Source organism: Taurulus bubalis (assembly GCF_910589615.1).
Source record: "Taurulus bubalis genome assembly, chromosome: 11".
Taxonomy (NCBI): domain Eukaryota; kingdom Metazoa; phylum Chordata; class Actinopteri; order Perciformes; family Cottidae; genus Taurulus; species Taurulus bubalis.
The window spans coordinates 1,755,006-1,827,094 of record NC_136599.1 but is presented as its reverse complement, the minus strand read 5'-3'; the positions used below and the strand labels follow the sequence as shown (position 1 = coordinate 1,827,094).

The 72,089-nt window shown below is 44.3% G+C and overlaps 5 protein-coding genes across 6 annotated transcripts in view; 3 read left to right on the top strand and 2 right to left on the bottom strand.

Annotated features, from left to right (window-relative positions):
* hdac6 (histone deacetylase 6) overlaps positions 1–10,931 on the top strand; it is a 14,831-nt gene extending 3,900 nt beyond the window's left edge. The window contains exons 9-28 of the mRNA XM_079226136.1: positions 419–523; positions 703–771; positions 894–1,020; positions 1,188–1,253; positions 1,424–1,483; positions 1,612–1,701; positions 1,809–1,915; positions 2,001–2,068; positions 2,583–2,730; positions 2,890–3,018; positions 3,171–3,339; positions 4,983–5,188; positions 5,471–5,663; positions 6,998–7,147; positions 7,347–7,524; positions 7,604–7,722; positions 7,814–8,017; positions 9,169–9,315; positions 9,398–9,526; positions 9,998–10,931. Of these exons, the coding sequence (XP_079082262.1) occupies positions 419–523; positions 703–771; positions 894–1,020; positions 1,188–1,253; positions 1,424–1,483; positions 1,612–1,701; positions 1,809–1,915; positions 2,001–2,068; positions 2,583–2,730; positions 2,890–3,018; positions 3,171–3,339; positions 4,983–5,188; positions 5,471–5,663; positions 6,998–7,147; positions 7,347–7,524; positions 7,604–7,722; positions 7,814–8,017; positions 9,169–9,315; positions 9,398–9,526; positions 9,998–10,066 (2,533 nt within the window). The 3' untranslated portion in view covers positions 10,067–10,931. The remainder of the gene's footprint in view (positions 1–418; positions 524–702; positions 772–893; positions 1,021–1,187; positions 1,254–1,423; positions 1,484–1,611; positions 1,702–1,808; positions 1,916–2,000; positions 2,069–2,582; positions 2,731–2,889; positions 3,019–3,170; positions 3,340–4,982; positions 5,189–5,470; positions 5,664–6,997; positions 7,148–7,346; positions 7,525–7,603; positions 7,723–7,813; positions 8,018–9,168; positions 9,316–9,397; positions 9,527–9,997) is intronic.
* A 3,295-nt stretch (positions 10,932–14,226) lies between these two features.
* lhfpl4b (LHFPL tetraspan subfamily member 4b) lies at positions 14,227–16,930 on the top strand (the record flags this gene model as incomplete). The annotated part of the gene is made up of 5 exons (XM_079226420.1): positions 14,227–14,445; positions 15,227–15,431; positions 16,451–16,530; positions 16,633–16,780; positions 16,911–16,930. 5 exons carry the CDS (start codon positions 14,227–14,229, stop codon positions 16,928–16,930), a joined length of 672 nt encoding a protein of 223 aa, XP_079082546.1.
* Positions 16,931–29,423: 12,493 nt separating this feature from the next.
* Positions 29,424–34,892, bottom strand: pcsk1nl (proprotein convertase subtilisin/kexin type 1 inhibitor, like; the record flags this gene model as incomplete). Its single annotated transcript, XM_079226418.1, has 5 exons — positions 29,424–29,712; positions 30,337–30,441; positions 30,518–30,761; positions 31,755–32,010; positions 34,839–34,892. The coding sequence occupies 5 exons, from the start codon at positions 34,890–34,892 to the stop codon at positions 29,424–29,426; spliced, it is 948 nt and encodes a 315-aa protein (XP_079082544.1).
* A 9,749-nt stretch (positions 34,893–44,641) lies between these two features.
* On the bottom strand, positions 44,642–56,311 carry LOC306743851 (synaptophysin-like; the record flags this gene model as incomplete). The annotated part of the gene is made up of 9 exons (XM_079226416.1): positions 44,642–46,093; positions 47,885–47,950; positions 48,293–48,508; positions 49,667–49,858; positions 49,944–50,142; positions 50,725–50,849; positions 53,509–53,574; positions 56,064–56,112; positions 56,166–56,311. 8 exons carry the CDS (start codon positions 56,309–56,311, stop codon positions 47,900–47,902), a joined length of 1,044 nt encoding a protein of 347 aa, XP_079082542.1. The 3' UTR covers positions 44,642–46,093; positions 47,885–47,899.
* Positions 56,312–66,925: 10,614 nt separating this feature from the next.
* slc6a8 (solute carrier family 6 member 8) overlaps positions 66,926–72,089 on the top strand; it is a gene marked incomplete at its 5' end in the record, with an annotated part of 28,678 nt that continues 23,514 nt past the window's right edge. The window contains one exon of one of the 2 annotated variants that reach the window (XM_079225944.1): positions 66,926–67,253. In XM_079225944.1, coding sequence (XP_079082070.1) covers positions 66,926–67,253 — 328 coding nt within the window. The remainder of the gene's footprint in view (positions 67,254–72,089) is intronic. The other variant, XM_079225945.1, reaches the window with a different exon arrangement.

The window sequence follows — 72,089 nt, the reverse complement described above, 5'->3', positions numbered from 1 at the left end:
GGTGTTCCACGTTAACAACAACAACCGTAGCTTCTCGTGGTGCATTCAGGTGTTCCACGTTAACAACAACAACTGTAGCTTCTCGTGGTGCGTTCAGGTGCTCCACGTTAACAACAACAACTGTAGCTTCTCGTGGTGCGTTGAGGTGCTCTAATTTAACAACAACAACAGTAGCTTCTCGTGGTGCGTTCAGGTGCTCTAATTTAACAACAACAACAGTAGCTTCTCGTGGTGCGTTGAGGTGCTCTAATTTAACAACAACAACAGTAGCTTCTCGTGGTGCGTTCAGGTGCTCTAATTTAACAACAACAACAGTAGCTTCTCGTGGTGCGTTGTATATTATATTATTATTATATTTAAATATGAATATAACATAATTAGGAGTTGTATATTGTATTATTATTATATTGTGTGTCAGACCTCCAGGTCATCACGCTCAGTCCAACGAGGCAAACGGCTTCTGCGTCTTCAACAACGTGGCGATCGCAGCTCGATACGCTCAGACCAGACACTCAGTCCGCAGGTAAGTGTGTGTGTGTGTGTGTGTGAGAAAGTGTGTGTTTGTGTCACTTCCTGTCAGTGCTAGTGTGTGGGAAGCCAGTGAGGGGTCATCATGTTGTTGCGGCAGCACCTCCTTTATCAATGTAATGACTGTGTGTGTGTGTGTGTGTGTGTGTGTGTGTGTGTGTGTGTGTGTGTCAGGGTGTTGATAGTGGACTGGGATGTTCATCACGGTCAGGGCATCCAGTACCGGTTCCAGGAAGACTCCAGGTAAAGTTCATCACATTGTCTTTACAACAACTACAAAGATGAAATCCATCAAGTTAACTGTGTGTGTGTGTATGTGTGTGTGTGTGTGCATGTGTGTGTGTGTGTGTGTGTGTGTGTGTCAGTGTCCTGTACTTCAGTGTCCACAGGTATGAACAGGGCTCTTTCTGGCCTCACCTGCCAGAGTCTGACAGTCAGTTTGTTGGCAGCGGACGAGCTGAAGGCAAGACCATCAACCTGGCGTGGAACAAGGTAACGTAACGTACCCGTAACGGTTCTATCTGGTAACGGTTCTACCCGTAACGGTTCTACCCGTAACGGTTCTATCTGGTAACGGTTCTACCCGTAACGGTTCTACCCGGTAACGGTTTAGAAGAGACTCTTCACTGAAATCCTCTTCTGTGTTATTGATCCTTCAGACCGGGATGACGGATGCTGATTACATCGCAGGTTTTCAACAACTGTTACTGCCTGTAGCCTACGAGGTAACACACACCCACACACACACACAAACACACAAACACACACACACACACACACACCCAACCACACAAACACACCCACACACACCCACACACACCCACACCCCCACACACACACACCCACACCACACAACACACGTTCCATCATTGTATTTTCCTGTGTGTGTGTTTAGTTTCAGCCTCAGCTGGTTCTGGTTTCTGCTGGATTTGATGCTATAGTCGGAGATCCGAAGGTAAAAACTTCACCCACCTAAGAATCAGTGACAATACATATAATGTATTTATTTAGTTTTTTTTATATCTGTGTGTGTGTGTGTGTGTGTGTGTGTGTGTGTGTGTGTGTGTGTGTGTGTGTGTCCAGGGGGAGATGTGTGTGACTCCTCAGTGTTTCCATGTTCTGACTCACATGTTGATGGGTTTGGCAGAAGGTCGACTTGTTCTTGCTCTCGAGGTAAAAACACAGTTTCACATCACAGTTTATGTTCAATAATCAATCAAACGTGTCATAACGACAATAATAATAATGATGACGCTAATTCTAATGCTTGTCGGTTGCAGGGAGGTTATAACCTGCAGGCGACAGCAGAGGGCGCTGCCGCCTGCGTCAGAGCTCTGCTGGGAGGAGCCTGTCCTCCTCTGACTCCGCCCACTGCTCCCTCTGACAGGTGACATGACCTGATGTCACACCTGATGTCATCAGTCTCTCTGTTGGTTCCTAACCACCTGTCTGTCTGCCTGTTTGTCTGCCAGCGCTCTGCAGTGCATCTCTCAGACGGCCGTGGCTCTGTATCCTCACTGGGCGTCTCTGCAAACACTGGGTGAGAAACACATTACCAGTCTGACCAGTTCAACCAGTAAATATCAGCTTTTCATGGATTCGGTAATGGAAAAAGAAATATTCGGAGCAACATTTTTAAATAAAAAGCATTTGTTTCATGTCGCTTATTAAAGATGTTTTCAATAGTGACTCCCTCAGTGAAACCATGAGCCTGATCAGAATCCATCACAATGCATTTTGGGTAGATTTTGTGTCCGTCATGATCCCGACGCCATGATCACGTGGTCAACGATGACCCAGTGCATGATGGGAAATGCCTGGCTGTCTCCACGTTTAGTATAAAATCCTTTTTTTCTGTGTATTTTTAATACTTAACGCTCAAGTGTTGACTGTTGTTGACATCAGACATCTGTATTATAATAATAATACAGTTTATTTACATAACTCGTGTCAGAACGAGCAGCAAAGTGTTTAAGAAGAACACAGGATGGAACACAATGCAGACACACACACATTTAAAGGCTCATCTCCTCTGCTAACCCTCCCTGTTGCAGACGGCGGCTCATTGGCCGAGGGCCCCGTCCGGAGAGCGACGGCCAATCAGCAGAGCTCAAAGCGGACGGGCCCGGCTCCCTCCGTTGCCACGGTAACAGGTCTGGTTTATGACGAGAGGATGATGGAGCACCTGAACATGTGGGACAGGTGAGCTACCAACCGCCTTTAAACTGGAGACGTGAACCTGTCTCACTGACCCGTCTCACAGCACCGCTGCATATTCAGTTTTGTATTATATTATTTATATATATATATATATATATATATATATAATGTAGATATTAAAGCGTGTGATTCCCTCTGCAGACATCACCCTGAACAGCCTCAGAGGATCTTTAAAATCTTCTCCAAACATCAGCAGCTGGGATTGGTCGATCGTTGCCAGCGGATACCGACTCGCTTAGCAACAGAGGAGGAGTTGTCCAGGTGTCACAGGTACAAACACAATATCATGTTTATACTGTTAATGTGATTATGGTATTCAGGTATAATTCCTAATCCATCAGAATTGAACTTTGTGTGTGTGTGTGTGTGTGTGTGTGTGTGTGTGTGTGTGTGTGTGTGTGTGTGTGTGTGTGTGTGTGCAGTGAGCAGCACATTGAGCAGATGAAGGCCACGGCGGTGATGAAGCCCAGAGATCTGCACAAACTGGGCCACGAGTTCAACTCCATCTTCATCAACAACCAGAGCTTCCAGTCTGCTCTGCTGGCGGCGGGGGGATGTTTCACTGCTGTGGAGAGAGTCCTCACAGGACAGGTAACACCCTCACACAGGTAACACCAGTAACACAGGTAACACCCTCACACAGGTAACACCAGTAACACAGGTAACACCCTCACACAGGTAACACCAGTAACACAGGTAACACCAGTAACACAGGTAACACCCTCACACAGGTAACACCAGTAACACAGGTAACACCAGTAACACAGGTAACACCCTCACACAGGTAACACCATTACACAGGTAACACCCTCACACAGGTAAAACCAGTAACACAGGTAACACCCTCACACAGATAACACCAGTAACACAGGTAACACCCTCACACAGGTAACATTCACACAGGTAACATTCACACACAGGTAACACCCTCACACAGGTAACACCCTCACACAGGTAACACCATTACACAGGTAACACCCTCACACAGGTAACACTATCACACAGGTAACACCCTCACACAGGTAACATTCACACACAGGTAACACCCTCACACAGGTAACATTCACACACAGGTAGCACCTTTACACAGGTAACACCCTCACACAGGTAACACCAGTAACACCATTACACAGGTAACACCATTACACAGGTAACACCAGTAACACCCTCACACAGGTAACACCAGTAACACCCTCACACAGGTAACGGTCTCACACAGGTAACACCAGTAACACCATTACACAGGTAACACCCTCACACAGGTAACACCAGTAACACCATTACACAGGTAGCACCCTCACACAGGTAACACCAGTAACACTCTCACACAGGTAACACCCTCACACAGGTAACACCAGTAACACCCTCACACAGGTAACATCAGTAACACCCTCACACAGGTAACACCAGTAACACCCTCACACAGGTAACACCAGTAACACCCTCACACAGGTAACGGTCTCACACAGGTAACACCAGTAACACCATTACACAGGTAACACCCTCACACAGGTAACACCAGTAACACCATTACACAGGTAGCACCCTCACACAGGTAACACCAGTAACACTCTCACACAGGTAACAGTCTCACACAGGTAACACCAGTAACACCATTACACAGGTAACACCCTCACACAGGTAACACCATTACACAGGTAGCACCCTCACACAGGTAACACCAGTAACACCCTCACACAGGTAACACCAGTAACACCCTCACACAGGTAACATCAGTAACACCCTCACACAGGTAACACCAGTAACACCCTCACACAGGTAACGGTCTCACACAGGTAACACCAGTAACACCATTACACAGGTAACACCCTCACACAGGTAACACCAGTAACACCATTACACAGGTAGCACCCTCACACAGGTAACACCAGTAACACTCTCACACAGGTAACACCCTCACACAAGTAACACCCTCACACAGGTAACATCAGTAACACTCACACAGGTAACACTCTCACACAGGTAACACCCTCACACAGGTAACCCCAGTAACACCATTACACAGGTAGCACTCTCACACAGGTAACACCAGTAACACCATTACACAGGTAACACTCTCACAAGGTAACACCCTCACACAGGTAACACTCACACAGGTAACACCCTCACACAGGTATATATACTACGCTACTAGGTAGTGTAGTATAAACAATACACTATAGATACTCTAGTATAAAGTACAGTATGTAACAACACCTGTACCTGTCTCTCAGGTGAGTAGGGGCGTGGCCATCGTTCGTCCTCCCGGTCACCACGCAGAGAGAGATTCTCCGTGTGGTTTCTGTTTCTTCAACACGGCAGCTCTCGCTGCTCGCCACGCCCAGAAAATATCCCATGATGCACCGCTGCGAGTCCTTATCGTGGACTGGGACGTCCACCACGGCAACGGGACGCAGCACATGTTCGAAGACGACGACAGGTGAGGAGTGAAGTGGAGTGGAGTGAAGTGGAGTGAAGTGGAGTGAAGTGGAGTGGAGTGGAGTGAAGTAGAGTGGAGTGAAGTGGAGTGAAGTGGAGTGAAGTGGAGTGGAGTGGAGTGAAGTAGAGTGAAGTAGAGTGGAGTGAAGTGGAGTGGAGTGAAGTGGAGTGGAGTGAAGTAGAGTGGAGTGAAGTGGAGTGGAAAGGAGTGAAGTGAAGTGGAGTGGAGTGAAGTGACGTAAAGGTGAACTGGAGTGACGACGTGCTTTCTCTCCGTCTCCAGCGTCCTGTACATCTCCCTACATCGCTATGACAACGGGACGTTCTTCCCGTCTTCGGAGGACGCCGCCCCCGACAGGGTGGGCGTGTCCAAGGGGGCGGGGTTTAACGTCAACGTGGCGTGGAGCCACGGGCAGATGGGAGACTCGGACTACCTCGCTGCCTTTCACAGCGTTGTCATGCCGATTGCCACCGAGGTAGCAACACACAAACACACAAACACACAACTTCAAACACTGGTTCAGGGGGTCGGTCTGTGGTTCAGGGGGTTGATCTGTAGTTTAGGGCTCTGTCTGTGGTTTAGAGGCCTGTCTGTGGTTTAGGGGTCTGTCTGTGGTTTAGGGGTCTGTCTGTGGTTTAGTGGCCTGTCTGTAGTTTAGTGGTCTGTCTGTGGTTTAGAGGCCTGCCTGTAGTTTAGGGGTCTGTCTGTAGTTTAGAGGCCTGCCTGTAGTTTAGTGGCCTGTCTGTGGTTTAGTGGCCTGTCTGTAGTTTAGGGGTCTGTCTGTAGTTTAGTGGTCTGTCTGTAGTTTAGTGGTCTGTCTGTAGTTTAGGGGTCTGTCTGTAGTTTAGTGGTCTGTCTGTAGTTTAGGGGTCTGTCTGTAGTTTAGAGGCCTGCCTGTAGTTTAGTGGCCTGTCTGTGGTTTAGTGGCCTGTCTGTAGTTTAGGGGTCTGTCTGTAGTTTAGTGGTCTGTCTGTAGTTTAGGGGTCTGTCTGTAGTTTAGGGGTTGGTCTGTGGTTTAGTGGCCTGTCTGTAGTTTAGTGGTCTGTATGTAGTTTAGGGGTCTGTCTGTAGTTTAGGGGTCTGTTTGTGTTTAGGGGTCTGTCTGTGGTTTAGTGGCCTGTCTGTGGTTTAGGGGTCTGTCTGTAGTTTAGTGGTCTGTCTGTGGTTCAGGGGGTTGGTCTGTAGTTTAGTGTTCGGTCCGTAGTTTAGGGCTCGGTCTGTGGTTTAGGGGTATGTCTGTGGTTTAGGGGTCTGTCTGTAGTTTACAAGGTCTGTCTGTGGTTTAGGGGCCTGTCTGTAGTTTACAAGGTCTGTCTGTGGTTTAGGGGTCTGTCTGTAGTTTACAAGGTCTGTCTGTAGTTTAGGGGTCTGTCTGTGGTTTAGTGGCCTGTCTGTAGTTTAGTGGTCTGTCTGTGGTTCAGGGGGTTGGTCTGTAGTTTAGTGTTCGGTCCGTAGTTTAGGGCTCGGTCTGTGGTTTAGGGGTATGTCTGTGGTTTAGGGGTTGGTCTGTGGTTTAGTGGCCTGTTCGTAGTTTAGTGGTCTGTGTGTAGTTTAGGGGTCTGTCTGTAGTTTAGTGGCCTGTCTGTGGTTTAGGGGTCTGTCTGTGGTTTAGGGGTCTGTCCGTAGTTTAGGGCTCGGTCTGTGGTTTAGGGGTCTGTCTGTGGTTTAGTGGCCTGTCTGTGGTTTAGGGGTCTGTCCGTAGTTTAGGGCTCGGTCTGTGGTTTAGGGGCCTGTCTGTGGTTTAGGGGCCTGTCTGTGGTTTCGTGGCCTGTCTGTGGTTCTCTACTCCTGATGGTTCTTCCTCTACAGTTTAATCCGGGTCTGGTTCTGGTGTCGGCCGGGTTCGATGCAGCTCGAGGGGATCCACTGGGGGGATATCATGTGACCCCTGAAGGATACGCCCACCTCACACACCTGCTGATGTCACTGGCCGGGGGGCGGGTCCTACTCATACTTGAGGTACACACACACACACACACACACACACACACACAGTAAAGTGTTGTGAAGTGAAGTAAAGTGTTGTAAAGTGTTGTAACATGAGGTACATTACAGTAAAGTAAAGTGTTGTAAAGTGTTGTGAAGTGTTGTGTTGTGAAGTAAAGTATTATAAAGTGTTGTAAAGTGTTGTAACTGAAGAGATCTCTCCGTCTCTCAGGGAGGTTATAACTTGACGTCTATCTCTGACTCCATGGCGATGTGCACCAGCGTGTTGCTAGGAGACCCTCCTCCCCCCTTGGTGAGGCCCCTCCCCCCTCCTCATCACAGCGCCGTGGCAACGATCAACGAGGTCATCCGCCACCACGCCCCCTACTGGATGTCCCTGAGGATACGCAGTCAGTGCAGGACTCTTCTGTTGCATTTGAATCCATCCGGTTTAGTTTCATTTCATTTACTCTCCGCCGTTTCTTTCAGTCCCGGAGTCGGCGCGATCGTCCCCCATGAAGCATCGTGGGAAACGTAGTTCTAAAGGAAAAGGCAGGAAGTCGGAGACGAGCGGCGCACACAAACCTCCGCTGCCGTCCGACGCCACGGTGACCGAAAACCAGACTTCTGAGGTTCAGGTCTGAAGGAAAGAAATGAAAAACGAGATCTGACTTTTGTTGTGTTTTTTCGTCCAATCAGACGGAGCGCGGCCTCGAGGAGCTCGCTCAGGGATTGGCCGGTTTGGACATTGGGCAAACCTCAGCCAATCACACGCCTGCTAAGTCCAACGCGGTGGGCGGGGCCAGGCCGAAGGTCCGGTTGAGCCAAGAAGAGGTCGCCTGTGAAGGTGAAGCCACGCCTGAGCTGAGCCAATCAGCAGAGAGCACGCCGCTGCAGCCTCAGGTACCAAGTACACAAGTACACGTCCTTTGAGATGCCAAGTACACAAGTACACGTCCTTTGAGATGCCAAGTACACAAGTACACGTCCTTTAAGATGCCAAGTACACAAGTACACGTCCTTTAAGATGCCAAGTACACAAGTACACGTCCTTTAAGATGCCAAGTACACAAGTACACGTCCTTTAAGATGCCAAGTACTCAAGTACACGTCCTTTAAGATGCCAAGTACTCAAGTACACGCCCTTTAAGAAGCCAAGTACACAAGTACACGTCCTTTAAGATGCCAAGTACACAAGTACACGTCCTTTAAGAAGCCAAGTACACAAGTACACGTCCTTTAAGATGCCAAGTACACAAGTACACGTCCTTTAAGATGCCAAGTACTCAAGTACACGTCCTTTAAGATGCCAAGTACACAAGTACACGTCCTTTAAGATGCCAAGTACTCAAGTACACGTCCTTTAAGATGCCAAGTACACAAGTACACGTCCTTTAAGATGCCAAGTACACAAGTACACGTCCTTTAAGAAGCCAAGTACACAAGTACACGTCCTTTAAGATGCCAAGTACACAAGTACACGTCCTTTAAGATGCCAAGTACTCAAGTACACGTCCTTTAAGATGCCAAGTACACAAGTACACGTCCTTTAAGATGCCAAGTACTCAAGTACACGTCCTTTAAGATGCCAAGTACTCAAGTACACGTCCTTTGAGATGCCAAGTACTCAAGTACGCACCTGTTACTCACCTGTCTCGGTCTTCATATGACTCACCTGTCTGTCTCTCCTCACATGACCTGCCTGTCTCTCTCCTCATATATGACCTACCTGTCTGTCTCTCTTCACATGACCTGTCTCTCTGTCCTCACATGACCTGTCTCTCTGTCCTCACATGACCTGTCTCTCTCTCCTCACATGACCTGTCTCTCTGTCCTCACATGACCTGTCTCTCTGTCCTCACATGACCTGTCTCTCTCTCCTCACATGACTCACCTGTCTGTCTCTCCTCACATGACCCTTCTGTCTGTCTCTCTTCACATGACCTGTCTCTCTTTCCTCACATGACCTGTCTGTCTGTCCTCACATGACCTGTCTGTCTCTCCTGACATGACCTGTCTGTCTCTCCTGACATGACCTGTCTCTCTGTCCTCAGGCCCCTCTGTACATGGTGGACCCTCTGTCCTGGTGTCCTCACCTGGATGCGGTTAAGCCCCTCCCCTCCTCAGGTATAGATGTCTTCCAGTCGTGTCAGGACTGCGGCTCCGGCGCTGAGAACTGGACCTGTCTCACCTGCTACCAGGTGACCCGTCTCACCTCCCCATCCCAGACCCTGTCCCACCTGTGTGATGCCATGCGTCTCACCTGCCGCCCCCCCGTCTCAGGTGCTGTGTGGTCGTTATGTGAAGGAGCACATGGTGACGCACGGCGTGGCGTCTGAACACCCCATGGTGCTGAGCTTCAGTGACCTGTCTGTGTGGTGCTACCTGTGTGAGGCCTACGTCCACCACCAGGTGAGTCCTGCTGTGTAGTATTAATATTAATATTACCTGTGTGAGGCCTACGTCCACCACCAGGTGAGTCCTGCTGTGTAGTATTAATATTAATATTACCTGTGTGAGGCCTACGTCCACCACCAGGTGAGTCCTGCTGTGTAGTATTAATATTAATATTACCTGTGTGAGGCCTACGTCCACCACCAGGTGAGTCCTGCTGTGTAGTATTAATATTAATATTACCTGTGTGAGGCCTACGTCCACCACCAGGTGAGTCCTGCTGTGTAGTATTAATATTAATATTAATATTACCTGTGTGAGGCCTATGTCCACCACCAGGTGAGTCCTGCTGTGTAGTATTAATATTAATATTACCTGTGTGAGGCCTACGTCCACCACCAGGTGAGTCCTGCTGTGTAGTATTAATATTAATATTAATATTACCTGAGTCCTCACTGTGTCCAAAAACATTTTTATTTTGTTATTCAGATTCTGTTTGAAGCTAAAAACGCTGCTCACTGCTGCAAGTTTGGAGAAGAGATCCCTCCATGGAGCTGAGAGGAAGAGGAGGAGATGAAGAGGAACAGGAGATGAAGAACAGGAGATGAAGAGGAACAGGAGATGAAGAACAGGAGATGAAGAGGATGAGGAGGATTATATGAGGAACAGGAGATGAAGAGAGGAAGAGGATGAGGAGGATTATATGAGGAACAGGAGATGAAGAGAGGAAGAGGATGAGGATGAAGAGATGAAGAACAGGAGATGAAGAGGTGTATACTACATGTAGTATTTCATATTTGGGTGAATCTTCCTTCTGTTGCTTTAATAATCACAACATGAGGAAAATAATCAGCACCAAAGAATTAAAGAAGGATTAAATAAGTTAGAAAATAACTTTTTATTTTATTTTGAAATAATTCATCAGAATAGTTTTTAACGACGTTAAAAACGTTTCTTCACTTCGGATGCGTTTGATTTTCACACCTTTTCTGGGATTTTATGTAATGTAACGTTAAAGTGTGTTTTTATATTCCGTCAGCGCTTTAATTTGAAAAGACTGAACATGCAGTTTCCTGTCGGGAGACTAAAGTTCTCTTTAAAGAGACTCGAACAAACAACCTGCAGTAGAGGGGATGAAGGTCAGCAGGTGTCTGGGGTGCGTTTGATTCTCTGACTGTCTGGGGTGCGTTTGATTCACTGACTGTCTGAGGTGCGTTTGATTCGCGCTGGAGAAAGGAGCTTTGTGTTCGGTGCAATATTCAGTTTTAGAGTTTTTTCATGTTTTATTAGTATTAAAATGTTTGTGTGTATTTATCATCACTTATAAGTAGTAATAATAAATAATAATAATAATAATAATTGTTCATATCAGTTTCTTAAAGCACATTAATGTCTCTGTCGGAACAAGAAATAAACTTTTGAACAATCAGATATTGATTCATTCTTGATGATGATGAAGATGATGAAGGTCGTGGCTGAAAGCTCCAGCGACAGTAAGTGAAATGTTTATTGTGTTGAAGGGCATTCTGGGTAATGAAGTAATGAACACATTGGTAGAAGAACGACTCGGATACAAAAAGTCAAAGTAACATATATATATATATATATTTATATATGTACATGTTATATGGTGTTTATTTATATATATATATATATATATATTAACATGATATATGATGTATATATGTACATGTTATATGGTGTTTATTTATATATATATATATATGTATATATATTAACATGATATATAATGTATATATGTACATGTTATATGGTGTTTATATATATATATATATATATATATATATATATATATATATATATATATATAACATGATATATGATGTATATATGTACATGTTATATGGTGTTTATTTATATATATATATATATACATTAACATGATATATAATGTATATATGTACATGTTATATGGTGTTTATATATATATATATATATATATATATATATATAACATGATATATGATGTATATATGTACATGTTATATGGTGTTTATATATATGAACATGATATATAATATATATTGAACATGATAAATGCTGTTTATATTCATCAACATGTTATATAATATATATTTAACATGATAAATGCTGTTTATATTCATCAACATGTTATATAATATATATTTAACATGATAAATGTTGTTTATATTCATTAACATGTTATATAATACATATTTAACATGATAAATGCTGTTTATATATATTGACGTCACGTGCTCCGCGAGGTGCATGACGTCACCCTGTTATTAAACGCGCTCGTATGAATTCTCGTGTTGCCGTTCACTGAGGAAGAGCTACATCCGGGGACGTACGGCTGCATCCTCCTCTCCTCCTCTCCTTTTCTCCTCCTCTCCATCCTCTCCTCCTGCATCCTCCCATCCTGCAGAGAGAGAGAGACACGTGGACAGAGAGAGACAGACAGAGAGAGAGACAGACAGACAGAGAGAGAGACAGACAGAGAGAGAGACAGACAGAGAGAGAGTGAGACACGTGGACAGAGAGACAGACAGAGAGAGAGAGACAGACAGAGAGAGAGAGACAGACAGAGAGAGAGTGAGACACGTGGACAGAGAGACAGACAGAGAGAGAGGAGACACAGACAGAGAGAGAGGAGACACGTGGACAGAGAGAGAGACAGAGAGACAGACAGGAGCATCTCTTCCGGCAGCAGGTTTGTTTTCTTTCATCTGATCGAGTTGATGTTCAGATTTCAGATCGGTCCGTTTCTCTTTAAATGACGACAGACAGGCAGAGAGAGAGAGACAGAGACAGAGAGAGAGAGAGAGAGAGAGAGACAGAGAGAGAGAGACAGAGAGAGAGAGACAGAACCGCTACATAACGCTGTCTCTCTCTCTCTCCCTCTCTCTCTCTCTCTCTCTCTGTCTCTCTCTCTCTGTCTCTGTCTCTCTCTGTCTCTCTCTCTCTCTGTCTCTCTCTCTGTCTCTCTCTCTGTCTCTCTCTCTCTCTCGTTCTCTCTGTCTCTCTCTCTCTCTCTCTGTCTCTCTCTCTCTGTCTCTCTCTCTCTCTGTCTCTCTCTCTCTCTGTCTCTCTCTCTGTCTCTCTCTCTGTCTCTCTCTCTCTCTCTCTCTGTCTCTCTCTCTCTCTCTCTGCCTGTCTGTCTCTCTCGGTGAATACCGGGAGGTGATGACGTAATCGTCGGTGCGGCGTTCATGATGATCTTGACGCTGATTGGCTGACGCGGTTAATTAACTTAGTTTATTCCTTTATGTCTTTATTGATGATAAACATCAACAACATAATAATGTTAACAACTATAATGATCATTATAATGGTAATAATGTTGTAAACAGGAGCTGATTGTATCTGTAACTTTATTGAGCTCAATGTATATTTATTAAGGAGACGAGTCAAATATTATTAATAAAATTGATAAAACCTTCTCACTCAATATTATTCAATAATTTGTTCCAAAAGAAAATGTACTTGAATCAGTTTAATAACATTATTATAACATTATTATTAAGTTTAAATACATGAACTATGATACAGATGAACGTTCAGGAGGTAAATCCTGTCAGGACACGGTTACCGTGGTGATATTATGGTCTGTAGCAGACATGAACATGGGAGCTGATCACAGATCAATAACTCTGTCTGTCTCTCCTCTTGTTAGCGCGTTAGCATCTACATTTTCACAATAAAAGCTGATTGAGGAAACTTCAGAATAAAAGAATGATGTAATAGAGAATCTGATGGAGACACCTGTCTGTCTGCCTGTCTGTCTGTCTCTCTCTCTCTCCCCCAGGCATGTCGGTGTCTCCCGCCCTCTCTGACCTGTCTGTCTCTCTCTCCCCCAGGCATGTCGGTGTCTCCCGCCCTCTCTGACCTGTCTCTCTCCCCCAGGCATGTCGGTGTCTCCCGCCCTCTCTGACCTGTCTCTCTCTCCCCCAGGCATGTCGGTGTCTCCCGCCCTCTCTGACCTGTCTCTCTCTCCCCAAGGCATGTCGGTGTCTCCCGCCCTCTCTGACCTGTCTGTCTCCCCCAGGCATGTCGGTGTCTCCCGCCCTCTCTGACCTGTCTCTCTCTCTCTCCCCCAGGCATGTCGGTGTCTCCCGCCCTCTCTGACCTGTCTGTCTCTCTCTCCCCCAGGCATGTCGGTGTCTCCCGCCCTCTCTGACCTGTCTGTCTCTCTCTTCCCCAGGCATGTCGGTGTCTCCCGCCCTCTCTGACCTGTCTCTCTCTCCCCCAGGCATGTCGGTGTCTCCCGCCCTCTCTGACCTGTCTCTCTCTCCCCCAGGCATGTCGGTGTCTCCCGCCCTCTCTGACCTGTCTCTCTCTCCCCCAGGCATGTCGGTGTCTCCCGCCCTCTCTGACCTGTCTCTCTCTCCCCCAGGCATGTCGGTGTCTCCCGCCCTCTCTGACCTGTCTGTCTCCCCCAGGCATGTCGGTGTCTCCCGCCCTCTCTGACCTGTCTGTCTCTCTCTTCCCCAGGCATGTCGGTGTCTCCCGCCCTCTCTGACCTGTCTCTCTCTCCCCCAGGCATGTCGGTGTCTCCCGCCCTCTCTGACCTGTCTCTCTCTCCCCCAGGCATGTCGGTGTCTCCCGCCCTCTCTGACCTGTCTCTCTCTCCCCCAGGCATGTCGGTGTCTCCCGCCCTCTCTGACCTGTCTCTCTCTCCCCCAGGCATGTCGGTGTCTCCCGCCCTCTCTGACCTGTCTCTCTCTCCCCCAGGCATGTCGGTGTCTCCCGCCCTCTCGGACCTGTCCCGCCTGTACCAGACAGAGTTCGTGCGCAGTGCGCGTGCGGTGGGCGTCCTCTGGGCCGTGTGCTCGCTCTGCTTCGCCGTCCTGCAGGTGGTGGTGCTGGTGCAGCCGTCCTGGATCGGGACAGGCCCCGCCCACCGCCTGGGGGCGGGGCCTGTCCCGCCCAGCGGCACTCTGGGATTGTTTGAGGTGAGAAACACGAAACCACGCCCCCAAACGGCAACTGTCCAATCACAGCTCAGCAACTCGTCCCTTTAATGAGTGAAGATCATGATTTTCAAATGGATTCACCAGAGCTGTGTGTGTGTGTGTCCCTGTGTGTCCCTGTGTGTGTGTCCCTGTGTGTGTCCCTGTGTGTCCCTGTGTGTCCCTGTGTGTGTGTCCCTGTGTGTGTGTCCCTGTGTGTGTGTCCCTGTGTGTGTCCCTGTGTGTCCCTGTGTGTGTCCCTGTGTGTCCCTGTGTGTCCCTGTGTGTGTGTCCCTGTGTGTGTCCCTGTGTGTGTCCCTGTGTGTCCCTGTGTGTCCCTGTGTGTGTCCCTGTGTGTGTCCCTGTGTGTCCCTGTGTGTGTGTCCCTGTGTGTGTCCCTGTGTGTGTCCCTGTGTGTCCCTGTGTGTGTCCCTGTGTGTCCCTGTGTGTCCCTGTGTGTCCCTGTGTGTGTGTCCCTGTGTGTGTGTCCCTGTGTGTCCCTGTGTGTGTCCCTGTGTGTCCCTGTGTGTCCCTGTGTGTGTGTCCCTGTGTGTGTGTCCCTGTGTGTCCCTGTGTGTCCCTGTGTGTGTGTCCCTGTGTGTGTGTCCCTGTGTGTCCCTGTGTGTCCCTGTGTGTGTGTCCCTGTGTGTGTGTGTCCCTGTGTGTGTCCCTGTGGGTCCCTGTGTGTCCCTGTGTGTGTCCCTGTGGGTCCCTGTGTGTCCCTGTGTGTGTGTCCCTGTGTGTGTGTCCCTGTGTGTCCCTGTGTGTGTGTCCCTGTCCTCAGGTGTGTGTGGAGGCGGACATGCCGGTCCTGTCGTGTCGAGGCGGTCTCTCCCGTCTGTCCCCTCTGCCGTCCTTCCAGGCCGTGGCGGTGCTGGTGGGCGTGTCCCTGTGGGCCGTGTGGACCAGCGTCCTCTGCCTCTGTCTCTTCAGGTTCTGCAGCGCCGCCACGGTCTACAAGATCTGTGCCTGGCTGCAGCTCACTGCAGGTTAGGCCCGGTGCTATGGTTCTACTGGTTCTACTGGTTCTACTGGTTCTACTGGTGCTATGGTTCTACTGCTTCTACTGGTGCTATGGTTCTACTGCTTCTACTGGTGCTATGGTTCTACTGGTGCTATGGTTCTACTGGTTCTACTGGTGCTATGGTTCTACTGGTGCTATGGTTCTACTGGTTCTACTGGTACTATGGTTCTACTGGTGCTATGGTTCTACTGGTTCTACTGGTGCTATGGTTCTACTGGTTCTACTGGTTCTACTGGTGCTATGGTTCTACTGCTTCTACTGGTGCTATGGTTCTACTGGTTCTACTGGTTCTACTGGTGCTATGGTTCTACTGCTTCTACTGGTGCTATGGTTCTACTGCTTCTACTGGTTCTACTGGTGCTATGGTTCTACTGGTTCTACTGGTGCTATGGTTCTACTGGTGCTATGGTTCTACTGGTTCTACTGGTGCTATGGTTCTACTGGTGCTATGGTTCTACTGGTTCTACTGGTGCTATGGTTCTACTGGTTCTATGGTTCTACTGGTGCTATGGTTCTACTGGTGCTATGGTTCTACTGCTTCTACTGGTTCTACTGGTGCTATGGTTCTACTGGTTCTACTGGTGCTATGGTTCTACTGGTGCTATGGTTCTACTGGTTCTACTGGTGCTATGGTTCTACTGGTTCTACTGGTGCTATGGTTGTACTGGTTCTACTGGTGCTATGGTTCTACTGCTTCTACTGGTGCTATGGTTCTACTGGTTCTACTGGTGCTATGGTTCTACTGGTGCTATGGTTCTACTGGTTCTACTGGTGCTATGGTTCTACTGGTGCTATGGTTCTACTGGTTCTACTGGTGCTATGGTTCTACTGGTTCTACACATTCTACCTGTTCTACTGGTATTAGTGGTTCTACTGATCCCCTGTCGCTCTCTCTCCCTGTCTCTCCCCCTACCTGCCTCTGCCCTTGTCTCCCGCCCTGTCTCTCCCCCTGCCTGTCTCTCTGCCTCCCTGTCTGTCTCTCAGGTTTCTGTCTGGCGTTGGCTTGTCTTTTGTTTCCAGACTCGTGGGAGAGTCCTGAGATGAGAGCTCTGTGTGGCGACTCTGTGAGTCATTAAACATATTGAGTGTAGTTCTTGGCCCTTGTTGGCGCCCACAGGTGTGTGCTCAGGTGCTCAGTGCTCAGTGCTCATTGGTCTGCTCTGCAGGTGGGCAGCTTCTCTCCAGGTAACTGCTCCGTCCACTGGGCCTACATCCTGGCCATCCTGGGCATTCTGGACGCCGCCATCTTGGCCACGTTGGCCTTCGTCCTCGCCAACAGACAGGACGCGCTGCTGCCACCGGACGCCAAGGACGGTGAGGAAGCTAGTCATGTTAGCTTAGCATTAGCTCCAGGTACAGGTAGCTTAGCTCCAGGTATTGTTAGCTTAGCATTAGCTTTATGTGGGCTACAGGGAAACACTGAGACTGTGTTTGTGTTCCACAGGTCTGCTGATGTCGGCGTAAAGTCAACAGGTACCTGATTTCTTCTTCTACTGTCACTTCTTCATCTACTGTCTCTTCTTCTTCTACTGTCTCTTCTTCTTCTACTGTCTCTTCTTCTACTGTCACTTCTTCTTCTACTGTCTCTTCTTCTTCTACTGTCTCTTCTTCTACTGTCACTTCTTCTTCTACTGTCTCTTCTTCTACTGTCTCTTCTTCTTCTACTGTCACTTCTTCTTCTACTGTCACTTCTTCTACTGTCTCTTCTTCTTCTACTGTCACTTCTTCTTCTACTGTCTCTTCTTCTACTGTCTCTTCTTCTTCTACTGTCTCTTCTTCTACTGTCACTTCTTCTTCTACTGTCTCTTCTTCTTCTACTGTCTCTTCTTCTACTGTCTCTTCTTCTACTGTCACTTCTTCTTCTACTGTCTCTTCTTCTACTGTCTCTTCTTCTACTGTCACTTCTTCTTCTACTGTCTCTTCTTCTACTGTCACTTCTTCTACTGTCTCTTCTTCTACTGTCACTTCTTCTTCTACTGTCTCTTCTTCTTCTACTGTCTCTTCTTCTACTGTCACTTCTTCTTCTACTGTCTCTTCTTCTACTGTCTCTTCTTCTTCTACTGTCTCTTCTTCTTCTACTGTCTCTTCTTCTACTGTCACTTCTTCTTCTACTGTCTCTTCTTCTACTGTCTCTTCTTCTTCTACTGTCTCTTCTTCTACTGTCTCTTCTTCTACTGTCACTTCTTCTTCTACTGTCTCTTCTTCTACTGTCACTTCTTCTTCTACTGTCTCTTCTTCTACTGTCATTTCTTCTTCTACTGTCTCTTTTTCTACTGTCTCTTCTTCTTCTACTGTCACTTCTTCTTCTACTGTCTCTTCTTCTACTACTGTCACTTCTTCTTCTACTGTCTCTTCTTGTACTGTCACTTCTTCTTCTACTGTCACTTCTTCTTCTTCTTCTACTGTCACTTCTTCTTCTTCTTCTTCTTCTTCATCTTCTACTGTCACTTCTTCTTCTACTGTCTCTTCTTCTTCTACTGTCACTTCTTCTTCTACTGTCTCTTCTTTTACTGTCACTTCTTCTTCTACTGTCTCTTCTTCTACTGTCACTTCTTCTACTGTCTCTTCTTCTACTGTCTCTTCTTCTACTGTCACTTCTTCTTCTACTGTCTCTTCTTCTTCTACTGTCTCTTCTTCTACTGTCACTTCTTCTTCTACTGTCTCTTCTTCTACTGTCTCTTCTTCTTCTACTGTCTCTTCTTCTACTGTCTCTTCTTCTACTGTCTCTTCTTCTTCTACTGTCTCTTCTTCTACTGTCACTTCTTCTACTGTCTCTTCTTCTTCTACTGTCTCTTCTTCTACTGTCTCTTCTTCTTCTACTGTCTCTTCTTCTACTGTCACTTCTTCTTCTACTGTCTATTCTTCTTCTACTGTCTCTTCTTCTACTGTCACTTCTTCTTCTACTGTCTCTTCTTCTACTGTCTCTTCTTCTTCTACTGTCTCTTCTTCTTCTACTGTCACTTCTTCTACTGTCTCTTCTTCTTCTACTGTCTCTTCTTCTACTGTCACTTCTTCTACTGTCTCTTCTTCTTCTACTGTCTCTTCTTCTTCTTCTGTCTCTTCTTCTACTGTCACTTCTTCTTCTACTGTCTCTTCTTCTTCTACTGTCTCTTCTTCTACTGTCACTTCTTCTTCTACTGTCTCTTCTTCTACTGTCTCTTCTTCTTCTACTGTCTCTTCTTCTACTGTCTCTTCTTCTACTGTCACTTCTTCTTCTACTGTCTCTTCTTCTACTGTCACTTCTTCTTCTACTGTCTCTTCTTCTACTGTCATTTCTTCTTCTACTGTCTCTTTTTCTACTGTCTCTTCTTCTTCTACTGTCACTTCTTCTTCTACTGTCTCTTCTTCTCCTACTGTCACTTCTTCTTCTACTGTCTCTTCTTGTACTGTCACTTCTTCTTCTACTGTCACTTCTTCTTCTTCTACTGTCACTTCTTCTTCTTCTTCTTCTTCTTCTACTGTCACTTCTTCTTCTTCTTCTTCTTCTACTGTCACTTCTTCTTCTTCTTCTACTGTCACTTCTTCTTCTTCTTCTTCTACTGTCACTTCTTCTTCTTCTTCATCTTCTACTGTCACTTCTTCTTCTTCTACTGTCACTTCTTCTTCTTCTTCATCTTCTACTGTCACTTCTTCTTCTTCTTCTTCATCTTCTACTGTCACTTCTTCTTCTTCTTCTACTGTCCCTTCTTCTACTGTCACTTCTTCTTCTTCTTCTACTGTCACTTCTTCTTCTTCTTCTTCTACTGTCCCTTCTTCTACTGTCACTTCTTCTTCTTCTTCTTCATCTTCTACTGTCACTTCTTCTTCTTCTTCTACTGTCCCTTCTTCTACTGTCACTTCTTCTTCTTCTTCTTCATCTTCTACTGTCACTTCTTCTTCTTCTTCTTCTTTTTCTACTGTCACTTCTTCTTCTACTGTCCCTTCTTCTACTGTCACTTCTTCTTCTTCTTCTACTGTCCCTTCTTCTACTGTCACTTCTTCTTCTTCATCTTCTACTCTCCCTTCTTCTTCTTCATCTTCTCCTGTCACTTCTTCTCAGAATCAGAACCATTGATTTCCATGTATGTTTTCACATACAAGGAATTTGTCCTGGCGGGAGGTGCACAACATTTAACATTTAACAATAAACAGAGTGCAATAAATGGGAGCATGAATATTTACAATTGAATATACAGTAGAATATAAAATTAAAGTTAAAATAAAGTGCATGAGGTGTGACGAGTAGAACATCTGGGGGTGACAGGGTCAGTCAGTGGGGGACCCGGCTCTGTTGATGAGCCCGACTGCCGATGTGGCCTTGGTCCTGAACCTCCTGCCAGAGGGGAGGGACTCAAACAGGTTGTGACCAGGGTCAGCTACGATCTTCCTAGCTCGCTTCAGAGTCCTGGAGGGACGGCAGATTACAGCCAATCACCTCTCAGCTGAGCAGATGATTGCCTGCAGCCTGCCCTTGTCAGTGGCTGCAGAATTGCACTATCATGGTCTTTCTTCAGCTGCCTCAGGAGGAACATCCTCTGCTGGGCCTTCTTAGTGATGGAGCTCCCGGATTAGGATGGAGCCCAGGAAGAGGAAGGACTCCACAGTGTCTGCGTTCTTCCTGCAGTCCACAACCATCTCCACTGTCTTCAGGGCGTTGAGCTCCAGGTTGTTTTGGCTGCACCAGGTGGTCAGTCTACTACCTGTAGGCGGAACCGGTGCTGATGGTCCGAGACACGTTTCCCCAGCTCACGTGTTGCTTCCTGTCAGACAGGATGTCTGTGAGTCAGGCACGCTTGTCCTGCAGCAGAGCTGAAGTCCACAAATGGGATCCTGGCTGCAGGGGTTTTGAGGTGGGACAGGACTAGATGTTCAAAGCACTTCATGACCACAGAGGTCAAGGCCTGTAGTCGTTGAGTCCTGTGTTTTGGGGGGATGATAGTGGACTTGAAGCCGGCATGTCTTGAAGATGTCTGTAAACACCAGAGACAGCACAGTGCTTCAGGGTGGAGGGACTATCTCTGTCACTTCTTCTACTGACCCTTCTTCTGTCACATCTTCATCTACTGTCACTGTCCCTTTTACTACTAGTACCACTTATTCTGTCACTCCCACTTCTTACATTTTCTATACACAGTGTGTTGCTCAAGGACACATTGACATGGACTAGCTGAGCCGGGGACTCAAACCACCAATCCTCTGATTGAAAGACGGGCATGCTAACCACTGAGCCACAGTCGCCCACTGCTACTGTCACTTCTTCTTCTACTCTCACTTCTTCTACTGTCACTTCTTCCGTCTCTTTAACACTTTTCACACACTTTCTTTTGCCCTTTCTCCTCGTCTTCCTCCAGATCTCTCCATCCTTCTTCTTCATCATCATCATCATCAGAGGAGGAGGAGGAGGAGTAGGAGATATCAAAACAAGCTGGAAGAAGAAGAACCCCCCTCATCATCATCACCTGGTTCCAACAGGTCAGCGATGTCACAGTGAGAAGAACAGAATGAAGAAGAGAGAGAACACACCTTGTACTGATCAAAGGCTGCATGTGTTCATGAGCATGAAGTCCTGGAGCCGTTACTCGAGTAGACACTGAAGTAGACACTAAAGTAGACACTGAAGTAGACACTAAAGTAGACACTGAAGTAGACACTGAAGTAGACACTGAAGTAGACACTAAAGTAGATACTGAAGTAGATAATGAAGTAGACACAGAAGTAGACACTGAAGTAGACACTAAAGTAGATAACGAAGTAGACACTGAAGTAGACACTGAAGTAGACACTAAAGTAGACACTGAAGTAGATACTAAAGTAGACACTGAAGTAGACACTGAAGTAGATCCTGAAGTAGACACTGAAGTAGATAATGAAGTAGACACTAAAGTAGACACTGAAGTAGATACTAAAGTAGACACTGAAGTAGATAACGAAGTAGACACTGAAGTAGACACTGAAGTAGACACAGAAGTAGACACTAAAGTAGACACTGAAGTAGACACTGAAGTAGACACTAAAGTAGATAACGAAGTAGACACTGAAGTAGACACTGAAGTAGACACTAAAGTAGACACTGAAGTAGACACAGAAGTAGACACTGAAGTAGACACTGAAGTAGACACTAAAGCAGACACTGAAGTAGACACAGAAGTAGACACTGAAGTAGACACTAAAGTAGACACTGAAGTAGATAATGAAGTAGACACTAAAGTAGATACTGAAGTAGACACTGAAGTAGACACTAAAGTAGACACTGAAGTAGATACTGAAGTAGATACTGAAGTAGACACTGAAGTAGATAATGAAGTAGACACTAAAGTAGACACTAAAGTAGACACTGAAGTAGATAATGAAGTAGACACTAAAGTAGATACTGAAGTAGACACTGAAGTAGACACTAAAGTAGACACTGAAGTAGACACTAAAGTAGACACTGAAGTAGATACTGAAGTAGACACTGAAGTAGATAATGAAGTAGACACAGAAGTAGACACTGAAGTAGACACTGAAGAAGATAATGAAGTAGACACAGAAGTAGACACTGAAGTAGACACTAAAGTAGATACTGAAGTAGATACTAAAGTAGACACTGAAGTAGACACTGAAGTATATACTGAAGTAGACACTGAAGTAGATACTGAAGTAGATACTAAAGTAGACACTGAAGTAGACACTGAAGTAGATACTGAAGTAGACACTAAAGTAGACACTGAAGTAGACACTGAAGTATATACTGAAGTAGACACTGAAGTAGATACTGAAGTAGATACTAAAGTAGACACTGAAGTAGATACTGAAGTAGACACTGAAGTAGATACTGAAGTAGACACTAAAGTAGACACTGAAGTAGATACTGAAGTAGACACTGAAGTAGACACTGAAGTAGATAATGAAGTAGACACAGAAGTAGACACTGAAGTAGACACTGAAGAAGATAATGAAGTAGACACAGAAGTAGACACTAAAGTAGATACTGAAGTAGACACTGAAGTAGACACTGAAGTAGACACTAAAGTAGACACGAAAGTAGACACTGAAGTAGACACTGAAGTAGACACTAAAGTAGACACGAAAGTAGACACTGAAGTAGACACTGAAGTAGACACTAAAGTAGACACTGAAGTAGACACTGAAGTAGACACTAAAGCAGACACTGAAGTAGACACAGAAGTAGACACTGAAGTAGACACTAAAGTAGACACTGAAGTAGATAATGAAGTAGACACTAAAGTAGATACTGAAGTAGACACTGAAGTAGACACTAAAGTAGACACTGAAGTAGATACTGAAGTAGACACTGAAGTAGATACTGAAGTAGACACTGAAGTAGATAATGAAGTAGACACAGAAGTAGACACTGAAGTAGATACTAAAGTAGACACTGAAGTAGACACTGAAGTATATACTGAAGTAGACACTGAAGTAGATACTGAAGTAGATACTAAAGTAGACACTAAAGTAGATACTGAAGTAGACACTGAAGTAGATACTGAAGTAGACACTAAAGTAGACACTGAAGTAGACACTGAAGTAGATACTGAAGTAGATACTAAAGTAGACACTGAAGTAGATACTGAAGTAGACACTGAAGTAGATACTGAAGTAGATACTAAAGTAGACACTGAAGTAGATACTAAAGTAGACACTGAAGTAGATACTGAAGTAGATACTAAAGTAGACACTGAAGTAGACACTGAAGAAGATACTGAAGTAGATACTAAAGTAGACACTGAAGTAGACACTGAAGTAGACACTAAAGTAGACACTGAAGTAGATACTGAAGTAGACACTGAAGTAGACACTAAAGTAGACACTGAAGAAGATACTGAAGTAGACACTAAAGTAGACACTGAAGAAGATACTGAAGTAGACACTGAAGTAGACACTAAAGTAGACACTGAATTAGATACTAACGTAGACACTGAAGTAGACACTGAAGTAGACACTAAAGTAGACACTGAAGTAGATACTGAAGTAGACACTGAAGTAGACACTAAAGTAGACACTGAATTAGATACTAAAGTAGACACTGAAGTAGATACTAAAGTAGACACTGAAGTAGACACTAAAGTAGACACTGAAGTAGACACTAAAGTAGACACTGAATTAGATACTAAAGTAGACACTGAAGTAGACACTAAAGTAGACACTGAAGTAGACACTGAAGTAGACACTGAAGTAGATACTAAAGTAGACACTGAATTAGACACTGAAGTAGATACTGAAGTAGACACTGAAGTAGATACTGAAGTAGACACTGAAGTAGATAATGAAGTAGACACAGAAGTAGACACTGAAGTAGATACTAAAGTAGACACTGAAGTAGACACTGAAGTATATACTGAAGTAGACACTGAAGTAGATACTGAAGTAGATACTAAAGTAGACACTAAAGTAGATACTGAAGTAGACACTGAAGTAGATACTGAAGTAGACACTAAAGTAGACACTGAAGTAGACACTGAAGTATATACTGAAGTAGACACTGAAGTAGATACTGAAGTAGATACTAAAGTAGACACTGAAGTAGATACTGAAGTAGACACTGAAGTAGATACTGAAGTAGATACTAAAGTAGACACTGAAGTAGATACTAAAGTAGACACTGAAGTAGATACTGAAGTAGATACTAAAGTAGACACTGAAGTAGACACTGAAGAAGATACTGAAGTAGATACTAAAGTAGACACTGAAGTAGACACTGAAGTAGATACTGAAGTAGATACTGAAGTAGACACTGAAGTAGACACTAAAGTAGACACTGAAGTAGACACTGAAGTAGACACTGAAGTAGATACTAAAGTAGACACTGAATTAGACACTGAAGTAGATACTGAAGTAGACACTGAAGTAGATACTGAAGTAGACACTGAAGTAGATAATGAAGTAGACACAGAAGTAGACACTGAAGTAGATACTAAAGTAGACACTGAAGTAGACACTGAAGTATATACTGAAGTAGACACTGAAGTAGATACTGAAGTAGATACTAAAGTAGACACTAAAGTAGATACTGAAGTAGACACTGAAGTAGATACTGAAGTAGACACTAAAGTAGACACTGAAGTAGACACTGAAGTATATACTGAAGTAGACACTGAAGTAGATACTGAAGTAGATACTAAAGTAGACACTGAAGTAGATACTGAAGTAGACACTGAAGTAGATACTGAAGTAGATACTAAAGTAGACACTGAAGTAGATACTAAAGTAGACACTGAAGTAGATACTGAAGTAGATACTAAAGTAGACACTGAAGTAGACACTGAAGAAGATACTGAAGTAGATACTAAAGTAGACACTGAAGTAGACACTGAAGTAGATACTGAAGTAGATACTGAAGTAGACACTGAAGTAGACACTGAAGTAGACACTAAAGTAGACACTGAAGTAGATACTGAAGTAGACACTGAAGTAGACACTAAAGTAGACACTGAAGAAGATACTGAAGTAGACACTAAAGTAGACACTGAAGAAGATACTGAAGTAGACACTGAAGTAGACACTAAAGTAGACACTGAATTAGATACTAACGTAGACACTGAAGTAGACACTGAAGTAGACACTAAAGTAGACACTGAAGTAGATACTGAAGTAGACACTGAAGTAGACACTAAAGTAGACACTGAATTAGATACTAAAGTAGACACTGAAGTAGATACTAAAGTAGACACTGAATTAGACACTGAAGTAGACACTAAAGTAGACACTGAATTAGATACTAAAGTAGACACTGAAGTAGACACTAAAGTAGACACTGAAGTAGACACTGAAGTAGACACTGAAGTAGATACTAAAGTAGACACTGAATTAGACACTGAAGTAGACACTAAAGTAGACACTGAATTAGATACTAAAGTAGACACTGAATTAGATGCTGAAGTAGACACTAAAGTAGACACTGAATTAGATACTAAAGTAGACACTGAATTAGATACTGAAGTAGACACTAAAGTAGACACTGAATTAGATACTAAAGTAGACACTGAATTAGATACTAAAGTAGACACTGAATTAGATACTAAAGTAGACACTAAAGTAGACACTGAATTAGATACTAAAGTAGACACTGAAGTAGATACTGAAGTAGACACTGAAGTAGACACTGAAGTAGATACTAAAGTAGACACTGAAGTAGACACTGAATTAGACACTGAATTAGATACTAAAGTAGACACTGAAGTAGACACTGAAGTAGATACTGAAGTAGACACTGAAGTAGACACTGAAGTAGACACTAAAGTAGATACTGAAGTAGATACTGAAGTAGACACTGAAGTAGACACTGAAGTAGATACTAAAGTAGACACTGAAGTAGACACTGAAGTAGACACTAAAGTAGATACTGAAGTAGATACTGAAGGAGACACTGAAGTAGACACTAAAGTAGACACTGAATTAGATACTAAAGTAGACACTGAATTAGATGCTAAAGTAGACACTGAAGTAGACACTGAAGTAGACACTGAAGTAGATACTGAAGTAGACACTGAAGTAGACACTGAAGTAGACACTAAAGTAGATACTAAAGTAGACACTGAAGTAGACACTGAAGTAACGTGTGATGTATTGTACAGTGGAATGTTGGTGATACACTGAAGGACGGATTGTCCCAAATGTGTCTACAGTTCAATAGAGCTTAGAAAGAAAAACAATAATTTTATAATGTTTGTACGCAGATTGTTGTTGTTTGTTGTTTACAGAATCTACATCACGCATGTCTTCAGACTCGATGTTTTCATCCACATAAATAAATAGTTTTTAACAGATGCAAAGTGTCTCTCAGTCACTGAAGGATGACGTCAGAGTGACATCATCTATTGACAGCCAATCAGAGAGCAGCTTAACCGCTTGTTCCGGTGAGAAAATGTATACAATTAAAAGCAGAGCAGGTGAAGTTACCTGTTTACCTGATGTAACTAGTTTACCAGGTGAAGTCACCTGAACAGGTAAACATGTTTAACTGATGTAACTAGTTTGCCAGGTGAAGTCACCTGAACAGGTAAAGGAACATGTTTAACTGATGTAACTAGTTTACCAGGTGAAGTCACCTGAACAGGTAAACATGTTTAACTGATGTAACTAGTTTCCCAGGTGAAGTCACCTGAACAGGTAAAGGAACATGTTTAACTGATGTAACTAGTTTACCAGGTGAAGTCACCTGAACAGGTAAACATGTTTAACTGATGTAACTAGTTTCCCAGGTGAAGTCACCTGAACAGGTAAAGGAACATGTTTAACTGATGTAACTAGTTTACCAGGTGAAGTCACCTGAACAGGTAAACATGTTTAACTGATGTAACTAGTTTCCCAGGTGAAGTCACCTGAACAGGTAAAGGAACATGTTTAACTGATGTAACTAGTTTACCAGGTGAAGTCACCTGAACAGGTAAACATGTTTAACTGATGTAACTAGTTTACCAGGTGAAGTCACCTGAACAGGTAAACATGTTTAACTGATGTAACTAGTTTACCAGGTGAAGTCACCTGAACAGGTAAAGGAACATGTTTAACTGATGTAACTAGTTTCCCTGGTGAAGTCACCTGAACAGGTAAACATGTTTAACTGATGTAACTAGTTTCCCTGGTGAAGTCACCTGAACAGGTAAACATGTTTAACTGATGTAACTAGTTTCCCAGGTGAAGTCACCTGAACAGGTAAAGGAACATGTTTAACTGATGTAACTAGTTTACCAGGTGAAGTCACCTGAACAGGTAAACATGTTTAACTGATGTAACTAGTTTACCAGGTGAAGTCACCTGAACAGGTAAACATGTTTAACTGATGTAACTAGTTTACCAGGTGAAGTCACCTGAACAGGTAAAGGAACATGTTTAACTGATGTAACTAGTTTCCCTGGTGAAGTCACCTGAACAGGTAAACATGTTTAACTGATGTAACTAGTTTACCAGGTGAAGTCACCTGAACAGGTAAACATGTTTAACTGATGTAACTAGTTTACCAGGTGAAGTCACCTGAACAGGTAAAGGAACATGTTTAACTGATGTAACTAGTTTCCCTGGTGAAGTCACCTGAACAGGTAAACATGTTTAACTGATGTAACTAGTTTACCAGGTGAAGTCACCTGAACAGGTAAACATGTTTAACTGATGTAACTAGTTTGCCAGGTGAAGTCACCTGAACAGGTAATGGAACATGTTTAACTGATGTAACTAGTTTCCCTGGTGAAGTCACCTGAACAGGTAAACATGTTTAACTGATGTAACTAGTTTCCCTGGTGAAGTCACCTGAACAGGTAAAGGAACATGTTTAACTGATGTAACTAGTTTGCCAGGTGAAGTCACCTGAACAGGTAAAGGAACATGTTTAACTGATGTAACTAGTTTGCCAGGTGAAGTCACCTGAACAGGTAAACATGTTTAACTGATGTAACTAGTTTGCCAGGTGAAGTCACCTGAACAGGTAAAGGAACATGTTTAACTGATGTAACTAGTTTGCCAGGTGAAGTCACCTGAACAGGTAAAGGAACATGTTTAACTGATGTAACTAGTTTGCCAGGTGAAGTCACCTGAACAGGTAAAGGAACATGTTTAACTGATGTAACTAGTTTGCCAGGTGAAGTCACCTGAACAGGTAAACATGTTTAACTGATGTAACTAGTTTCCCTGGTGAAGTCACCTGAACAGGTAAAGGAACATGTTTAACTGATGTAACTAGTTTACCAGGTAATAACTTGATAATAATGAGTTCAGAGACAGAAGAAAGTTTGTGATTGAGACTTTAATTCAGACGACACGAACACGTTTGGAACGAACCAATCACAACGCAGATGAAGAGACGACCGATTGGTAAATATTCAAAACATTTGACCTGTTTTATACACAATCAAATAGGGGGCGGAGTCAACAAGCCCCCGAGAGCGTTGCTGTCAGAAACAACCAATCAGAGAGCTGCAGGTGAAGTGACAGGAGGGACAAATAAAGACATTCGACAAGTGATCCTTTTGGGATTTCGCAATGCCGGCTGAGGATTGTGGGTAATGTAGTGTTTACAGACCAAACTGAGGAGAATGTCTTTAGTTCATTTATTCACCTGAAAGAATTGAACCCAAATGAATCTTGTGTTTGAAACGGCCTGAATATAAATATCATCACAGTGACGTTGATTCATATTAAATGTTTTACAGGATCATAATCCTGTTTCACTTCTGAATGTCCGCTTCTATATTCATGAATTCATAGCGATCAGCGTGAGGTTTAGTTCTTTATTTGAAGATATTGATCTCTAGAAGTCGTTAAACTGAATGACGTCGTTGTTTTTCACAATGAACAGCTGAACAGATACATTTTCACCAAAAGCAGCAAAACACCAAAACACCAGGAAACAAAAACACTCCTCCCTCCTCTCCTCTCTCCTCCTCCCTCGTCTTCTCTCCTCTCTCCCCTCTTCTCCTCCCTTGTCTCCTCTCCTCTCTCGTCTATCATCTCTCCTCCTCCTTTGTCTCATCTCCTGTCTCCTCTCTCCCCTATCCTCTATCCTCCTCCCTTGTCTCATCTCCTCTCTCCTCCTCCCTTACCTCCTCTCCTCTCTCCTCCTCCCTTGTCTCCTCTTCTCTCTCCACCTCCCTTGTCTCCTCTCTCCCCTATCCTCTATCCTCCTCCCTTGTCTCATCTCCTCTCTCCTCTCTCCGCTCTCTTCTCTCCTCCTCCCTTGTCTCCTCTCCTCTCTCCTCCTCCCTTACCTCCTCTCCTCTCTCCTCCTCCCTTGTCTCCTCTTCTCTCTCCACCTCCCTTGTCTCCTCTCTCCTCCTCCCTTGTCTCCTCTTCTCTCTCCTGCTCCCTTGTCCCCTCTCTCCTCTCTCCTCCTCCCTTGTCTCCTCTTCTCTCTCCTCCCTTGTCTACTTTCTCCTCTCTCCTCCTCCCTTGTCTTCTCCTCCTCTCTCCTCTCCTCTCCTCCTCTCCTCCCTCCTCTCCTCTCCTCCTCTCCTCTCCTCTCCTGTCTCTCCTCTCTCCTCTCTCCTTACTCCCTCATGTACTCCAGGATCTGATCGATCAGTATCTGAGGGTTGTAGTTCAGGGCAGCTCTCCTCCGGCGCCTACGACTCCCATGATGCAGTTCTTCCAGCCCGGCAGGAGGTGGGCGGAGCTCCTCCTCCTCCAGCCTCTTCACTCTGAGCAGAGGGGGGTCGTTGCTAGGCGACGGAGGAGCCGCTTCATCTAGGGAGCGGCGGCTCCTCCTGTGGGCGGGGCTTACGGACTGAGCCGCCGTGAGTGACAGGCGACCAGACAGTAACCTAGCAACCAGACGTCTGAGGAGCAGAAGAACAATAATAATAACATTCATAACAATAATAATAACAATAATGACGATAATACCAACAATACAAATAATAATAATGAAAGTAATGACGATAAAAATAATAATGATAATAACAATAATAAAATAATGATAAAGACATCATAACAATAATATTAAGTGTATTCATTTGTGTGTTCAGGAATAAATGCAGGAATGTTTATGCAAATGTTAATGGAAAAGATAATAAAGGGGTTTTTGTTTAGTGTTGTTTTGTTTGTCTGTCTTATTTTCTGTACTTTATTATTGTCTGACCAACCTCATTTTTGTATGTATGTTTAATGTTAATATTTAAATGAATAACATGCATTTAAGTGACAAAAAACAATAATATGAAGACATATTAATGAAGACGTCATGTGACCACAATAATGACAATTGTAATAATAAAGACGTCATGTGACTTCATTATTATTATATGAGGACGGAAAATGTCTCAAACGGTTTGTAATAAATCAAGAAAGACGTCGTAATGTTTTGAGAAACAGTATTCATACGTATTTTAAATGAGTATAATCATTCTATTTTTGTTGTCTTAATTATAAATGTATATTTGTTAACGTGTTGGACAGATGACCTCAGAGCGTCCTGGTCTCCTCCTCGGGTCTGTCCTGAGGAACCCCGTCCAGCCTGTTGAGGTCTGGCTCTCTCCAGCAGAGTCTGAGCCAGCTGAGGCTCCATCCTGTCAATCACAGAACTCAGGTTACTATCAGTAACTTTGATGACTGGCAGCCCCGCCCCCCACACGAGGCGTTCACCTGTCCAGCAGAGCCTGAGCCATCTGGGGCTCCAGCAGGCCCCACCAGGCCGCCGGGGGCCGCCCCATGTTCAGGCCCCGCCCGGTCTCGTCGTAGTCTGGGGGGGCGGGGCCCTGGAAGTCCCCCGGTGGCCCCTGGTCATCCTCCTCTTCCTCCTCCTCCTCCACCACCTCCACGTCACCCGGCTCCACCAATCCTGCGCTCTCTGCCTCGCTCAGGAGGCGGAGCACGGCGGCCAGGTACGCTGTGGACACGAAGGTCACGGAGGTCTTGAACCCGTCACATTATTAACTGAAACCACGAACTAGGAGTTATGAGTTCAACATGGTTCAACCATTTCAAGAAAAAGTTCATATTCTGGAGCTATAAATAATAAATACATATATATATATATATATATATATATATATATATATATATATATATATATATATATATATATATACATATATATATATATATATATTAGGGCTGAGCAATGTTGAAAAAATTTAACTGATTAATCGCATTATGCTATTATGCTATGTATTATGCTAATGTTATCAGAACAATATAACAGGCAGTCTGCAAGTTAACAACAGTATATACATCTGTTTTATTTTTTATGAACAGGTACCAGTAGAAACATTTGTCTCAGGAACAACATAAACAGTCTGTTCAGTAGTAAGGGTCCCTGTGAGGGACAAGCCCCTCCTTCTTTTGTCATGTTCAGTAGTAAGGGTCCCTGTGAGGGACAAGCCCCTCCTTCTTTTGTCATGTTCAGTAGTAAGGGTCCCTGTGAGAGACAAGCCCCTCCTTCTTTTGTCATGTTCAGTAGTAAGGGTCTCTGTTAGGTTGTGCTGTTTTTTGTTGGATGTTTTTTGTCTGCCGTAAGCAAAATGCATCTGGTTTCTTGTTTTGAGATTAGGCGCTTTTATTTTGAAGGCGAAAAACAGAGTTGAAAGGGAAGTCGCATAGTGCCCCGTTTAACTGCTTAAGCTACGATCTTTACGGTCAATTTTGAATGGAGAAAGAAATGTTGAATGGAGAAAGAAATGGCGGTAGCACTCCTCCGGAGTGTTTTCTCCTCACGACGGGGCGTCTGGAGGCTCAGACACTCGTTGGATTCTAAGGCTGCTTCAGCGCTGTGTAACGCCTCTAAGGTACTTCAGGCTCGTAGTACTCCGGTGATGAGATCGATCGAACTGTAGCATGTCGATAAATGTTGTAATGTTAATATTAATATCAGCTCTCTAACCTGCTCGCTGCTCCTCTTCTTGCTCTTGCCTCTGGTCCCTCTGCACCAATCGCTGCAGAGCCTGATCCAAGCCCCGCCCCTTCCAGCCATCTGATTGGTAGTACAGCTGATCGGCCCCGCCTCCTCCCTGAGTGGCAGGGTATGACGTCATCTGCTCCTCATAAGGCAGCAGGTTACGGAGGTCTCTGCGCTGGCGTCTGACCCCGCCCACTGAGACATCCAGGCCACGCCCCCCGCCGCGAGCTGCAGGTACAGCCTAAGAGAGAGGTCAGAGGTCAGCACCTGAGCCCCGCCCACATTTCCCACAAACTGGGGGAAACGCCTGCTGTCTGCACATCTGAGAGCTGATTGGCTCTCAGATTGAACAACAAACACCACTTTTCTGTTGTTGTGATACTTAAAGCTCGATTGTTGGCTTTTAGTCTCAGGTTTAGTGTGAAGACATTTCTTGTGTGGTAACAATAATAAAGACTATTTATACTGGTTCTGTGACTTCCTGTTTATTCTTTGAAGGCAGCTGAAAACTAAACCAGCAGACTATAAACCAGTATAGGCTCTAAACCAGTAGAATCTAAACCAGCAGACTATAAACCAGTAGCCTATAAACCAGTAGCCTATAAACCAGTAGACTATAAACCAGTAGCCTATAAACCAGTAGACTATAAACCAGTAGACTATAAACCAGTAGGCTCTAAACCAGTAGACTACAAACCAGTAGCCTATAAACCAGTAGGCTCTAAACCAGTAGACTATAAACCAGTAGCCTATAAACCAGTAGCCTATAAACCAGTAGACTATAAACCAGTAGACTATAAACCAGTAGGCTCTAAACCAGTAGACTATAAACCAGTAGATCTAAACCAGTAGATCTAAACCAGTAGACTATAAACCAGTAGCCTATAAACCAGTAGATCTAAACCAGTAGACTATAAACCAGTAGATCTAAACCAGTAGATCTAAACCAGTAGACTATAAACCAGTAGATCTATACCAGTAGATCTAAACCAGTAGCCTATAAACCAGTAGATCTAAACCAGTAGATCTAAACCAGTAGCCTATAAACCAGTAGATCTAAACCAGTAGCCTATAAACCAGTAGATCTAAACCAGTAGATCTAAACCAGTAGCCTATAAACCAGTAGATCTAAACCAGTAGCCTATAAACCAGTAGACTATAAACCAGTAGATCTAAACCAGTAGACTATAAACCAGTAGACTATAAACCAGTAGCCTATAAACCAGTAGATCTAAACCAGTAGACTATAAACCAGTAGATCTAAACCAGTAGATCTAAACCAGTAGACTATAAACCAGTAGCCTATAAACCAGTAGATCTAAACCAGTAGATCTAAACCAGTAGACTATAAACCAGTAGATCTATACCAGTAGATCTAAACCAGTAGACTATAAACCAGTAGCCTATAAACCAGTAGATCTAAACCAGTAGACTATAAACCAGTAGACTATAAACCAGTAGATCTAAACCAGTAGACTATAAACCAGTAGCCTATAAACCAGTAGATCTAAACCAGTAGACTATAAACCAGTAGACTATAAACCAGTAGCCTATAAACCAGTAGATCTAAACCAGTAGACTATAAACCAGTAGATCTAAACCAGTAGATCTAAACCAGTAGACTATAAACCAGTAGCCTATAAACCAGTAGATCTAAACCAGTAGACTATAAACCAGTAGATCTATACCAGTAGATCTAAACCAGTAGCCTATAAACCAGTAGATCTAAACCAGTAGATCTAAACCAGTAGCCTATAAACCAGTAGATCTAAACCAGTAGCCTATAAACCAGTAGATCTAAACCAGTAGATCTAAACCAGCAGATCTGCTGTCGTCTTCCTCGCCTTCAGGCCTCAGAGTCACTGCAGTGATTTTGTCAGAGATAAACAGAAACAGTGGGACGTGTGATTTAAGACCATCATGATGAACTGCATCAGCACAGGAGGAGGAAGAGGAGGAGGAGGAGAAGGAGGAAGAAGAGGAAGAGGAAGAGGAGGAGGAGGAGGAAGAGGAGGAGACGAGTCCTGCCGAGGAGCATCCCTCAGTCGGCCTTCCTGCGTCTCTTTCTGCAAAGCGTGATCAACATGATGCTCTTTATCTTCAGAGCTCCAAAACAAAGAAAAACTTCTCAAACGTTAAATATTCCAAACGGCAACAATGCAAAGAGAAGTTATCTGAGAGAGGAAGGTTGTTGTTCTCTCCTCTGCAGACATGAGCGTGATGAAGCACATCGTCCTCTCGCACAGGCGGAGCTTTAATACCACTTTAAATGAAACGGACCCGACACGTCCTCACAGCGGGGACGCGGTCCTCACGAGGGTAGATGAACGAGTCACACACACACACACACACACACACACACACACACACACACACACACACACACACACACACACAGCGGTCCGGTGTCATGAGACCTGCTGTAACATACGGCTCTGTTGCCGTGGGTTACCGTCTCCCGTCGCCATGGCGACAGAAACGAAATGTTCCTCCGGTCTAAGCGGACACACACAAACACACATTTAAACACACACGCAAACACAGACACACGCAAACACACACAAACACACACACAGACACACACACACACTTAAACACACACGCAAACACAGACACACGCAAACACACACAAACACACACACAGACACACACACACACTTAAGCACACACACACACGCAAACAAACACACACAAACACACACACACTCTTAAACGTACACACACGCAAGCAAGCGCACACACACAAACACACACACACTCTTAAATGCACACACACACGAAAGCACGCACACAAACACACACACACACACACACACACACACACTCTTAAACGTACACACACGCAAACACGCGCACACACACAAACACACACACACACTCTTAAATGCACACACACACACACACACACACACTGATGTAATGGCAGAAAACAAGCGGCTCCTTCCTGCCTCACTATCAGCAGCATCATGAGGATGGAGCCCCTCTCTCTCTCTCTCTCTCTCTCTCTCTCTCTCTCTCTCTCTCTCTCTCTCTCTCTCTCTGTGTGGCGTCGATGTCTCTCATCCTTACCTGGGCGGCGTGGATCAGAGCGGCGCTGAGCAGCAGGAAGCTGAGAGACGCCATTACTGACTGAACACAGACGCACACTGACTCATCTGATAACAGACTGGGGGAGAGTGGGAGGAGGAGAGGAGAGGAAAGGAGGGGGCAGGAAGAGGAGGGAGCAGCAGGGAGGACAAGAGGACACAAGGAAGGAGAGAGGGAGGAGGGAGGAAGGAGGGAAGAAGTGAGTTGGAGCAAAGAGAAGATGGGAGGAGACCGAAAAGTAGCATAAGAGGCTTTTATTACTGACATTTCTAAAAGAACTTATGACATACAGGAGAGAAACTACAGAGAGTGTTGAACGACATTAACGCTGTGGAACCTCCTCTTTTCTTAGGTCAACACTGTGGAACCTCCTCTTTATGTTGGTCAATGCTGTGGAACCTCCTCTTTATGTTGGTCAATGCTGTGGAACCTCCTCTTTTCTTAGGTCAACACTGTGGAACCTCCTCTTTTCTTGGGTCAACACTGTGGAACCTCCTCTATACATTGGTCAATGCTGTGGAACCTCCTCTTTATGTTGGTCAATGCTGTGGAACCTCCTCTTTACGTGGGTCAACGCTGTGGAACCTCCTCTTTTCTTAGGTCAACACTGTGGAACCTCCTCTTTATGTTGGTCAATGCTGTGGAACCTCCTCTTTACGTGGGTCAACGCTGTGGAACCTCCTCTTTTCTTAGGTCAACACTGTGGAACCTCCTCTTTACGTGGGTCAACACTGTGGAACCTCCTCTTTACGTGGGTCAACACTGTGGAACCTCCTCTTTTCTTAGGTCAACACTGTGGAACCTCCTCTATACATTGGTCAACACTGTGGAACCTCCTCTTTATGTTGGTCAACACTGTGGAACCTCCTCTTTATGTTGGTCAATGCTGTGGAACCTCCTCTTTTCTTGGGTCAACGCTGTGGAACCTCCTCTTTATGTTGGTCAATGCTGTGGAACCTCCTCTTTACGTGGGTCAACACTGTGGAACCTCCTCTTTCCGTGGGTCAACACTGTGGAACCTCCTCTTTACGTGGGTCAACGCTGTGGAACCTCCTCTTTTCTTAGGTCAACACTGTGGAACCTCCTCTTTCCGTGGGTCAACACTGTGGAACCTCCTCTTTACGTGGGTCAACACTGTGGAACCTCCTCTTTCCGTGGGTCAACACTGTGGAACCTCCTCTTTACATTGGTCAACGCTGTGGAACCTCCTCTTTTCTTAGGTCAACACTGTGGAACCTCCTCTTTACATGGGTCAACACTGTGGAACCTCCTCTTTATGTGGGTCAACACTGTGGAACCTCCTCTTTTCTTGGGTCAACACTGTGGAGCCTCCTCTTTACGTGGGTCAACACTGTGGAACCTCCTCTTTTCTTGGGTCAACACTGTGGAGCCTCCTCTTTATGTTGGTCAATGCTGTGGAACCTCCTCTTTATGTTGGTCAATGCTGTGGAACCTCCTCTTTTCTTGGGTCAACAGTGTGGAACCTCCTCTTTATGTTGGTCAATGCTGTGGAACCTCCTCTTTTCTTGGGTCAACAATGTGGAACCTCCTCTTTACGTGGGTCAACACTGTGGAACCTCCTCTTTACGTGGGTCAACACTGTGGAACCTCCTCTTTATGTGGGTCAACACTGTGGAACCTCCTCTTTTCTTGGGTCAACACTGTGGAACCTCCTCTTTACGTGGGTTAACACTGTGGAACCTCCTCTTTTCTTGGGTCAACACTGGAACCTCCTCTTTATGTTGGTCAACACTGTGGAACCTCCTCTTTACTTTGGTCAACGCTGTGGAACCTCCTCTTTTCTTGGGTCAACACTGTGGAACCTCCTCTTTACGTGGGTCAACACTGTGGAACCTCCTCTTTTCTTGGGTCAACACTGTGGAACCTCCTCTTTACGTGGGTCAACACTGTGGAACCTCCTCTTTTCTTGGGTCAACGCTGTGGAACCTCCTCTATACGTAGGTCAACACTGTGGAACCTCCTCTATACGTAGGTCAACACTGTGGAACCTCCTCTATACGTAGGTCAACACTGTGGAACCTCCTCTTTTCTTGGGTCAACACTGTGGAACCTCCTCTTTACTTTGGTCAACGCTGTGGAACCTCCTCTTTACACAGGTCAACGCTGTGGAACCTCCTCTATACGTAGGTCAACACTGTGGAACCTCCTCTATACGTAGGTCAACACTGTGGAACCTCCTCTTTTCTTGGGTCAACACTGTGGAACCTCCTCTTTTCTTGGGTCAACACTGTGGAACCTCCTCTTTTCTTGGGTCAACACTGTGGAACCTCCTCTTTACTTTGGTCAACGCTGTGGAACCTCCTCTTTACTTTGGTCAACGCTGTGGAACCTCCTCTTTACTTTGGTCAACGCTGTGGAACCTCCTCTTTTCTTAGGTCAACACTGTGGAACCTCCTCTTTACGTGGGTCAACACTGTGGAACCTCCTCTTTACGTGGGTCAACACTGTGGAACCTCCTCTTTTCTTAGGTCAACACTGTGGAACCTCCTCTATACATTGGTCAACACTGTGGAACCTCCTCTTTATGTTGGTCAACACTGTGGAACCTCCTCTTTATGTTGGTCAATGCTGTGGAACCTCCTCTTTTCTTGGGTCAACGCTGTGGAACCTCCTCTTTACGTGGGTCAACACTGTGGAACCTCCTCTTTACGTGGGTCAACACTGTGGAACCTCCTCTTTCCGTGGGTCAACACTGTGGAACCTCCTCTTTACGTGGGTCAACACTGTGGAACCTCCTCTTTCCGTGGGTCAACACTGTGGAACCTCCTCTATACATTGGTCAACGCTGTGGAACCTCCTCTTTTCTTAGGTCAACACTGTGGAACCTCCTCTTTACATGGGTCAACACTGTGGAACCTCCTCTTTATGTGGGTCAACACTGTGGAACCTCCTCTCTTCTTGGGTCAACACTGTGGAGCCTCCTCTTTACGTGGGTCAACACTGTGGAACCTCCTCTTTTCTTGGGTCAACACTGTGGAACCTCCTCTTTATGTTGGTCAATGCTGTGGAACCTCCTCTTTATGTTGGTCAATGCTGTGGAACCTCCTCTTTTCTTAGGTCAACACTGTGGAACCTCCTCTTTTCTTGGGTCAACACTGTGGAACCTCCTCTATACATTGGTCAATGCTGTGGAACCTCCTCTTTATGTTGGTCAATGCTGTGGAACCTCCTCTTTACGTGGGTCAACGCTGTGGAACCTCCTCTTTTCTTAGGTCAACACTGTGGAACCTCCTCTTTATGTTGGTCAATGCTGTGGAACCTCCTCTTTACGTGGGTCAACGCTGTGGAACCTCCTCTTTTCTTAGGTCAACACTGTGGAACCTCCTCTTTACGTGGGTCAACACTGTGGAACCTCCTCTTTACGTGGGTCAACACTGTGGAACCTCCTCTTTTCTTAGGTCAACACTGTGGAACCTCCTCTATACATTGGTCAACACTGTGGAACCTCCTCTTTATGTTGGTCAACACTGTGGAACCTCCTCTTTATGTTGGTCAATGCTGTGGAACCTCCTCTTTTCTTGGGTCAACGCTGTGGAACCTCCTCTTTATGTTGGTCAATGCTGTGGAACCTCCTCTTTACGTGGGTCAACACTGTGGAACCTCCTCTTTCCGTGGGTCAACACTGTGGAACCTCCTCTTTACGTGGGTCAACGCTGTGGAACCTCCTCTTTTCTTAGGTCAACACTGTGGAACCTCCTCTTTCCGTGGGTCAACACTGTGGAACCTCCTCTTTACGTGGGTCAACACTGTGGAACCTCCTCTTTCCGTGGGTCAACACTGTGGAACCTCCTCTATACATTGGTCAACGCTGTGGAACCTCCTCTTTTCTTAGGTCAACACTGTGGAACCTCCTCTTTACATGGGTCAACACTGTGGAACCTCCTCTTTATGTGGGTCAACACTGTGGAACCTCCTCTCTTCTTGGGTCAACACTGTGGAGCCTCCTCTTTACGTGGGTCAACACTGTGGAACCTCCTCTTTTCTTGGGTCAACACTGTGGAGCCTCCTCTTTATGTTGGTCAATGCTGTGGAACCTCCTCTTTATGTTGGTCAATGCTGTGGAACCTCCTCTTTTCTTGGGTCAACAGTGTGGAACCTCCTCTTTATGTTGGTCAATGCTGTGGAACCTCCTCTTTTCTTGGGTCAACAATGTGGAACCTCCTCTTTACGTGGGTCAACACTGTGGAACCTCCTCTTTACGTGGGTCAACACTGTGGAACCTCCTCTTTATGTGGGTCAACACTGTGGAACCTCCTCTTTTCTTGGGTCAACACTGTGGAACCTCCTCTTTACGTGGGTTAACACTGTGGAACCTCCTCTTTTCTTGGGTCAACACTGGAACCTCCTCTTTATGTTGGTCAACACTGTGGAACCTCCTCTTTACTTTGGTCAACGCTGTGGAACCTCCTCTTTTCTTGGGTCAACACTGTGGAACCTCCTCTTTACGTGGGTCAACACTGTGGAACCTCCTCTTTTCTTGGGTCAACACTGTGGAACCTCCTCTTTACGTGGGTCAACACTGTGGAACCTCCTCTTTTCTTGGGTCAACGCTGTGGAACCTCCTCTATACGTAGGTCAACACTGTGGAACCTCCTCTATACGTAGGTCAACACTGTGGAACCTCCTCTATACGTAGGTCAACACGGTGGAACCTCCTCTTTTCTTGGGTCAACACTGTGGAACCTCCTCTTTACTTTGGTCAACGCTGTGGAACCTCCTCTTTACACAGGTCAACGCTGTGGAACCTCCTCTATACGTAGGTCAACACTGTGGAACCTCCTCTATACGTAGGTCAACACTGTGGAACCTCCTCTTTTCTTGGGTCAACACTGTGGAACCTCCTCTTTTCTTGGGTCAACACTGTGGAACCTCCTCTTTTCTTGGGTCAACACTGTGGAACCTCCTCTTTACTTTGGTCAACGCTGTGGAACCTCCTCTTTACTTTGGTCAACGCTGTGGAACCTCCTCTTTACTTTGGTCAACGCTGTGGAACCTCCTCTTTTCTTAGGTCAACACTGTGGAACCTCCTCTTTACGTGGGTCAACACTGTGGAACCTCCTCTTTACGTGGGTCAACACTGTGGAACCTCCTCTTTTCTTAGGTCAACACTGTGGAACCTCCTCTATACATTGGTCAACACTGTGGAACCTCCTCTTTATGTTGGTCAACACTGTGGAACCTCCTCTTTATGTTGGTCAATGCTGTGGAACCTCCTCTTTTCTTGGGTCAACGCTGTGGAACCTCCTCTTTACGTGGGTCAACACTGTGGAACCTCCTCTTTACGTGGGTCAACACTGTGGAACCTCCTCTTTCCGTGGGTCAACACTGTGGAACCTCCTCTTTACGTGGGTCAACACTGTGGAACCTCCTCTTTCCGTGGGTCAACACTGTGGAACCTCCTCTATACATTGGTCAACGCTGTGGAACCTCCTCTTTTCTTAGGTCAACACTGTGGAACCTCCTCTTTACATGGGTCAACACTGTGGAACCTCCTCTTTATGTGGGTCAACACTGTGGAACCTCCTCTCTTCTTGGGTCAACACTGTGGAGCCTCCTCTTTACGTGGGTCAACACTGTGGAACCTCCTCTTTTCTTGGGTCAACACTGTGGAGCCTCCTCTTTATGTTGGTCAATGCTGTGGAACCTCCTCTTTATGTTGGTCAATGCTGTGGAACCTCCTCTTTTCTTGGGTCAACAATGTGGAACCTCCTCTTTATGTTGGTCAATGCTGTGGAACCTCCTCTTTTCTTGGGTCAACAGTGTGGAACCTCCTCTTTATGTTGGTCAATGCTGTGGAACCTCCTCTTTATGTTGGTCAATGCTGTGGAACCTCCTCTTTTCTTAGGTCAACACTGTGGAACCTCCTCTTTTCTTGGGTCAACACTGTGGAACCTCCTCTATACATTGGTCAATGCTGTGGAACCTCCTCTTTATGTTGGTCAATGCTGTGGAACCTCCTCTTTACGTGGGTCAACGCTGTGGAACCTCCTCTTTTCTTAGGTCAACACTGTGGAACCTCCTCTTTATGTTGGTCAATGCTGTGGAACCTCCTCTTTACGTGGGTCAACGCTGTGGAACCTCCTCTTTTCTTAGGTCAACACTGTGGAACCTCCTCTTTACGTGGGTCAACACTGTGGAACCTCCTCTTTTCTTAGGTCAACACTGTGGAACCTCCTCTATACATTGGTCAACACTGTGGAACCTCCTCTTTATGTTGGTCAACACTGTGGAACCTCCTCTTTATGTTGGTCAATGCTGTGGAACCTCCTCTTTTCTTGGGTCAACGCTGTGGAACCTCCTCTTTATGTTGGTCAATGCTGTGGAACCTCCTCTTTACGTGGGTCAACACTGTGGAACCTCCTCTTTACGTGGGTCAACACTGTGGAACCTCCTCTTTCCGTGGGTCAACACTGTGGAACCTCCTCTTTACGTGGGTCAACGCTGTGGAACCTCCTCTTTTCTTAGGTCAACACTGTGGAACCTCCTCTTTCCGTGGGTCAACACTGTGGAACCTCCTCTTTACGTGGGTCAACACTGTGGAACCTCCTCTTTCCGTGGGTCAACACTGTGGAACCTCCTCTATACATTGGTCAACGCTGTGGAACCTCCTCTTTTCTTAGGTCAACACTGTGGAACCTCCTCTTTACATGGGTCAACACTGTGGAACCTCCTCTTTATGTGGGTCAACACTGTGGAACCTCCTCTCTTCTTGGGTCAACACTGTGGAACCTCCTCTTTACGTGGGTCAACACTGTGGAACCTCCTCTTTTCTTGGGTCAACACTGTGGAGCCTCCTCTTTATGTTGGTCAATGCTGTGGAACCTCCTCTTTATGTTGGTCAATGCTGTGGAACCTCCTCTTTTCTTGGGTCAACAGTGTGGAACCTCCTCTTTATGTTGGTCAATGCTGTGGAACCTCCTCTTTTCTTGGGTCAACAATGTGGAACCTCCTCTTTACGTGGGTCAACACTGTGGAACCTCCTCTTTACGTGGGTCAACACTGTGGAACCTCCTCTTTTCTTGGGTCAACACTGTGGAACCTCCTCTTTATGTGGGTCAACACTGTGGAACCTCCTCTTTTCTTGGGTCAACACTGTGGAACCTCCTCTTTACGTGGGTTAACACTGTGGAACCTCCTCTTTTCTTGGGTCAACACTGGAACCTCCTCTTTATGTTGGTCAACACTGTGGAACCTCCTCTTTACTTTGGTCAACGCTGTGGAACCTCCTCTTTACGTGGGTCAACACTGTGGAACCTCCTCTTTTCTTGGGTCAACGCTGTGGAACCTCCTCTATACGTAGGTCAACACTGTGGAACCTCCTCTATACGTAGGTCAACACTGTGGAACCTCCTCTATACGTAGGTCAACACTGTGGAACCTCCTCTTTTCTTGGGTCAACACTGTGGAACCTCCTCTTTACTTTGGTCAACGCTGTGGAACCTCCTCTTTATGTGGGTCAACACTGTGGAACCTCCTCTTTTCTTGGGTCAACGCTGTGGAACCTCCTCTATACGTAGGTCAACACTGTGGAACCTCCTCTATACGTAGGTCAACACTGTGGAACCTCCTCTATACGTAGGTCAACACTGTGGAACCTCCTCTTTTCTTGGGTCAACACTGTGGAACCTCCTCTTTACTTTGGTCAACGCTGTGGAACCTCCTCTTTACACAGGTCAACGCTGTGGAACCTCCTCTATACGTAGGTCAACACTGTGGAACCTCCTCTATACGTAGGTCAACACTGTGGAACCTCCTCTATACGTAGGTCAACACTGTGGAACCTCCTCTTTTCTTGGGTCAACACTGTGGAAACTCCTCTTTTCTTGGGTCAACACTGTGGAACCTCCTCTTTTCTTGGGTCAACACTGTGGAACCTCCTCTTTACTTTGGTCAACGCTGTGGAACCTCCTCTTTACTTTGGTCAACGCTGTGGAACCTCCTCTTTTCTTAGGTCAACACTGTGGAACCTCCTCTTTACGTGGGTCAACACTGTGGAACCTCCTCTTTACGTGGGTCAACACTGTGGAACCTCCTCTTTTCTTAGGTCAACACTGTGGAACCTCCTCTATACATTGGTCAACACTGTGGAACCTCCTCTTTATGTTGGTCAACACTGTGGAACCTCCTCTTTATGTTGGTCAATGCTGTGGAACCTCCTCTTTTCTTGGGTCAACGCTGTGGAACCTCCTCTTTATGTTGGTCAATGCTGTGGAACCTCCTCTTTACGTGGGTCAACACTGTGGAACCTCCTCTTTACGTGGGTCAACACTGTGGAACCTCCTCTTTCCGTGGGTCAACACTGTGGAACCTCCTCTTTACGTGGGTCAACACTGTGGAACCTCCTCTTTCCGTGGGTCAACACTGTGGAACCTCCTCTATACATTGGTCAACGCTGTGGAACCTCCTCTTTTCTTAGGTCAACACTGTGGAACCTCCTCTTTACATGGGTCAACACTGTGGAACCTCCTCTTCATGTGGGTCAACACTGTGGAACCTCCTCTCTTCTTGGGTCAACACTGTGGAGCCTCCTCTTTACGTGGGTCAACACTGTGGAACCTCCTCTTTTCTTGGGTCAACACTGTGGAGCCTCCTCTTTATGTTGGTCAATGCTGTGGAACCTCCTCTTTATGTTGGTCAATGCTGTGGAACCTCCTCTTTTCTTGGGTCAACAATGTGGAACCTCCTCTTTATGTTGGTCAATGCTGTGGAACCTCCTCTTTTCTTGGGTCAACAGTGTGGAACCTCCTCTTTATGTTGGTCAATGCTGTGGAACCTCCTCTTTTCTTGGGTCAACAATGTGGAACCTCCTCTTTACGTGGGTCAACACTGTGGAACCTCCTCTTTACGTGGGTCAACACTGTGGAACCTCCTCTTTTCTTGGGTCAACACTGTGGAACCTCCTCTTTATGTGGGTCAACACTGTGGAACCTCCTCTTTTCTTGGGTCAACACTGTGGAACCTCCTCTTTACGTGGGTTAACACTGTGGAACCTCCTCTTTTCTTGGGTCAACACTGGAACCTCCTCTTTATGTTGGTCAACACTGTGGAACCTCCTCTTTACTTTGGTCAACGCTGTGGAACCTCCTCTTTTCTTGGGTCAACACTGTGGAACCTCCTCTTTTCTTGGGTCAACACTGTGGAACCTCCTCTTTACGTGGGTCAACACTGTGGAACCTCCTCTTTTCTTGGGTCAACGCTGTGGAACCTCCTCTATACGTAGGTCAACACTGTGGAACCTCCTCTATACGTAGGTCAACACTGTGGAACCTCCTCTATACGTAGGTCAACACTGTGGAACCTCCTCTTTTCTTGGGTCAACACTGTGGAACCTCCTCTTTACTTTGGTCAACGCTGTGGAACCTCCTCTTTACACAGGTCAACGCTGTGGAACCTCCTCTATACGTAGGTCAACACTGTGGAACCTCCTCTTTTCTTGGGTCAACACTGTGGAACCTCCTCTTTTCTTGGGTCAACACTGTGGAACCTCCTCTTTTCTTGGGTCAACACTGTGGAACCTCCTCTTTACTTTGGTCAACGCTGTGGAACCTCCTCTTTACACAGGTCAACGCTGTGGAACCTCCTCTATACGTAGGTCAACACTGTGGAACCTCCTCTATACGTAGGTCAACACTGTGGAACCTCCTCTTTACTTTGGTCAACGCTGTGGAACCTCCTCTTTACGTTGGTCAACACTGTGGAACGTCTTCTTTACGTTGGTCAGCACATATTAATAAATTGATTCATCAGTTCACTCATTAACGGACTCAGACTTTGTAGTTTATTGAAACTTTCCATTGAATAAACACAGCGGGGGAGGGTGGGGGGAGGGGGGTGTCTCCATAGCAACAACTTACACACATCATTGTCACTGTCAACACCGTCGCCATGGATACTGATGTTGATTAGAATATCATTACACAGGAAGTTACATCACAGATAGAGGAGGAGGAGGAGGATAGGGAGGAGGAGGAGGAGATTAAGGACGAATGATTTTGAAGATGAGAAAGAAGAGAAAAGAGGAGTTTAAAATGTGGAAGGAGGAAATTAGAAAATAAAAGAAGTATTGACACACACACACACACACACACACACACACACACACACACACAGGAGAACAGGAAGTAGAATCACACTGATCATCAGTTACTGAACAACACAAGCAGGAAACACGTCATCATGCGGAGGAAGAACTGCTTCACTTTCCCAACAAACAAACAAAACCAGCGAAGAAGAAGAAGAAGAAGAAGAAGAAGAAGAAGAAGAAGAAGAAGAAGAAGAAGAAGAAGAAGAAGAAGAAGAATCAAGTTTGTTTTCAGACCGAGAAACTTTCCAGAAACACTTTTACAATAAAACCAGCTCACGGTGCTGCTGATTGGCTGAGAGCCGAGGAGAAGACCGGGAATGAAACACAAACGTTTGGAGATTTTAACGAAGGAATTCCTCTGAAACTTTAACGGATTCGTTTAAATTCACCAAACAGATCAGAAACTAGTCCTTGTATTAGTTGTTCATAGAAGTTCTAGTTTCTAATCGAGTCCTCGTCGTTTTATTTGTGACGTTTGAAGGTTTTGGGTCCGTTTATGAAGCTGAACGCTGTGTTTCTTGTTTCTTATTGATTATTAATTATTCGGACGTCGGAGCGGCCGGCTCTCCTCCTCGGTCGCTGCAGCAGATAACAGACACACAAAACAGTGCAAAACTGTAACGACCGGGAGCCATTTTGGATCCAGTCACCCATGAAGCTGCAGTCAAGACCGGGTTCACCGCGTCTCCGCTGTGACATCACTTCCTGTGTCGATATTTACATGCAGCAAGACAAACGGCGAACAGCTGGGAGGGGATGTCGGCGGACGCGGGATCCAGTTTGATCCAGTTTGATTCATTTGGTTGTCTGATTCGTGAACCCGGTCTGAACAGCTTCATGATTGGCCGGCGTTGATCCTGGGGGGGCGGGGCATACAACGAGGGGGCGGGGCAGATCCTTGGGTTCAAGAGGAAACATGAAGAAACAGTTGAGTCTATATAATCTGTTCAAAGTGATATCTTTACAACACAAACACATTCTGTCCACAGGTTATGTTCTTTAATATGAATAACGCATTAATTCATTATCGAGGACATCTACCTCCCCTCCCTCCCCCATTCACTCTGCAGACAGGAGTGTTGCATTGTGGGTAGGTTGCAGGCGACCCACTGGCGGTTCACTCCGGCGTTTCCTGTAAAAGGAAACAAAAACAAAAATATAACAATAATACAAATATCGCTGATGGTTTCATCAACAAAAACTGTGATGAAAAATATCTAGTTTCGACAGAAAAAAGATGAAAATATACGATAATGTGACAAATGGAACGTTTTGTAGCGAATGGAACGTTTTGTCACGAACCCTAACCCTCATAGGTTCCTGACCAACAAGAACCTATAAGGGTTGGGGTTCCTGACCAACAGGAACCCTAACCCTCATAGGCTCTTGACCTACAGGAACCCAAACCCTCATAGGCTCCTGACCAACAGGAACCCTAACCCTCATAGGCTCCTGACCAACAGGAACCCTAACCCTCATAGGTTCCTGACCAACAAGAACCTATAAGGGTTAGGGTTCCTGACCAACAGGAACCCTAACCCTCATAGGCTCTTGACCTACAGGAACCCAAACCCTCATAGGCTCTTGACCTACAGGAACCCAAACCCTCATAGGCTCCTGACCAACAGGAACCCTAACCCTCATAGGCTCCTGACCAACAGGAACCCTAACCCTCATAGGTTCTTGACTAACAGGAACCCTAACCCTCGTAGGTTCTTGACTAACAGGAACCCTAACCCTCATAGGTTCTTGACCAACAGGAACCCTAACCCTCATAGGTTCTTGACCAACAGGAACCCTAACCCTCATAGGTTCTTGACCAACAGGAACCCTAACCCTCATAGGTTCTTGACCAACAGCTACCCTAACCCTCATAGGCTCCTGACCAACAGGAACCCTAACCCTCATAGGTTCTTGACCAACAGGAACCCTAACCCTCATAGGCTCTTGACCTACAGGAACCCAAACCCTCATAGGCTACTGACCAACAGGAACCCTAACCCTCATAGGCTCTTGACCAACAGGAACCCTAACCCTCATAGGTTCTTGACCAACAGGAACCCTAACCCTCATAGGCTCCTGACCAACAGGAACCCTAACCCTCATAGGTTCTTGACTAACAGGAACCCTAACCCTCATAGGTTCTTGACTAACAGGAACCCTAACCCTCATAGGTTCTTGACCAACAGGAACCCTAACCCTCATAGGCTCCTGACCAACAGGAACCCTAACCCTCATAGGTTCTTGACCAACAGGAACCCTAACCCTCATAGGCTCTTGACCTACAGGAACCATAACCCTCATAGGCTCCTGACTAACAGGAACCCTAACCCTCATAGGCTCCTGACCAACAGGAACCCTAACCCTCATAGGTTCTTGACTAACAGGAACCCTAACCCTCATAGGTTCTTGACTAACAGGAACCCTAACCCTCATAGGTTCTTGACCAACAGGAACCCTAACCCTCATAGGCTCCTGACCAACAGGAACCCTAACCCTCATAGGTTCTTGACCAACAGGAACCCTAACCCTCATAGGTTCTTGACCAACAGGAACCCTAACCCTCATAGGCTCTTGACCTACAGGAACCCTAACCCTCATAGGCTCCTGACCAACAGGAACCCTAACCTTCATAGGCTCCTGACCAACAGGAACCCTAACCCTCATAGGTTCCTGACCAATGGCGAAAAAAGTGCGAGAAAAAAGAAGAACAATTTGCTTTTTCGCAACCATTCGCATCTGTGCATTGACTTTAGATGTAATCTACTTGCGCGAATAATTCTCAACTCTTTTGGAGTGAACACAGCATCACCCTGAACCCCTCCTAGCCCCTAACCCCCCAAGAATGAACTGATAAACTGGGATGATCAGGTTTATTGATAATTTCTCATTTAAAGTGCCTTGAATAAATGAATTGACTCACCTGCTTCCTGTCTGTTCACATCTGATTGGAAAAGGAGGTTGGCGCCGCCTGCCCGAACTCCGCCTCCTGCAGGAAACACAGCGGCAATCACATGGCATGAACAGGAAAAGAGGTGTGGTCATGTGACCTAGTCATGTGACCCGGTCACGTGACCTAGTCATGTGACCTAGTCATGTGACTGCCACAATTTATTTAACCGATTAAAACAATATTTACACGTCTGAGGATTAAATAAAAGAAGGTAAATTAGTTTCTAGATGTTTTTAAATCTACATAATCAGTATTTATCAGCCAATTTAGTTTACAATATAATATAATAAAATATTCTGATATGAGTTCAGATGTTTTCTCTAAACTAATATAATATATAATATATATATAGATGTGTTTCTCTCTGTCTAGACTCACCTGGTTGTATCCCTGCTGGCTGTACTCGGGCTGGTAGCCTCCCTGGTTGCCGGCGTACGGGTCTTGTTCGTACGCCCCCTGCTGGCCGTAAGCGTCCGGCGCGGCAGGTTTCTCCTGGGGAGGCGGAGCTCGCATGAAGGGGGCGATGATGCCCGTCTCCTTAAAGACGAACCACAGGTTCCCGACCCACAGGATCAGGTTAATGAAGCCGAACGCCTGCAGGAGGACAGGCGCATTAATATAATAATATATTTCATCATTACATTATATATAATATATATAAACACTCACTTCTTATTAAAGATGACGGATGTTAAACGTCTGAACTCGAGCAGTGAAACTAAAGTCTGAATCTTTAAATACTAACTACTGGTCCAGACCTCAGGTCCACATGTTCGAATCCACCTGCGTCTGAATCCAGTGACAGTCTGATCAGATAAACTGTGATCAATAAAAACATCTTTGTCTCCGTCGTCCATGTGGACTCACATCCTGGTGCGGTTTGATTTAATGACATTTGGTCCTGAAGCTCAGATTCGTCTTAATACGTTTAGTTTCAGAACGTTGAAACTCAAGAGACCTAATCAGACTGACCCAGACCCCATCAAAGCCCATCAGGGCCCATCAGAACCCATCAGACCCCATTACACCCCAGCAGACCCCATGAAACCTCACCAGACCCAATGAGACCCCATTACATCCCCATCATACCTCCCCAGACCTCATACGACCTAATCAGACCGCCTCAGACCCCATCAGAGCCCATCAGATCCCACCACACCCCATGAAACCTCACCAGACCCCATGAGACCTCACCAGACTACACCAGACCCCATCAGACCCCATGAGACCTCACCAGACCACACCAGACCCCATCAGACCCCATGAGACCTCACCAGACCACACCAGACCCCATCAGACCCCATGAGACCTCACCAGACTACACCAGACCCCATCAGACCCCATGAGACCTCACCAGACTACACCAGACCCCATCAGACCCCATGAGACCTCACCAGACCACACCAGACCCCATCAGACCCCATGAGACCTCACCAGACCACACCAGACCCCATCAGACCCCATTACACCTCACCAGACCCCATTACACTTCACCAGACCCCATTACACCTCACCAGACCCCATTACACTTCACCAGACCCCATTACACCTCACCAGACCCCATGACACCCCACCAGACCCCATTACACTCCATCAGACCCCATGAGACCTCACCAGATCCCATTACACTCCACCAGACCCCATGAGACTCCACCAGACCCCATGAGACCTCACCAGATCCCATTACACTCCACCAGACCCCATGAGACCTCACCAGATCCCATTACACCCCATCAGTCCTCATGGTCTTACCACGGAGGTGTTGAGTCCGGACATGACCGGGTCGTGGACTTCACGGCAGTTGTTCCCGTCGGTCTCGCAGGCCGAGATCAGAGTGATGACTTGATCCGGGTCGGTGGCGGTCTTCACGTCGGACAGACCTTTGGCCCAAGCAGCCGAACTCACCAACCACATGAAGGAGAACACGGCGGTGACCCCCAGGTCCTACACACACACACACACACACACAGTGAGAGACACGTCTCCCAGAGGTCGGTGGTCGGAGGTCAGAGGTCGGCGGCGGACGTACGATCAGCGGGCCCTTGTTGTTCTCTTTGTACTTGTCGTAGAAGAAGACGTAGATGCCGAGAGCCGCCGTGGAATAGAGGAAGGCGAAGACGCCGATGGTGACGAAGAACTCTGCTGAGGAAGAGTAGTCGCCCACCAGGAAGAGGCGCTCCGTGTCCTGGCCCTTACAGGTGGGGGCGTCGAAGTACACCTGGTGGAGTCTGAGAGGGGGAGGAGCCTCAACGTTAGCCACGTAGCTCTGACGGCGTTTCATACGGCAACAAGGTACATCAATACTGATATAAGTACGTAAGTACAGAAGTACATAAATACTGATATAAGTACATATGTACATATGTAGGAAGGAAACTAGAAAAGAGAAATTACTAAACTTGAACTTGAGCATGGTAATGCTAAAGCTAACATTAGCATTAACATTCTGAACTCTTTAGCTTCTGGTGTCTGTTTATTATTTTATTTTATTCACTGTCTCAATATTAAAGGATTAATTTATTTATGTAAATTAATCTAAAAAAAATAATAATTTATTATTATTATTATTATAAATAAATATAAACAGCCACATTAATAAAATAGATGAAGAAATATTTGTGAATCTTAATTTTGACGCGTGTGATTTATTAGATTGATTAGATTGAGTGATTAGAGTGATCAGCATGATTAGAGTGATTAATTAATGATTAGAGTGATTAGATTGATTGATTAGAGTGATTCATTAATGATCAGTGTCATTAGAATGATTGATCAGAGTGATTGATTAGAGTGATTAGTGCTGCACTGACCTGAACGGATACTCAAACTCCACCTCGATACTCAGGTCGCTTTCTGTCCGGTTCTTACACTCCACCGCCATCCGGAACATCCCAGAATAACTGCCACAGGTGGAGAAGGCAAAGATGGCGAAGAACTGGAGGAGGAGACAACATATTATTATTAAATGTTATTATATAACAGGGGGGTCTAAGGATCTATTAAGTTCTGAGGCTCTGAGTCTCTGGTGCCCATGAGGGCCTGGGGCCTCATAAAAACAATATTTACACATCTGAAGGTTTGAGATGCTCTAGAAACAGGAAGTCTTCACATCTACATTTGAGTATCTTGCAGCCTTCATCTTCATCATCATCAGAAGAAGAGGACAAAACACTCATGGAGCAGATGGTCACAGTCAGACTTTCTGTCCAATCTCTGCTTGGCACTGTGTGTGTGTGTGTGTGTGTGTGTGTGTGTGTGTGTGTGTGTGTGTGTGTGTGTGTGTGTGTGTGTGTGTGTGTGTGTGTGTTTTGGAAAAATTTAGTGAAAAACATTGAGACTTTTAGCTTCTGTCAGAATAAGGAGGGACAGAGTGGGTACACGTCTTTACTGCTTGTTTTTTGGTGTGTTGGTGTGATGGTGTGTTGGTGTGTTGGTGTGATGGTGTGTTGGTGTGATGGTGTGATTGTGTGTTGGTGTGATGGTGTGTTGGTGTGATGGTGTGATGGTGTGATTGTGTGTTGGTGCGATGGTGTGTTGGTGTGTTGGTGTGATGGTGTGATGGTGTGATTGTGTGTTGGTGTGATGGTGTGATGGTGTGATGGTGTGTTGGTGTGATGGTGTGATGGTGTGTTGGTGTGATGGTGTGATTGTGTGTTGGTGTGTTGGTGTGATGGTGTGATGGTGTGATGGTGTGTTGGTGTGATGGTGTGATGGTGTGTTGGTGTGATGGTGTGATGGTGTGTTGTGTGATGGTGTGTTGGTGTGATGGTGTGTTGGTGTGATGGTGTGATGGTGTGATGGTGTGTTGGTGTGATGGTGTGATGGTGTGTTGGTGTGATGGTGTGTTGGTGTGTTGGTGTGATGGTGTGATTGTGTGTTGGTGTGATGGTGTGATGGTGTGATGGTGTGTTGGTGTGATGGTGTGATGGTGTGATGGTGTGATGGTGTGTTGGTGTGATGGTGTGTTGGTGTGATGGTGTGTTGGTGTGATGGTGTGATTGTGTGTTGGTGTGATGGTGTGTTGGTGTGATGGTGTGTTGGTGTGTTGGTGTGATGGTGTGTTGGTGTGTTGGTGTGATTGTGTGTTGGTGTGATGGTGTGTTGGTGTGATGGTGTGTTGGTGTGTTGGTGTGATGGTGTGTTGGTGTGATGGTGTGTTGGTGTGATGGTGTGTTGGTGTGATTGTGTGTTGGTGTGATGGTGTGTTGGTGTGATGGTGTGTTGGTGTGATGGTGTGTTGGTGTGATGGTGTGATTGTGTGTTGGTGTGATGGTGTGTTGGTGTAATTGTGTGTTGGTGCGATGGTGTGTTGGTGTGTTTCTGTGTTGCTGTGATGGTGTGATGGTGTGATGGTGTGATGGTGTGTCGGTGTGTTGGTGTAATTGTGTGTTGGTGCGATGGTGTGTTGGTGTGTTGCTGCGTTGGTGTGTTGGTGTGATGGTGTGTTGGTGTGATGGTGTGATTGTGTGTTGGTGTGATGGTGTGTTGGTGTGATGGTGTGTTGGTGTGATGGTGTGTTGGTGTGATGGTGTGATTGTGTGTTGGTGTGATGGTGTGATGGTGTGTTGGTGTGATGGTGTGTTGGTGTGTTGGTGTGATGGTGTGTTGGTGTGTTGGTGTGATTGTGTGTTGGTGCGATGGTGTGTTGGTGTGTTGGTGTGATGGTGTAATTGTGTGTTGGTGTGATGGTGTGTTGGTGTGTTGGTGTGTTGGTGTGATTGTGTGTTGGTGCGATGGTGTGTTGGTGTGTTGGTGTGATGGTGTAATTGTGTGTTGGTGCGATGGTGTGTTGGTGTGTTGGTGTGATGGTGTAATTGTGTGTTGGTGTGATTGTGTGATGGTGTGTTGGTGTGATTATGTGTTGGTGTGATGGTGTGTTGGTGTGTTGGTGTGATTGTGTGTTGGTGTGATTATGTGTTGGTGTGATGGTGTGTTGGTGTGTTGGTGTGATGGTGTGTTGGTGTGATTATGTGTTGGTGTGATGGTGTGTTGGTGTGTTGGTGTGATGGTGTGTTGGTGTGATTATGTGTTGGTGTGATGGTGTGTTGGTGTGATGGTGTGATGGTGTGATGGTGTGTTGGTGTGATGGTGTGTTGGTGTGATTGTGTGTTGGTGTGATGGTGTGTTGGTGTGATGGTGTGTTGGTGTGTTGGTGTGATGGTGTGTTGGTGTGTTGGTGTGATGGTGTGTTGGTGTGATGGTGTGATTGTGTGTTGGTGTGATGGTGTGTTGGTGTGATGGTGTGTTGGTGTGTTGGTGTGATGGTGTGATTGTGTGTTGGTGTGATGGTGTGTTGGTGTGATGGTGTGTTGGTGTGTTGGTGTGATCGTGTGTTGGTGTGATGGTGTGTTGGTGTGATGGTGTGTTGGTGTGTTGGTGTGATGGTGTGTTGGTGTGATGGTGTGTTGGTGTGATGGTGTGTTGGTGTGATGGTGTGTTGGTGTGATGGTGTGTTGGTGTGATTGTGTGTTGGTGTGATGGTGTGTTGGTGTGATGGTGTGTTGGTGTGATTGTGTGATGGTGCGATGGTGTGTTGGTGTGTTGGTGTGATGGTGTGATTGTGTGATGGTGTGATGGTGGTGTAGTGGACTCACCCATTGTAAGGCCTTAATGAAGCCCAGAGGAACCTTCAGCATCCGGAACTGACCTTGAGCCACCAGCTGCAGACAGAACGAGATAACAGATGTTTATATTCATATATATATATATATATATATATATATATATATATATATATATATATATATATATATATATATATATATATATATATATATATATACATTCATTCATAAAATGTTGGTTGTTGGTTGTTGGTCATTGAAGTTGTTGGTCGTCGTTGGGGTCGTTGGGGTCTTTGGGGTCGTTGGGGTCGTTGGGGTCATTGGGGTCATTGGGGTCGCTGATGAAGAGAATGTTGGTAACTACATGATGATGAAGATTTATTATTCAATTTCCTCTGCAGGATGTTTATTAACCGGTTTATGAATTAAGATGAACAGACAGAATGCGGTCAAACAAACTGATCAATATTTCCTCTCAGATATCAGGCTGTTCAACACTGTCACTGGGTTACTAACTTCATCAAAACAACAATGATTTATTATTTAAAAAATAAACAACAACCTAATAAACTACTTGTTTCTACTTCACAATATATATATATATATATATATATATATATATGTATATATATGTACATATATATACATATATATATATATATATATATATATATATTTATATATATATATATATATATATATATATATATATGTGTATACACACACACTGTTATTATAATATTATTGAGAGATTATAGGATACATTTATATTCAATAAAATAAATTCAAAGAAATGAGTATTATGAGAGTGGTCAGTATCATTATTATTATTTTTATAATATCGTCTCATTATCACAATACGATCTGAGTTGTTCTTTTGTGTCTTTACTGTTTACTTCTACTGTCCTCAAGTCAAAGATGAATGAATATATGATTATATTATGATGATATTATTAATCTTGGCCTTTGTAACTAATGCTGTCTGCAGGTTCATGTACCAACCAAATAACATTATATCAGTAATACTTCATACTTTGTGGGAATAATCTTGTTGATTTGGTGCTATAGAGTTCAATCTGAATTTAATTAATATTGTAGTAATATTTTCAATATATATTGTAGTAATACTTTCTATAAATATTATAGTAATACTTTCTATACATATTTGAGTGATATTTTCTATACATATTGTAGTGATATTTTCTATAAATATTGTAGTAATATTTTCTATAAATATTGTAGTAATACTTTCTATAAATATTGTAGTAATACTTTCTATATATAATGTGGTAATATTTTCGATAAAGATTGTAGAAATACTTTCCATAAAGATTGTAGTAATACTTTCTATATATATATTGTAGTGATACTTTCTATAAATATTGTAGTAATACTTTCTATAAATATTGTAGTAATACTTTCTATAAATATTGTAGTAATACTTTCTATAAATATTGTAGTAATACTTTCTATATATAATGTAGTAATATTTTCCATAAATATTGTAGTAATACTTTCTATATATAATGTAGTAATATTTTCCATAAAGATTGTAGTAATACTTTCCATAAAGATTGTAGTAATACTTTCTATACATATTGTTGTGATATGTTCTATAAATATTGTAGTAATATTTTCTATAAATATTGTAGTAATATTTTCTATAAATATTGTAGTAATATTTTCTATAAATATTGTAGAAATATTTTCTATATATATTGTAGTAATACTTTCTATAAATATTGTAGTAATCTTTTGCAGCAATATTTCAGCAATATTAATTTGTGGTACTTTAGTACTATTGTATAGAATATAGCAGTAATATTTCATAATCATTTTGCAGTAATATTTTATAAAAAATATTGCAGTAATGTATAGCAGTAATATTTTATCGTAGTATATTTATACGAGTAATATTTCAGAGTATTGGAGCAGGATACTACAGACTGGTTGGTCTCCATTTTACATCTGAGGATGAAAGCAGCTTATTACCGGTTACTACCGGTTACTACTGGTTAAATAACGGGAGCAGGTCGGATCGGACCATGAGGATCCTTAAAACCAGATCCGATTAGACCCGCAACAACAGCATCATCATCATCATCATCATCATCATCATCATCATCATCATCATCATCTGCAGCTGCAGCTGCAGTTGCAGCGTCCCGACCTGAGAGGAAATCCTCCTCCGGCTGCCATTTTACACGCACACACACGCACACGCACACGCACACACATACGCACACACGCACACGCACAGGAGGAATGTGTCTCACGCGCACACGCAGCAGCTGAAACGTTTGTTTTTGCTGCAGGTCTCCTGCAGGCAGCGTTCAGGGCTTAATCCCCCGACAGCAACCTGATCAATAACCTTTTATATTGATGATCTCCATCAGTCCGATGACGACATAGACGCCAATCGTACCGATAATAATAATAATAATACTGCATGGATGAAGAGCAGATGCTGCTCGCGCAGTGATCTCTGATGCTTATGATCATACATGTATTCATATTATAGGTCCTCCGTCGTGATGCGGCCCGACACGCACACGCACATTCACACGCACGCGCTTCATTCTCACATGAACCCCCGGCGGGCGGCCCCGGCCCGCGACACGAACACACCCCGAGCTGCGGACATGAAGAAGAGTCGTGAAATGTGATGAAGATGAAGATGTTCGTACCTTATTCGCGAGCTCCATCGTGCAGCCTGTCGAGAGGAGAGGAGACTGAGGGGCGGGGTGGGAGGCGATGACGCGGCGATGACGCGCTGCTGCTGACGACTGATGATGAGGATGAGGATGAAGGCGCGGTGTACGAGTGACTCCATGTTTAAATATTTTGAAACAGAAATTATTTATTATTATTCACAAAAAGTTATTAAATATGTAAAATAGTAAATGAAATATAACTGATATGAAGTCCTATCGATTATGTGTTACATATGAATATTTATATCTGTTTATATATGTTCAAATATATTAGTAAAACATTTCTGAAACTGCGATGACGAGCAGAAACCAGAGGAATGTGACTCATCTGAGGTCAGCAATAAAGACTTCAGTCATATTCATATGATCTCATATTCATTTGATCTTATATTCATGTGACCTCATATTCATGTGATCTCATATTCACGTGATCTCATATTCATGTGATCTCATGTTCATGTGATCTCATATTCACATGATCTCATATTCATGTGATCTCATATTCATGTGATCTCATTTTCATGTGATCTCATATTCATGTGATCTCATATTCACATGATCTCATATTCATGTGATCTCATATTCATGTGATCTCATTTTCATGTGATCTCATATTCATGTGATCTCATTTTCATGTGATCTCATATTCATGTTCATGTGATCTCATGTGATCTCATATTCATGTGATCTCATGTTCATGTGATCTCATATTCATGTGATCTCATGTGATCTCATATTCATGTGATCTCATGTTCATGTGATCTCATATTCATGCGATCTCATGTGATCTCATATTCATGAGATCTCATATTCATGTGATCTCATGTTCATGTGATCTCATATTCATGTGATCTCATATTCATGTAATCTCATGTTCATGTGATCTCATATTCATGTGGTCTCATATTCATGTGATCTCATGTGATCTCATATTCATGTGATCTCATGTTCATGTGATCTCATATTCATGTGATCTCATATTCATGTGATCTCATGTTCATGTGGTCTCATATTCATGTGATCTCATGTGATCTCATGTGATCTCATATTCATGTGATCTCATGTGATCTCATATTCATGTGATCTCATATTCATGTGGTCTCATATTCATGTGATCTCATGTTCATGTGATCTCATGTTCATGTGATCTCATATTCATGCGATCTCATGTGATCTCATATTCATGAGATCTCATATTCATGTGATCTCATGTTCATGTGATCTCATATTCATGTGATCTCATATTCATGTAATCTCATGTTCATGTGATCTCATATTCATGTGGTCTCATATTCATGTGATCTCATGTGATCTCATATTCATGTGATCTCATGTTCATGTGATCTCATATTCATGTGATCTCATATTCATGTGATCTCATGTTCATGTGGTCTCATATTCATGTGATCTCATGTGATCTCATGTGATCTCATATTCATGTGATCTCATGTGATCTCATATTCATGTGATCTCATATTCATGTGGTCTCATATTCATGTGATCTCATGTGATCTCATATTCATGTGATCTCATGTGATCTCATGTTCATGTGATCTCATATTCATGTGGTCTCATATTCCAGTGAACACAAACAGGAAGGCTTGTTCTGGTGGGTTCCGGTCATCAGACTCTACTCTGAGCTGAAGGACCTGAAGAACTGTGGCGACACAGAACGTTGAGTCAAATGTTTTATTGAAGCAACAGAAGCATCGTCACGATGAAAGAACACACGTTACCAATAAAAGAGCTACGTTCAGAACTATGATGTAAAACTACAGAAGAAGGTTCTTCATTATCAAACGTAAAAGCACTCTTTATGCAGATTAAACTCTTTCAGAGAGCGATCATATAATAAACAGTTGTTGCATCATTACAACATGTAAGTAGCATTTTAGCATCTTAGCTAACCTAAAGGTTCCCTTTCAGAGGGTTCTACAGAGAACACATGAGGTTCATAAAGAACATTTCTGGCTCTTTTTTTTGGTTCATCTGTGCTTTTAAAAATCCTTGAAGAAGCAAAGGATTCTGGGTAGAACCCCAGTTTGGTTCTAACTAACATCAGCTGTGTGATCCTGTACAGGCTGAACTACCTGGACAGCAGAGAGAAGGTTTCTCTACCAGGAGGAGACTCTCAATCCTCCAGAGAACACAGAGACACTGAGGAACCAGGAAAGAACCAGAACCAGAACCCAGACCTGAACCCAAACCCAAACCCAGGATAAAGAGGTTCAGTGAATGTGGTGCTGAAGGTGTGGAGGTGGATCAGTGTGTCAGAGGAGACTCTGTAGAAGGACAGAGAGCCAGCAGGACAGTCCACATACACTGCTACTCTACCAGGGGAGGAGGAGGAGGAGGAGGAGGAGGAGGAAGAAGAGGAGGAGATGTGTGTTTCTGTCTTATTGTGACAGACAGAGTAACCATCATAACACTCCAGACTCCAGGACTGATCATTCCTTCCAAACCAACAGTCTCTACTGTCTCCTCTCCTTCTGATTCCTCTGTAACTCACTGATATAGAAACTCCTCCTCTCCACTCGACCTCCCAGTAACAGCGACCAGTCAGACCAGTTCTACACAGCAGCTGCTCCCAGTAGTCAAACCTGTCTGGATGATCAGGATATGACTGATGCTCCTCCACACATGTCACCTTCCTGTTGTTGTCAGACAGTTTGAGTTTCCTGCTCACTGTGTTTGTGTCGAGTGTGAGTTCACAGGAATCTGATGGAGAGAACAAGACACAATACAGCTGCAGTTATGAATCTATCATCTGTTCATCTAGTGACACTTTGATGATGACATCAGAGATGTGAATGAGTGATGTCACAGTCTGAAGACGGTTGAATGTTTTCATGAATCAAACTCAAAGCACACTTACACTTCCTCAGACCTGGTCTGACCCATCGGACTCCAGCAGGCTCCACCCTGAAAGGAGGAGGAGTCAGAGCAGCATGAACACATGAACATGACATCACTCTCATCACAGAGCTTTGTTATTCATGTTCACATGCCGGTAGGCTGACAGCATTGGTCCGGTCCACCTCCATCATCTGCCGCCCCGACTACGTTCAATGCTTCACAGATCACGTTAAATCTACTCCCACATATGAAGTCAATCATCACTGACTGATGTTTAAACTACTCCTCTTGATCTGTACTCACACTCAAGGTTTGGATGTTTCTTGCAAGTTTTCAGAGCTTTTGGGGGATTTCAGGATATTCTGCCTTGATTTAAATCCAGAACACCGGCACTCCAGCAGAGTTGAACCGTACACTTAAGTTTCATTTTCGGGGAAACGTTTTCACGTATCCTCTAAGACTAAGAGGCTCAGACGCACAGACGGATGTATCCGGTCATTCTTCAAAATAAAACATATTTTTCCATTTTTTCTTCTTCTTTTCATTCTTTCTGTGAGGCCCTTTAGCCATGGAGCTAAATCCAGTTCATATGTATTGTTCATTTGAAAATAAGATTTGAACCTGAAAAAACAAGTTTTTTTTGTTGAACTTTGAAAAATAATTTATTTTTTCAGTTTTCAGTAACTTTATATTTTCATCTTTCACTCTTTAATTTTACAGTTTCGAATTCAAATCTTTTTTTCAGATTCAGACTTTTGGCCTGGATTTGGCATGGGGGCGTGGTTTCAACTGCAGTGTTCATTAATTACTACCAAGATATTAATGAACACTACATGGTGCCATCACAGCATTGATTCTACACGGCTATGTAGCCTGTTGTCTGGTGTCTGTCTGAAAGGAGCTCTGCCATGTTTGACGTGTCCTCCCTTGGTCTGTTAGACGGGTCTCTGTGTGTCAGTGGGCTTTCCTTCAGTCTGTAATGGAGCCAAAGTACTTTCACATTTCACTTCTTCATCTTTTGTTCCAACAAGCCGAGGACAGTCGGCAAGAGCTCCTGCATTGAGGCCATCATGTCTTGATCACTCACTGTGAGTGAGTGCTGGGCAGCCCCGCCTCTTTAAGCCCCGCCTCCTTTAGTCCTACCTCCTTAAGCCCCGCATCCATGCAGTCAATGCATGCAGAAAACATGACAGGGAACAGTGAGTGCGCTCTGATCGTGCACTATTTTAATGAAGTATCGATACAAAAAATATGCAAAATCGTATAAATTTTTAACGTACAGGTACCGTACTACTGTATTATTACGGTGCTACTGTAGTATTATTATTACGGTACTACTGCTGTAAAATTATGTTACTACTGTAGTATTATTACGGTGCTACTGCTGTTATATTACGGTACTATAGTATTATTACGATACTACTGTAGTATTAATACGGTGCTACTGTATTATTACAGTGCTACCGTAGTAGTCTGGGTTAGGGCAGTATTTCTCAAACTGTGGGGCGCCCCTCTAGTGGAGAGCAGCGGTGTTACAGGTGGGGCGCAGACGGAAATACAGATTTCAAGAACTTTGAGAACATCACATATTACGAAAGTACGAGGACATACAACTAAGTCATTAATAAATACATGCCTGTACTTTCGTGTAAATGTTTACGTTACGTCGTTAACAGGTACGCATGCGCGATGGCCAAGATTCTTGGTGACTCGCCAAATCCTACCTCCCTGAGATCGTCTTTTCTGCTGTCGCCTCTCAACTAAAGTACAGGTCTCAGCTCAACATGTTTTCTGAAGCAACACAAAGGGACATCGCCCACCCGATCACAAGCATTGTTAACAAATCTCTGGGGCAACTAGTGTTTCCGATGGAAATCAGCCGTAGTAACACCCGTTTTTAAGTCAGGAGATTCAACCGATGTCTCTAATTATCAGGATTCTCCCTGCTGTTTCCAAAATTGCTGAGAAATGTGTAGCAGAGCAACTCATTAAACAGCTCAACAGCTCTGCATATCAACTTCATCCTATGCAGTTTGGGTACAGGGATAATCATTCGACTGAAACAGCCGATTGCTTTCTCCTCGAGGATTTTAAGCTTAAATGGATAAAGGGGGTGTGGCAGCAGCAGGTTTTCTTGACCTCACGAAGGCGTTGGACACGGTTAATCACAGTGTCCTGATCAATAAACTCTCACATTTAATATTCTCTTGCCTTGCTGAAATCCTAGCTTGAAGGAAGAACCCAGCGAGTCAGAGTGGTGTTTCATCTTCTACTCAGATCTATTGTGGGAGTACCTCAGGGTTCTGTTTTAGGACCTTTTAATATTCAGTTTATACATTAATGATTTGCTGGCTGCAACGGGTGTGATATTCAAATGTATTCAAATGGTTTTAAATAAAAGATCTTGAATTAAAATATGACATGATATTTACTAAATCAAAATAATGAAATTTACTCTGTGAAGATAAAAAATCTGGAAGTATTTCACAGTCTAGATTTTTTTATTGAATCTTTTATTTTATTGTTTGTTTTTTTACACAAATTTAAAAATGAATTAAATATGAATTATTTTTAAACGAAGCTATTTTCTGGATATTTCTTCTCTAAAGTCTTTTTAAAGACGTGTTTATCTTCAACACTAAAATGTATTTTCTCGTCACCTCGCTGCCTTCAAGTTTCTCTGTTAAAATGTTATGAAAGTGGAATTTGTCCTCATAAGATAATATGTGACTTAGTTTTTTACGTCAATTAAAGTTAAAGATTAAAGTTTATTTAAAACACCTCAAAAACAATTGATGTGAAATGATTTCAGTTTGTGTAAAAGATCTATGGAAAAGTTTTTATTGTGTAACTTTAATACATCTGTGAACTTTGTCATCTTGTTGTGATTGAAACTGATTTATGATTTCAAACGTTTCATTTTCCCCAATTAACAAATCACATGAAGCAAGATTAAGTTTTATTCATAAAAGTAGAATAATTTGGTCTGGGTTAGGGCAGTATTTTTTGCTGTATTATTACGGTACTACTGTAGTATTATTACGGTGCTACTGCTGTAATATTAGGCTACTACTGTATTATTATTATTACGGTACTACTGTATTATAATCCACATTCTCCATCAACACGCTCTGAAGACACTGGATAAACAAGTAAAAGTCACGATCCTCATCAAACATCGTATCTTGAGTTGGGAGAACCTCATTAAATTCACTGATGTGTCTGGTTAGCTACATCAGATGATCTAACATTCATACAGGAGACATGTGGGGTTAAGTGTCTTGCTCAAGGACACATCGACTCAGGCTGGCGGAGCCGGGGATCGAACCGCCGATCGTCTGATTGAAGGACGACCCTGCTACCCACTGAGCCACAGTCGCCAAATATTAGCTTTTTTTTGCACAGATAGAACTTTATTCACATTGTTCTAACAAAGTGATTGCACATTTTCTTTATTTATAAAAGCACTATTATTTATAAAAGCACAGACACAATTATGTTATAATAACTATTATACCATTTGGTTACAACTTAGTTTAGTAGAATTAGTAGAATTAATATAAACTAAGTTACAACTTAGTTTAGTAGAATCTTTAATCCTCTCCATTCTTGATGGTTTCAGTGTAATACATGTGGTTGTAGTTGGGAGGAGGAGCCACCAGGGGGAGACAGAGACTTTCTCTGGGTTCATCCTGAAGAGCAGCAGGTGAACGAAACAAACCTTCTGTACTTTCATCAGATATGGACCTGTTTCTAGTCTTCTGACCACTCAAAGCGCTTTAACACTTCATGACATCATTCACCCATTCATGAGAGGAGCAACCATGAAGGAGCCACATCAGATTATCTAACATTCATACACCGTAGAACAGCTACAGGAGACATGTAGGGTTAAGTGTCTTGTTCAAGGACACATCGACATGGGCTAGCGGAGCCGGGGATCGAACCGCCGATCCTCTGATTGAAGGACGACCTGCTCATCACTGAGCCACAGTCGCCTGTGATGATATGAATGTAGAAGCTGAGATCAGCTGACATCTAGAAGTCTTCAGCCTGCCAGGTATTAGCCAACACCCTCCGGTCAGTTTTAGTGATTTAAAAAGAAAGTTTGATCAATAACGAAGAACTATCTTTTTAAGAAACATCAACCCGATCAACCACCGGAAAGATGATTTATATTATTAACTATTATTAAAAATAGATTTACGTTCATTTCTGCTGATCCACTAATGAATGAATCCGTTAATTATTGAATCCACTAATTGATTAATTGGTTTCAGCTTCACTCTGGCATTTAACGCGACCGTCGGTAATTTGTTAATTCTGTCGCCATAACCGACGGTCGCCATAACCGACGGTCGCCATAACCGACGGTCGCCATAACCGACTGTCGCCATAACCGACGGTCGCCATAACCGACGGTCGCCATAACCGACGGTCGCCATAAGCGACGGTCGCCATAACCGACGGTCGCCATAACCGACGGTCGCCATAACCGACGGTCGCCATAACCGACGGTCGCCATAAGCGACGGTCGCCATAAGCGACGGTCGCCATAACCGACGGTCGCCATAAGCGACGGTCGCCATAAGCGACGGTCGCCATAACCGACGGTCGCCATAACCGACGGTCGCCATAACCGACGGTCGCCATAACCGACGGTCGCCATAACCGACTGTCGCCATAACCGACGGTCGCCATAACCGACGGTCGCCATAACCGACGGTCGCCATAACCGACGGTCGCCATAACCGACGGTCGCCATAACCGACGGTCGCCATAAGCGACGGTCGCCATAAGCGACGGTCGCCATAACCGACGGTCGCCATAAGCGACGGTCGCCATAACCGACGGTCGCCATAAGCGACGGTCGCCATAACCGACGGTCGCCATAACCGACGGTCGCCATAACCGACGGTCGCCATAACCGACGGTCGCCATAACCGACTGTCGCCATAACCGACGGTCGCCATAACCGACGGTCGCCATAACCGACGGTCGCCATAACCGACGGTCGCCATAACCGACGGTCGCCATAACCGACGGTCGCCATAAGCGACGGTCGCCATAAGCGACGGTCGCCATAACCGACGGTCGCCATAAGCGACGGTCGCCATAACCGACGGTCGCCATAACCGACGGTCGCCATAACCGACTGTCGCCATAACCGACGGTCGCCATAACCGACGGTCGCCATAACCGACGGTCGCCATAACCGACGGTCGCCATAACCGACGGTCGCCATAACCGACGGTCGCCATAACCGACGGTCGCCCTAACTGACTGTCGTGCCAACTGACGATCGCGTTAACCGTCGGTTATCGAAACAGTGAGTTATCGCGACCGTCGGTTATCGCGTCGGTTGGCGCAGTAAACCGTCGTGATCGTGCCAACAGACTGTCGGCCGACGGTCACGCCAACTCACGATCGCGATTACCGACGGTTGCGCCAACCATAACCGCCTCAACTGTGATCGTGACAACGGACTGTCAACCGCCGGTCGCCATAACACCGACTGTCGTGCCAACTGACGGTCGCCATAACCGACGGTCGTCATCATCGCGATTGTGCCAACGGACTGTCGGCTGCCGGTCGCATCAACCTCTGGTCGCGTCAACCTCTGGTCGCGTCAACCTCTGGTCGCGTCAACCTCTGGTCGCCTCAACCTCTGGTCGCGTCAACCTCTGGTCGCGTCAACCTCTGGTCGCCTCAACCTCTGGTCGCGTCAACCTCTGGTCGCGTCAACCTCTGGTCGCCTCAACCTCTGGTCGCGTCAACCTCTGGTCGCGTCAACCTCTGGTCGCGTCAACCTCTGGTCGCGTCAACCTCTGGTCGCGTCAACCTCTGGTCGCCTCAACCTCTGGTCGCGTCAACCGAAGGCCGCGGTAACCGACAATCGCGGTAACCAACGATCGCGATAAACGACAGTCGCGCCAACCGCGGGTCGCGTTAAACGACAATCGCGATAACCGACGATCGCCCCAACCGACGTTCCCGATAACCGACGGTCGCGCCAACTGACTGTTTCGATAACCGACTGTTGCGCGTACTGACTGAAATAAGAAATCCAAAGTTTGTTGTTTCATTAGAGACACTTTGTTTATTTATAATACAGAAATGAACCATAAATATCTATTAATAACTATAATTATGAGTTAACGAGACAAATGGTTATTGACGCACTTGATGAAACTGTTTAGTATGAGAATAATAACATGAACAAATATATATGTTACCCATATACAACAATGAATAGAATATGAAATGTAATAGGTTTAATTTAGTGTGAAATATTGTGTCCTATACTCAAGTTCATGAACGCACCACACAGAACAGAGAAAACTGCAGTGTGTGCGCGCGCAGAGGCTGGATGGAGGGGGGGTGGGTGGGGGACCCCTGTGACGTCAGAAGTATAGATTAAAAATGGAGGGGGGGTCTCGTGATCGTGATGGCAGAGAGGGAGGAGTCAACCTAATGACGTGACCACACAGAGCGAGAGAGAGAGAGGCGGAGGGGGCGGGGCGTGGCGCGTGACGTCAGGCGGAGCAGCAGCAGCTTCTCCTTTTAAAGCCGCCGGCCGGACAGACGGACAGACAGAAAAGCGACAGACAGGCAGACAGGCGGACCGACAGACAGGCGGGCAGCACCTTAAATACCTCGCAGCGCCTCTAACGGGACATTTGACAGCTGAGAGCCCTGAGACGCGTTCATGTCCCTCCGGACATCTGCCCTCTCTCTCGCGCTGCCCCCTCTGATGGAGCCCGCGCTCCCCCGCAGACTGCAGCTCCTCCGGGACTGAACGCGTCGGTTCCTCCGGTGTCCTCCGGTTCCTCCGGTTCCTCCGGTTCCTCCGGTGTGTCCCGGTGTCCCGTGTCCCGTGTCTCGCGCCCCGTGTCCTCCTCTCCTCCGTGACTCTCGTTCTCATGCGATTCTTCAGACTCACATTCAAGTGTTTCGTGGATTGTTTTTGAAGGTCGCCGCTCGCGCGCTGGTTTTAACTCTCTTTATTTCATTTTTTTTTGTATATTTTCACCTTTTTTTATTTTTTATTTTTTTTAAACCATCCTGTCTCTTATTTCGGATTAACGGACAGAAATGTCTCCTGATTATTACTGAGACACCCTGCGTTAGTACACATTGAACTGAAGAGGAGGATCATCATTATATTAATATTTATATTAATATATTTACTGCAACTGAAGGAGAAGACAGGCAGAAGCAGAGGATCCAGACCTGGGACGACTCCTTTATTCCTGACGGCTCTCTGGGAGCAGACCAGTAGGACCAGTGCTGACTGACTGGGCTGGTACTGGGTTAGTACTGGGTTAGTACTGGGTTGGTACTGGGTTAGTACTGGGTTAGTACTGGGTTGGTACTGGGTTAGTACTGGGTTGGTACTGGGTTAGTACTGGGTTAGTACTGGGTTGGTACTGGGTTAGTACTGGGTTAGTACTGGGTTGGTACTGGGTTAGTACTGGGTTGGTACTGGGTTAGTACTGGGTTAGTACTGGGTTGGTACTGGGTTGGTACTGGGTTAGTACTGGGTTGGTACTGGGTTAGTACTGGGTTGGTACTGGGTTGGTACTGGGTTGGTACTGGGTTAGTACTGGGTTGGTACTGGGTTGGTACTGGGTTAGTACTTGTGTCTGACTGTGAGGAAGAAAGGCGAAGAAGAGGAGAACTCTCCTTTAAAAAGGTAGAAACAAACCTGCAAGTTGAGGGGAACTAGTGGTGAACCAGTGCGGACTGGTCCTGTACTGGTCGGTGAACTGGGGAGAAACCCCTGCAGGGTTTAGAGACCAGATCAGAACAGCGGACCGGTGGAGACAGGAGTCCCAAAGGAACCCCTCCTGGTTCTGACCTGGTTCTGACCGGTGATGGAGAAGCAGGCCCTGCCGGCCTCCTCCTGCTCTCTGGTTCTCCTGGAGGAGACCAAGAAGAACCCCCTCCTCCTCAATGGCGGAGGGGGTTACCCCCCCGCGGCCGCCAACGGCAGCCTGGTCCCGCTGGCCCCGGGCTCCGGGGGCCCGGGGGCCGCTGCGTGCGGCGGACCCGACAGGAAGGCGGTGCCGGTGCCGGGACCCGGCTACCCGGAGCGGGAGACCTGGACCCGGCAGATGGACTTCATGATGTCCTGCGTGGGCTTCGCGGTGGGCCTGGGGAACGTGTGGAGGTTCCCCTACCTGTGCTACAAGAACGGCGGAGGTGAGTCCCGGGATGAGTGACAGGGAAGTGGGCGGGGCTTAGGGTTGAAGCTCCAGCAGCTGGAGACGAAAGGTATTGATCAGAGTGGCAGCAGCAGGTTGGACTGATCAACTTTCATCACGTGTGTGTGTGTGTGTGTGTGTGTGTGTGTGTGTGTGTGTGTGTGTGTGTGAGTGTGTGTGTGTGTGTGTGTGTGTGTGTGTGTGCAGCATGCAGAGAGAGAGAGGGGGTCAGAGATACTGTTACTCGCTCTGTGTTTTCTATATAAACACTCTTTATATATTTAAACTTGATCCTGAATCCTTTCTTAAACTCTTCCACATGTGAGTCTTCTTCTTCCCTCACCAGTTATCTCCACCAGCCCTTTATTATGTATTATATATTATATATTTCATACAGAGACGATAAATATACGGTTACACCAACCAGAGGAACATATCCTCATATATACAACGGTTCTTATGACATCTAAAGAAAAGTTACTCCTCTTTTTTCATGTGTTCATGTTTTCCTACAAAAGTCCATCAACAGTCAATACAGTCTTTCAAAAATAAAGTTAGGTTTAAACAACTAAACTACAGTTATGTTTAACTAAACTACAGTTATGTTAAACTAAACTACTCAGTTATGTTGAACTAAACTACTCAGTTATGTTGAACTAAACTACAGTTATGTTTAACTAAACTACAGTTATGTTAAACTAAACTACTCAGTTATGTTAAACTAAACTACTCAGTTATGTTAAACTAAACTACTCAGTTATGTTTAACTAAACTACTCAGTTATGTTAAACTAAACTACAGTTATGTTTAACTAAACTACTCAGTTATGTTAAACTAAACTACTCAGTTATGTTGAACTAAACTACTCAGTTATGTTTAACTAAACTACAGTTATGTTAAACTAAACTACTCAGTTATGTTAAACTAAACTACTGTTATGTTTAACTAAACTACTCAGTTATGCTTAACTAAACTACTCAGTTATGTTGAACTAAACTACAGTTATGTTAAACTAAACTACTCAGTTATGTTTAACTAAACTACTGTTATGTTTAACTAAACTACAGTTATGTTTAACTAAACTACTCAGTTATGTTAAACTAAACTACAGTTATGTTTAACTAAACTACAGTTATGTTTAACTAAACTACTCAGTTATGTTAAACTAAACTACAGTTATGTTTAACTAAACTACAGTTATGTTTAACTAAACTACTCAGTTATGTTAAACTAAACTACAGTTATGTTTAACTAAACTACAGTTATGTTTAACTAAACTACTCAGTTATGTTAAACTAAACTACAGTTATGTTAAACTAAACTACAGTTATGTTTAACTAAACTACAGTTATGTTAAACTAAACTACAGTTATGTTTAACTAAACTACAGTTATGTTGAACTAAACTACAGTTATGTTTAACTAAACTACTCAGTTATGTTAAACTAAACTACAGTTATGTTGAACTAAACTACTCAGTTATGTTGAACTAAACTACAGTTATGTTGAACTAAACTACTCAGTTATGTTAAACTAAACTACAGTTATGTTAAACTAAACTACAGTTATGTTGAACTAAACTACAGTTATGTTTAACTAAACTACTCAGTTATGTTAAACTAAACTACAGTTATGTTGAACTAAACTACAGTTATGTTGAACTAAACTACAGTTATGTTTAACTAAACTACTCAGTTATGTTTAACTAAACTACTCAGTTATGTTAAACCAAACTACAGTTATGTTTAACTAAACTACTCAGTTATGTTTAACTAAACTACTCAGTTATGTTGAACTAAACTACAGTTATGTTGAACTAAACTACTCAGTTATGTTTAACTAAACTACTCAGTTATGTTAAACTAAACTACTCAGTTATGTTAAACTAAACTACTCAGTTATGTTGAACTAAACTACAGTTATGTTGAACTAAACTACTCAGTTATGTTAAACTAAACTACAGTTATGTTAAACTAAACTACAGTTATGTTGAACTAAACTACAGTTATGTTTAACTAAACTACTCAGTTATGTTAAACTAAACTACAGTTATGTTGAACTAAACTACAGTTATGTTGAACTAAACTACAGTTATGTTTAACTAAACTACTCAGTTATGTTTAACTAAACTACTCAGTTATGTTAAACCAAACTACAGTTATGTTTAACTAAACTACTCAGTTATGTTTAACTAAACTACTCAGTTATGTTGAACTAAACTACAGTTATGTTGAACTAAACTACTCAGTTATGTTTAACTAAACTACTCAGTTATGTTGAACTAAACTACTCAGTTATGTTTAACTAAACTACTCAGTTATGTTAAACTAAACTACTCAGTTATGTTAAACTAAACTACTCAGTTATGTTGAACTAAACTACAGTTATGTTTAACTAAACTACTCAGTTATGTTTAACTAAACTACTCAGTTATGTTAAACTAAACTACTCAGTTATGTTGAACTAAACTACAGTTATGTTTAACTAAACTACTCAGTTATGTTGAACTAAACTACAGTTATGTTAAACTAAACTACTCAGTTATGTTTAACTAAACTACTCAGTTATGTTAAACTAAACTACAGTTATGTTTAACTAAACTACTCAGTTATGTTGAACTAAACTACAGTTATGTTAAACTAAACTACTCAGTTATGTTTAACTAAACTACTCAGTTATGTTAAACTAAACTACAGTTATGTTAAGCTAAACTACTCAGTTATGTTTAACTAAACTACTCAGTTATGTTGAACTAAACTACTCAGTTATGTTAAACTAAACTACTCAGTTATGTTGAACTAAACTACTCAGTTATGTTTAACTAAACTACTCAGTTATGTTTAACTAAACTACTCAGTTATGTTGAACTAAAATGATTAACTTTGTTAGTAAAATTAACTCAAAACAAAGGCAAAGCAGAATAAAAACCACAAGGAACACACAAGTATTCATGAAAACTTTCTCATAAAAGAGGAAAGTAAACTTTATTGATCCGTCAGTCAAAGACTTCAGAAGAAGAGAATATAAAAACACAAGAAAGGTTTCATCATTAAACCTTCGTCTGTCTCCGTGAATCATTCTCTCTTCTGACAAGTATTCAGCTGCTTTACTGCAGGACAAGTACCACGATAATGAAATACTCTGTTACAGCTTTACTGCAGTACAAGTACCACGATAATGAAATACTCTGTTACAGCTTTACTGCAGTACAAGTACCACGATAATGAAATACTCTGTTACGGCTTTACTGCAGGACAAGTACCACGATAATGAAATACTCTGTTACGGCTTTACTGCAGTACAAGTACCACGATAATGAAATACTCTGTTACGGCTTTACTGCAGTACAAGTACCACGATAATGAAATACTCTGTTACGGCTTTACTGCAGTACAAGTACCACGATAATGAAATACTCTGTTCCGTCTTTACTTCAGTAAAAGTACTCATAAAAGTACCACGATAATAAAATACTCTGTTCCGTCTTTACTGTAGTAAAAGTACTCATAAAAGTACCACGATAATAAAATACTCTGTTACAGCTTTACTGCAGTACAAGTACCACGATAATGAAATACTCTGTTACGGCTTTACTGCAGGACAAGTACCACGATAATGAAATACTCTGTTACGGCTTTACTGCAGTACAAGTACCACGATAATGAAATACTCTGTTACGGCTTTACTGCAGGACAAGTACCACGATAATGAAATACTCTGTTCCGTCTTTACTTCAGTAAAAGTACTCATAAAAGTACCACGATAATAAAATACTCTGTTCCGTCTTTACTGCAGTAAAAGTACACAGTATGACATCATTGGAGCGTTGCGTTGGTAACGGCTTGCGCCTCCCGGCGGCTCTGAGGCAGAACCGGGTCACGAGGTTCTTGCAGGAGACAGAAAGAGAGAGAACCCAGCAGGTTCTCTCTCTTTCTGTCCAAACCAAACTTTACTGCTGACACAGTTTTGTTTATTCTCACCTGAAAAGGTCTCGTTCACACAGTCAGCCAGTTTCAGCTGGACGGTTGAGAAAGGTCTGCATGTTCACACAGTGAGGAGGAGGAGGAGGAGGAAGGTCAGACTGGTGTTCAATCACTGAGAATCAAGAGACGGTTCAGTTCTCACATTGCAGACTCTCTGGTGTCGTAACTCCAGGTTTCCTCCTTCGCTTCACACCTGATTTATCGAACTCCTCCTGGGGCTTAATGAGCGTCTCTGTCCGTCTTCAGTCCACCGGCTCCAGAGGCGACGGACGGCCTCGTGTCTCTGCAGCTGCTGAGGAACCTCCATGCCTCCAGCTGGTCTGAGATCAGAGCCCAGGGCTTCTGTCACAGCTGAGTCAGAGCCGTGCAGCCAGGTGTAAGCATGCTAAGCATGCTAAACATGCTAAACATGTGGAAGCATGTGTAAACATACTAAACATGTTAAACATGTGTAAGCATGTTAAACATGTGTAAACATACTAAACATTTGTAAACATGCTAAACATGTGGAAGCATACTAAACATGTGTAAACATGTTTAGTATGCTAAATAGGTGAGAACACGGTCAACATGTGAGAACATGCTAAACAGGTGAAAACATGCTAAACATGTGTAAACATGCTAAACAGGTGAGAACATGCTAAACAGGTGAGAACATGCTAAACATGCTAAACAGGTGAGAACATGCTAAACAAGTGAGAGCATGCTAAACATGCTAAACAGGTGAGAACATGCTAAACAGGTGAGAACATGCTAAACGGTGAGAACATGCTAAACATGTGTAAACATGCTAAACATGTGTAAACATGCTAAACAGGTGAGAACATGCTAACAGGGTCTTAGTTTGACTAC